General features: G+C 46.8%; 1 protein-coding gene across 1 annotated transcript; it reads left to right on the top strand.

Moving 5' to 3' along the window:
• Positions 1–22391: 22391 nt before the first annotated feature.
• On the top strand, positions 22392–51134 carry GDNF (glial cell derived neurotrophic factor). The gene is made up of 3 exons (XM_082622884.1): positions 22392–22880; positions 27887–28063; positions 48586–51134. Exons 2-3 carry the CDS (start codon positions 27913–27915, stop codon positions 49068–49070), a joined length of 636 nt encoding a protein of 211 aa, XP_082479010.1. The 5' UTR covers positions 22392–22880; positions 27887–27912; the 3' UTR covers positions 49071–51134.
• Positions 51135–72089: the final 20955 nt, after the last annotated feature.

The following is a 72089-nucleotide window of genomic DNA, read 5'->3' on the forward strand; positions in this document are numbered from 1 at the left end:
AAGTCAGCCTTTCGGCACCTGACCCGGGCGCCTGAGAGACGCGCTTCCTGCAAGAGCATGGGTCCCAGCAGTTGGCACAGCTGGACTCCACTAGATCCCTGACGATGGACTGCAGGGACCACTCGTGCCTTTCAGGGCTTCACGCAGACGATGGATGCCCTACAGAAACTCAAGCCACATTGGAGGGAAAGCCTTTCCCCGAGTTTGCTCTTCATTACTGTCTTGATATTTGCCTCTGGTTGCTATAACAAAATCTGGCCTTGGAATTTTTCTAGGAACAAATAGGAAATAGTTGGCGCGGGGGGGGAAGTTCAAGACCCTACGCACATTTAGGTTTGGTTATAAACACTCATTGTAAAATAAAGCATTGACTCATTAAACTCAAAACGAAACCAAAAAGTATGTTTTTAATCCCCATTCAAAAATTCTGTGTTCCAGAGGTGACCTGCTAGAAAGCTATTTGTTCTTGACAAGGTCACCAGCAAAATGAACTAACAGGGTGGAGTACTGACCAGCTGGGGTACTAGTCATCCTGTGCTAAGACACCCTCTGCTTCTAGAGTGCTTGATTTCCGGAGCTGGGAGTACTAACCCGACAGCAGAAATTTTCCACTTACTGGAGGTGATTATTGGGTCCAGTGATTATTTTTCACTGATGAGAAAACCAGGGCTGCAGCCATGCAAACTCCAGCACCAAGGGTCTGGAAAATCTTATAAGGACATTCAGACCTATGACACACCTCAGACCCAGATGTGCCAGGGTGTCTCTGTTTTTTTGGGGTTTTTTTTGCGGTACGTGGGCCTCTCACTGTTGTGGCCTCTCCCGTTGCGGAGCACAGGCTCCGGACGTGCAGGCTCAGTGGTCATGGCTCACGGGCCCAGCCGATCCGCGGCACGTGGAATCTTCCCGGACCGGGGCATGAACCCGTGTCCCCTGCATCGGCAGGTGGACTCTCAACCACTGCGCCACCAGGAAAGCCCGTGTCTTTTTGTGAGGCCAGGATATCGGAAATTTTGTTCCTGAATCTCCACCTTTCACCTAAGCCCAAATTAATCTCCCAGTTCACATCCACTGACTTGTCTTCTGAGGCCAGCCTTATACGCGGGAAGAGTCAGTTGTCACCCCGACAGAGTGATCTGAAGAATGGGAAAGCCTCTCCACCTACATGGGCCAGCCAATGTGACTGGGGGTCCATAGCATGGACAGCTGTTGTCAAACACAAAGGCTACAGGAGATGTACTGGGAAATACCCTACGGATCCTTCCAATGGCCATCTGGCTGCATGGCTCCAACCTATCTTTCCCATCCTGTCTCCTCTGGCTCCCCAACAAACCTCCTCCACTCCCGTCAAGCTCATACCTCACTATCTCTTACATCCAACCTAGATGCCTCAGAAATAACGATAAAAATATGTTCCGGGGCCTCCCTGGTGGCGCAGTGGTTGAGAGTCCGCCTGCCGATGCAGGGGATGCGGGTTCGTGCCCCGGTCTGGGAGGATCCCATATGCCGCGGAGCGGCTGGGCCCGTGAGCCATGGCCACTGGGCCTGCGCGTCCGGAGCCTGTGCTCCGCAACGGGAGAGGCCACAACAGTGAGAGGCCCGCATACTGCAAAAAGAAAAAAAAAAAGAAAAAAAAAAAAATATGTTCCACATTGGGCTTCCCTGGTGGCGCAGTGGTTGAGAGTCCGCCTGTCGATGCAGGGGACACGGGTTCGTGCCCCGGTACGGGAAGATCCCACATGCCACGGAGCGGCTGGGCCCGTGAGCCATGGCTGCTGAGACTGTGCGTCCAGAGCCTGTGCTCCGCAATGGGAGAGGCCACAACAGTGAGAGGCCCGTGTACCGCAAAAAAAAAAAAAAAAAAAAAAAGTCCCCTACAGTTCGTTACACAAAGAAAATGCAGCTTATTTTCTATAATTGATCTAATCTTTCTCCTGAGCCCTTCACCTTACTATGTAGAGACAGAAAAACATCAGCCCACCCAATAATTTAAAGTCTCCTGGATATTTCAGTCTTGCAATTTTCCTCCCCAACTTTCTCTTCTTCTCCAAGATGACGTCTGGGGGAAGAGTTTAACTTTACCTGGTGATAGCACGAAAGGGGAGGGAGGTCCTTGGTCCCCTTGATTCATATGTGCAGGTCCTGTACCGTCCTCCACATCCTCTGGGTCCTCCCCAGAAGGCCTCAGTGCTGAAGTCTGCAGCTGATCAAGGTCTGCTATGAGCTCTCTTGGCTTGGCCAGGGCTCTGCTGACTGAGGTCCACTGAGACCCTCACAGGAGTCATGGACCCCTGAGGTCTGACTATGCCTCCTATTTGATCTCCATCCTGGGCAGCCCCGACATGGCAACCCACTAGTAAGTTCATCAGCATGGCACTCATAGAACTCTTGCCCAATGAGCCCGGGTGTGACTGCAGCATCCTGCCCATCACAGTGCCCTGCCGGCCACCACACTGAAGTTGGCATATTAAATAAGCTTTTGCCATCCTGGATCTCCTAGTGATTCTCTAAGAGGCACACCTGTTGGTAGTTAGTTACCTGTGCCCAGAAGATAATAATCACCCGAAGTGGGAACCCAAACAAATATATAGACCTGCAATTAGTACTAACTGAATTAATAAAGATTATTATCAATCGCTTATATGTGGAATCTATTAAAAAATGGTACAAATGAACCTATTAACAAAACAGAAATAGAGTTACAGATGTAGAAAACAAACTTACGGTTACCAAGGGGGAAAGGGTGGGAGGGATAGATTGGGAGATTGGGATCGACACATACACACTACTATATATAAAATACATAACTAATAAGGACCTACCGTATAGCACAGGGAACTCTACTCAATACGCTGTACTGACCTATATGGGAAGAGAGCCTAAAAAAGAGTGAATATATGTATATGGATAACCGATTCACTTTGCTGTACACCAGAAACTAATACAACATTGTAAATCAACTATACTCCAGTAAAAATTAATTTAAAAAAAGATTATTATCACCTACTGAACACAACAGCATGTGTCCCAGTCCTAGTTCTAGTAAGTATTATCTATCTTCCCCAGGAGAGAGAGGGGAACACACGCTAGCGTGAGCATGTACTGTTCGGGTCAAATACCCTTCTATCTGACTCCCCGAGGATAATCTGACCCAGTAAAGGCAAGCCCTGCTTATGTGAGTGTTTCAGGAGTTTATCCAGAACTTTGGATCATTATGGCTGGAGAAGTAAATAGGCTGAAGAGCTGATGCTACTTCCAAAAGTCTGGGATGAACCCATCAGATCTCAGGACAGAGGGCCGGGCTGCCTATCTTCGCCCTCTGCAGACGGGAGAAGCTGGGTGTGGACTTGGTCAAGGTCCCAGGGAGTCAGGCCAGTGGGTCTCATTCCACAATCCCCACCTTCCTCCTTCCCCAACATCTACCCTCTGTCCAGCTCAGCGGACCATCCTTCTGTTCAACAAGTGCAGCATTTGAATTCCACATTTTATCTTAAAAGAAAATCCTCAGAAGGCCAAATCTCAAAAAAAAAAAAAAAAAAAGGGAGGTGACGGTGAGTTTTAGAAGAGAGACTGGAACAGGGGGCAGTACTGCTCTTAGGCCCAGTAAACAGGGGCCCCTGGACCTGGCACTACGGGTCCTCCACTGGCTGTGCTCCATTCCATGAAGACATGCCCACCTGGAACCTACACCTCCTTTTCCAGACCACGCCTTGGGTACCAGAGACCCCAGAATTCCCTGCCTGGTCCCGAGCCCACTTCCAGGGCCTTCTCCAGGCCAGATCTCCCAAGGGCAGGCCACGCCTCCAGTAATCACACCCCTAAGAAGTAGCCACAGGGTGGCCGTTTGCAAGGATGGAGCTGGGATGTGCAGGCTGGGGCTTCCAGGGGAGGAAGAGATGCGGAGCAGGCAGCAGGCCAGGGCAGGGAGTCCATAGCCCCTGAACCACCACATTCCTGCCTGGCACCCCAGGAGTCCACAAATTTTAATTCCAGCCTGGCCTCTGTGCGGGTATATTTGTCGAGGCAGGAGGATGGAACATATTTCACAGTCGGTCAGCTTGATGGACAGCTTTTAAATATTTAGACACGGTACATAAGCCTCCATTTTTACACTTGCCAGGGCCTCACAAAAGTTAGTGGAGGGCCTGGGGAAGGGAAAATGGGGGAACTCTCTGGATCAAAAAGGACCAAAATGTTTCTGTGCTGTGTGGTGCTTAAAACAGCATCTAGCACCTAGTAAGTACTCAAAATATTTGTCAGAAGAGAGAGAAGAACAGAAGGAAAGAGAAAGGGAAGGGTTTTGTGTTAAACCTTTCATACTTTCAGGAGTTTGTGATATAGAGTCAGAAAAGCCAGAATTCAAATCCTGTCTCTACTGTTCTACCTGTGTGTCCCCAGACAAGTTATTCGACACCTCTAATCCTCAGTTTCCTCACCTGGAAAATGGGGAAGCCATGCCTATCATACAGTGAGAACACATAAAAATAAGTTCAAACTACTTATATTATTCTCCTTCTCATCATCATTTTCATTATATACTCCAGCCCTCAGTCCCATTTAACTTATGTCACATTCTGAGGACCAATTTGTTTCAAAGTCTCAGGAAGGCTACTGCTACTGATGTGCCCAATACAGAGACAGAAATATTTCATGGTCCCCATTTCAGCCCCACCAACATCCTCAAATGCCCACCTACCCCCATAGTAGATGCAGCTGGTGGACCACCCATACCCCTGGGCCCACACCATTTCAGTACTCAGCAGCCTGACTTCCAATGGCCAGCACCAGCATTTCTTTGCATAAGGGCAAAGTGGGGCTCTCTCTCTGGGGAGAGCCCCACTTTGCCACTTGAACAGCAGGACAGAAATGTCAGAGAATTAATGCCCAGGAAGCAACCTTCAACCAATGTCAAATGGGAGTGGGTAGAGATACCTCAGCTCTCTCTCTCCTAGGGCAAGATAACTCTGAGGTGCATGTTCTATACTGAACCCCAGCAGGATCACGTTCCAGTTACCCTCAGTAATAACTTGCTGGACAATGAACATTTGGTTGCTACACAACTATGCATCAGTACAGCCATGTCACTTATTATGGCCAGTGAGTGTTCCTTTTAATTGCTCAGTGTTCATGCCTTACTACTTGTTAAATATTTTGAAAAACACCTCTTCACATTTAACCAGTAAGTTGCTACCACAAGTGCTTCTTGAGAAATGTCAATGTTCTATAAAACTAGATCCGACAGCAATTCACCTAATAAAATAATAAGTATTTGTTATTTTTCCCTCCTTCCTACAATGGCATAAAAATTCAATAGTTAAGTGGTAGAGAATAGACAATGAAAGATCGTTCAGCGCTTCCACCTACATACAGAAGCCAGCAAACACCATGGATTTTTTTTTTTTTTTGGTTGTGGTTGGAATATTTCCCATATATTTAAGTGAGGTACCATGACCCTACACAGTGTGTTATATAGGGCATCTGCTCTCAAATACTTTTGTACTTGGCAGTGACCACAGGGCTTGACAAATATGTTGTCTCCATATTTTAATTTATCTCATAATCCTTTGAATGGCGACACATTCTGAGATTACAACAAATATATTAAGATCCCAATATGAATATAATGTAACCAAAAAGATGACCTAGGTCGAGAGTGGGTGAAAGCCAACCCAAACAGTGGCTAAACTGGCAGCTGTTTGCAATTAGGTCCAATTAACACATTTTAAACACAGCATTACTGGGAACCTCTTTGAAGTGTGTGCTCCAGGAAGGTTTTTCTTTTTTTAACATCTTTATTGGAGTATAATTGCTTTACAGTGGTGTGTTAGTTTCTGCTTTATAACAAAGTTATACATATACATATGTTCCCATATCTCTTCCCTCTTGCGTCTCCCTCCCTCCCACCCTCCCTATCCCACCCCTCTAGGTGGTCACAAAGCACCGAGCTGATCTCCCTGTGCTATGTGGCTGCTTCCCACTAGCTATCTATTTTACGTTTGGTAGTGTATATATGTCCATGTCACTCTCTCACTTTGTCACAGCTTACCCTTCCCCCACCCCATATCCTCAAGTCCATTCTCTAGTAGGTCTGTGTCTTTATTCCCATCTTACCCCTAGGTTCTTCACGACTTTATTTTTTCCCTTAGATTCCGTATATATGTATTAGCATACGGTATTTGTTTTTCTCTTTCTGACTTGCTTCACTCTGTATGCCAGACTCTAGGTCCATCCACCTCACTACAAATAACTCAATTTCGTTTCTTTTTATGGCTGAGTAATATTTTACTTGAAAGGGGTTTCCTAATGGGAGGCAGGCAAAATCCACAGCTGAGCAACTTAACTTCCTATTTTGACTTAAATGTCATGTAGAGTTCACAGTTTTAATTCATTTTCCCCAGTTATGTGTATAAATATTTCAAACATGTAATGAAATGTCTGGGAAGGCATCTTTGCTGAAAAGAACGTTTGTTAAGCCAGGAAGAGGAAAGCAAGGGGCTGAGCTCCTGTGCTCTAATTTGCGTGCTGTTGAATTGCCAATCTCTACCAGAAACGTAAATTGTAAAATCAGTTATTCGTTTAATAAGCACATGAAAACACTGTCTACTCCAAATTAAAAGCTCCGTGAGAACAAGAACTTTGTCTCGTTTATCACTGTATCCCCACCACCTAGACTGGCACATAGCAGGTCTACAATAAATATTAGCTGACTGACTGAATGAATGGATGAATGTTTACTGAATGAATAAGCAAATGCATAAATGAAATAAAGAAATAAATAAGTCATATACATGTGTTTGGAAAACACAAGCTAAAGGCTTTAACCCACATATATGCATATGTTACACAAAGGCACACCCATACTCAGAGAAAGGGAGAGAGCTGCCTTAATTCTCCTAATTATTTTGCTGGTGCTGCCTATTTGGGGATAATTTGGGAGTTAAATCTCAGCTTCATTTTTCATATCTGACAAAAAGTTGAGGAATGCAAAGTTTGGTAGAGTGCCCCTAGAATGATACGTGGCACATGGCAATTAGCACTAAATAAATATGTGAGGACTAATGAGTGAAAACACTAAATGGTGCTTGTTTCCATCGCCCCTGACCAGAAGAGGTTCCAAAGCTCTGACTCGGTGGATCTGGGGTGTGACCCGGGAATCTGCATAGTAACTACCACCCTGGTGACGCCGGTGTGGATGATAAACCGTTAGAGACAGGGCTAGAAAGAAAGAATTCTGGAAGGAGGAAAAGTTTCATCCCAGAGTGCCTCCAGGAAAATAATTCCCACATCTGGATGTTTCATGTCATCCTGGGACATCTCTTCAGGGAAATTCTCAAGCATTCTCTAAATGAGACTTTAACTAACTTTAATTTAAAAGAGAATGCTGTAACGTGTCTTTTCTGTGGTGGTAGCGGACACACACACATACCCACACACACAATCCAACAATCAAAGTGTCTGAGCTCCCCAAAAGTCTAAAAACTAAAGAAAGAGCCCCTGAGCACAATCTGGGGGGCCATGCACTTCTATGTAGAAGACCCACTTTGCCCTCTAGGGAAAAGCCGAGGTTTGGATGTATCACAGAAACAAAAAGAAAGAGAAGTAGGAAAGAGTCGTTGAAAATGTTGATGCTAAAGAAGCAAATAGGAGAAGAGGCTCTGACGTCTGGAAGCAAAAGAACTCTGCCACTGGCCGTGTGACAGCGTCTCAGGACGGGAGTGGGGCTGGGTCAGAACTAGACTCCACTAGAGCACTGGAATGACTGGTTCCTGCAACTTGATGATTTAGGGACTTGTAATGTATCTGTCCACACATCAGCCAGTTTCAGAGCCAATGGTATACTCCTTGAAGACAACCTGGAAACCTGGAAAATCCAAGATGAACGGTCTGTTAGCACAAAGGATCTCAATGGTTTAAATCCTCCATATATCACGCCTGCATGAAAGGGCCCTGCTGTAAACAGAGGAGCATTTGTACCTCTGTAAACAGAGAGGTACCTGCCTTGTATCAAGACCTGCTCAGCCTGTTTAAAAGGGGCATTATTTTCCACTGCACATGTGGTTTCTTCACAATTTCACACACACACACACACACCCTATCTGTGCACACAGCATAAAACTCTTCGAGCTTGAGTAATAAAGTACTTAGCCTTTTTGTATTACCTTGGGAAATAAAGCTACAGACTAGACTGGTGCCTCTACGGTACCGACTGGTCAGGCTTCCATCTCTTGCTGAGCTGGTCATCAATATCTCTTCCCTTCCTACTACCTTCTCACCCTGCAACCATCAATTTATTTGTTCTTGAACCTCTCTGAGTAAATAAAGGTACTGATTTTTGGTTTACTTGCCATCAAATAGGGTTTTTTAAAAATTAAGTAATAACTGTATATGAGCACTTTATGTCAATTCTCCAACACATGAGATTCAAATCCATTTCTATTGACTCCCAACCCTTAGGCTCATGGCAAAGGCCTTATGACGATATGACGGATATGGGTGAGTTACTCATCCATGACGTCAGGAGGAAGGGAGGGAGGAGAAAGTATTGCATTGAGAACCGGCCAGTTTATGCCGCGGTAGCAACGCTACCGAAATTTCAACGTCAAGAAAAAGGCATCTTTCTCCCTCCACTACATCCCCATCACCTGCAGCCAGGCACGCGGGGGAGGAAAGATCTGCACAACCTCACGCCGGCAACCACACGCGTGCACTGGTGGTGGCACACACCACCTCCAGTCACAGCGTGTGGCCCAGAGCAGTCAGATGACCCAACCACAGGCACCCGGCCACAAGGGGGCCAGGGATGAAAATGCACCCTGCGCCCGGAAGTCACGGAGCCAGAAAGATTTGGGGAGCAGCACTAATGACCACCAGGACGGTAGGAAGGAAGGGAGACGAAGCCAGCCACGGCCTGCTGCTGAGAAAGGCACCTTACCTACTGTCACCGACCGAACCCTAGTCCTGACGCAACAGCATCTACCACTGCCTGGAACATCCTGCAAAGCTGGTAATGAAAAAAAAAAGATTTTTGTTTTAATTATACAATGCTTTTAAGTTTTCATTTGCCATGAAATAGACATTCTCATATATTAATTTTAGTAGCAAAGTTACGTCGGGTCTTTGTGGAATGTTGTTTGATGTGTGTGGAAAGAACATTTTAAGAGGTTCATTTCCCTTTGACCCTGTAATTCCACATCTAGAACTTAGTCCTTAGGAATAAGTAGAAATGCAGATAAAGATTACGTAAAAAAGATATTTTCTATAGCATTATCACTAATGCTCCAAACTTAAAGTAATATAAATGTCCAATGAAAGGGGATTGGTCCAAAAAAATTCTGCAATATCCATATGCTGTAATATTGTGTACCTACTAGATGAAATGGCTCAGCAGGCTGGTGTGTTAATACAATGGACTATTGACATTAGGAATCACAATTATAAGGGTTATCTAGAAATATGGAAATAACTACATGAAGTAATAACAGGACAAAAGAGAACTCAATAATATATATATTAAAATTATCTATGAAATAAAGCAGGTCTGTATCAAATCCAGGATTAGGGTATACACATGACATTTCAGGGATTTGAGTTTTTCTGGTGATTGCAAATTTGTGTTCAGATGTTTTGTTCAACTCTTGTTCAGTTGATGAAAGGAGGAAAAACAAGGAGGAAGAGGAGAAAGGGGAGAGAGAGGAGAAAGAACGGGAGACAGCAGAGATAGAAAGTCCAAATAGAAAGGAGAGCAGAGGGAGAGGAAGATGATTTACAAAGCTCCCTGAAGTGACTGCCAGAGCATCCTGTGTTCGCCACCCACTGCAAACCCCTGAGCAGGCTCCTCCTCTGCGAGCTACATACGTGCAATTTGATTTAGTCCACCAAAAAAGGGGTGAATTTTTGCTGTTCATTAAATACACAGAAGGTATAGAAAAGATCTTCAATACCTCCACATCACATTCACAGATACACCTGCTACTTAGGAGAAGAAGCTTTAGCATCTAAGTAGCGTGGCCACCTGGAAGGTTCACCAACTACCCAGTGACCTGGCTGAGTGTTTCTGGGGTATGTGGTGCTTGGTCTGGCCAATCTCCAGTTGGCTGTGTCAATGAGCAAGGCTGAGTGTCAAGTCTGGGTCTGGGCTTAGTCAGACTTTTTGAGCTCCATCCTTGAGAGCGAAATAGAGGACTCAGAAGTTAGTATTAGAAGAAGTCTTCAAACAAGCCAGAAAGTTTTCTCAATTCAGTAGGCTACCAGCAATGAGATACCATCACACACCCTCTAGAATGGCTACAATTAAAGACTGACAATATCAAATGTTGACGAGGATGCAGGTCAACTGGAAGTTTCTTTCATTGCTAGTGAGAGTGTAAAATGGTGCAACCACTTTGGAAAGCTGTTTGGTTGCTTTTAATATAATTCTACTCCTAGGTACACACTTAAAAGAAATAAATGAGATGCCCACAAAAAGACTTGTAGAAGAACGTGCATGGTGACATTAGTCATAATAGTTCAGATGTGTGCCATCTGTCTCCTTTCTCTGGGATGACTGGCTGCCCGGGACATGGTTTTCTCAAGGCAGAGTCCAGGGGCATAAGAAAGCAGAGGAAGTTTGCCATGCCTCTTGAAGTCCCATTCAGGACTGACCTACAGTCACTTATGTCCCCTTTCTGTTGACAAAGCATTTACTGAGCATTTACTACAGGTTTGACTCTTCTCAGGCATTGTAACATTTACAACAATGCAATGAGGTAGATATAATTATTATCCCCTTTTATATTGATAGATGAAGAAAGTGAAACTAAGGGAAGTTAATTTTTCCAGGGTCATGGAGCTGGTAAATATCAAGGATTTGAGTGCAGAAAGTCACCCTCCAAAGTCCCTCATAGTGAACCAGGAGTTAGAAGACCCCAGGTCTGGCCTGTCCTCTACTGGCACAGCCATCACAGAAGCCTGGGGAGTGAGTTGGGGCATAAATTTTTCAATGGCTTGAAAAAAGTCATTTAACCTCTCTGGCTTTCAATTTCTTCTTGTGTAAAATGAGAGCCGCATTGGATCTCTAAGCTCATTCCAGGTATAAATTTAATACCAAGGTTCTGTGAACTCAGTAGAACTCTTACCATTAATCTGACAACAGCTGTAAATGGATAATTTGCTAATCACTAAAAACGAGCCCACAAACTACCCCTGATTTCAGTACAAGTAACTATTCTCAAAGGTTACAGTGAGATGGTAAAGTCTCTTTATGTAAAATAGATACCAATTAATTCCCACTTTTTAATATTGAATTTTACTTTTTGGTGGATCCTAAAGGCACTAGGAAAAAGTAATTCCATGTAAAATTAGATAAATTCCCCTGTTAATGCAGGATTTTGCTTCAATTTTTAACTGCAAATTGCAGTTCCCATGGAAGCAGCACTAGGCTGCTGGTGCATATGTCTTACCCTCTTCAATCCGCACCTTCTCCACAGTGCGGGGGGTGGGTAGGGGGGGACATAGAGCACAGCCGATACCTGGAAGAGCTGCCTCTAGGGGTTCACACATGCAAATCCCATTCCAGCAAGAGCAAGAGGAAGGGCTGAAATTGTCTCACGTCTTTGTTACTTAAAATAACCTCTTAACGTTCTCTGGGGATTTTTTTTAAAACATAATCCTCTGGTCTCCCAGAGGAGTTAGAAGACTAACTCCTTATAGACTTAGAAAACACCTGATTTCTACTTGTTGGCAGCCCTGTGATCACTTGTTACTGTATTGTTTTGTAAAGATGGATGGATGGATGGGTAGATGGTCAGACTGGACAGATGGACAGGTCAACACACACGCTGTACCTCTGTCAGGAATGCCTTTTCCATCCCACTCTACCTTTCACCTAATTAACTCCTATTTACATGTCAGTTCTCAGACCAAGCATTGCTTCCTCAAAGAAGCCTTCCCTCCATCTGTAGATGCCTATGAGGACAGCTTGTATGGCATCTGGAGGATTCATCTGAGCATTCTTAAGGAATGAGCTCATCAGCTACTCCCCCACCTGAGGCCGGCCACACCACTTGTAATAGGGAAGAAAGTAATGCAGTAGAAACCATGAGTTGCCCCCTCATCTTCCTTGCTAGCAGGACCCTGACTATTCATTCAGGCAGCATTGTACTCAATCCCCAAAGCTGATTTCATGGTTGGTCTACCACCTGAGTATATCAGTCCTCTCCCCCTTTGCTACAGGTTGGGCTAGTTTGGACATATGAGCCAGTTCTGACCAATGAGATGTGAAGGGAAGGCTGCTGGTGGAGTCCTAGCAAAGATTTTCCTCCTTGATAAAAGGAGAAAGGGCTGGAAAGAGATGTCCTTTCTCTCCATTCCCTTGTTTGGGACACTGTCCTGTAAGAACACGACTTTTGGAGTTAGGACATCCATCTTGCACTATGAAAGGAGGTATTGCTGACACATGGGTATTAGCAGAATGTAGAACACAAACATCACCTCTCGAATGACATCATGGAGCCACTGCACCAGTCCCGGGGCCTTGCACATCCAGGTAAGTGAATGTTAAATGTCTTTATGGCTTAAGCCACTGTTAATCCAGCTCTCAGCTACTTGTAACCAAATGCATTCCTGATATAAATCACAACATAGTCAGTATGTTAGATTAGCATGGCGCGTCACATTCTTCAAAGTACTTTCATATCCATTACCTCTTTCAATCCTGCCAACAATCCTGGGAAGAAATAGCGCAGCTATTATCCCTCATTTTACAAATATAGAAACTAAGATTTTAAAAGAATTAGTCTTGTGTGAAAAAACAAAGAGAACCAAAATTAAAATGGATTCAAGACTCTTCACTTTAGTCCAAAGGTTGGCAAACCATGGTCCAAATGTACAATCAGAGTGCCAAGAATGTTTTTTGCATTTTTAAATGGTTGGAAAAACCCCCAAAAGAACAGTAATATTTTGTGACACATGAAAACTATGTGAAATTCACATTTTAATGTCCATAAGTAAAGTTTTGTTGTAATACAGTCATGCTCATTCATTTACCTATTGTCTACACTATTGTCTTTAATGCTTCAATTGCAGAGTTGAGTCACTGTGACAGACCCTATGGCCCAAAAAGCCTAAAATGTTTACTACCTGGCCCTTTACAGAAAAAGTTTGCTCTCCCCTGTGTTAGTCCTATCACGCCCACTCAAAACAAACAAACAAACAAACAAAAAACCCTCATGTTCCAATAAAAAAACATGTTGAGCATTTAGGACACCATATTTTATATCCCAGCACAGTGATCTGAGGTTTGGTTTACTTTGGTTTGCTGTTTGTCATTTTTTTCATCATCTGAATATAACCTACTGACAGCTTCATAATCCCCAGACTACCCAGATAGGAGCAGGGAAACATCTTGACTAACTGCTAATTAATCAGTCTGGCTTAAATTCTCCCTTCTGTAAACACCAGAACACATCTGTTTAAAACCATGTTTTGATGAAACAGTCCCTCAATCATAAAGAAAAAACTAACATCCCAGTCATGCCAGGCTGCAGGAGTTTTTCTTCTGAGAGTGGCCATCACAGAAGTGTCAATGAATCATGCTAAATTTGGTGCTAAACATACAAAGACTTCCTCTATAGACAGATTATGGGCAACCATATTATGTAAACCAAGGTTAGGCAAATATAAAAAGCAGATATAAAACAAACACACCATTTTATTTCTTAAGTGTTTTCTTGTTTTGATCTTTGTATCATAATATTTAATGAACAATATATTTCTAAGTGAGAAAATATATATACAAACATTTAATACAATACCTAGTACATATTTTGTGTTCAAAAACTAGTTGAAGCTGAAATTCCATGAATCATGAGGAGGAAAATTTTTAAACCACTTAATTGTTAAAATGGAATTTTTTTAATATGCATCTTTAGCATATAAATGCGAGGAGCCGGCAGTCTACTAAAATCCATCTGAAAATAAATTTTTTCTCATTTTTGTGGCTTTGGTTTAAACCACTTCATAGAACCCCAAAAACATGCCTTAAAAGATACAATGCCAACTTTATTCCAGCCAACATGGGTATGCCCTGTTCATAAATCTCTGCATTGTTACAAAGCAGAGGCAAGATGCTGGTCTATAAAGATTCCTTTAAGAGTTCTAAATTAAAATTATACTCACCCCACTATCATCATCAAATAAAGGCATGGGTGCTCCATGATAAAAGGTGCATTTTAGGACTTCAGAGCTCCTGGCTCCCTGTCACCCAAAGAACTCAATGTTTTAAGTTTATCTGCTCCTTCTGCTGCCTGGTTCCACGGTAATTACCAGGCTCCAAGAGCTGGGCTGACATCTCATGTGATAGAAGTAGACAAGCAAAGAAGTAAACACAAACAGCTGTGTTAATTCCAGCAACGTTCAAGCCTTAAACAAGCTGAGGGAAAGTTGCTGAATCAAAAAGGAGCAAACTAGCGGGTAATAGCTCTTCCAAAATTCTAACAAAGAACCTAAAGGCTACATCCAATAGGCCCAACCGTCCAAAAATAAAGGTGGTGTCTCCAGGTGACTGTCACCTACAGTCACCTGGAGACACCACTTAAATCCAGGAACATTGTTGTTCCTGTTCAACACTGTGGGTTCCTCTTTTGGAATCAGTTTGCAAGCTGTATCAGTTAGCTATTGCCATGACAATGCTGTGTAACAACCACAAAATCCCAGTAGCATACAACGGGAAGTACTTATTGCCCATCTCTCTGGAGCGGTCAGAAAGGCAGCTCTGTTGATCTTTACTAGGCTCACTGACATGGGTGGGGGCAGTAGGGGTAGGAGTCAGCTGGCTCTCAGCTGACCTTAGCTATCACCTGTCTCCCATCCTCCATTAGGCTAGCCCAAGCATGTTCTCACAGTAATGGCAGAGGTTTGAGAGAGTAAGTGGAAACATATTAGCCTCTTGGGTCCTACGCTCAGAGGTGGCACACCCTCACTACCACTGCATTTTACTGGCCAAAACAAGTCACAGTGCCGGTTCAGATTCAAGGGATGGGGAAATGGACACCACGTTTATAGTAAAAGAGCATCTGCAAAGTCACATGACAAACAGCATGGCTACAGAGAGCCCATCACTGCAATTAACCACCAGGCCATACCAGAAGAGCAGTCTCTAAATTACCTTCTCTTGGTGTTAGTCCACCTCTATCACTAGAATTCATTTCAGATGGTTTGGTCTTTGCCCCAGATTAAACCCATCTCCAAAATCCAGTTAATTGCCACCACTGAATACGGTGATGTTATCTCATGCCTTTTTAGTTCCCTTGACAACCGCCAACACAAGGCCTTATGAAGAGAGACGCCTAAAGGATTTATGTTGGATGAATGAACAAACACATTCATATGTCATAAAAGTGTTTTGAGCAATAGCTTCTTATCAGAATATACAGATAGTCTCCTCAGATGACCATTTTGAAATGGATGCCACATCCTAATATGTCAGTGCTCCTGTGTTTGTATAAAAAAGTGATCCATTTCATTTAGGTAATGTTGCTACTACTCAACACTGTAAAGCAGATGCTTTATTACATTTACCTTACTTTTACCTTTTGTTTTTTACTCGGATGTCTAAAATGCACTTTCCAACCTTTCATCCATTATTTTTTGAATAGTGAAGTCATTCTACAAATACATGCTTCCCTAAATTCATGTTGGGTATATTATGCACTGATCCTGCACTGGATAGAGGATGACTCTGAAAAGGATACCAATGACCTAACTTATGGGGCTGTTCTGCAAAAAGTTACATGATGGATCCCTCAAAGAATGGTTTGCAAATGTGCTTTTTGTAATATTAATTCTTTACATTTCTCAAGCTGACTTTCTCTCAAAGAATGCCAAGCACTTCACATATGGTCAGCCAGATCAGAGTGTAAATTATGCCCCAGGAGTAAGCGAATTGCTTCGAGGAAGGTGTTAACTCTTTCGGGTCACTAGGGTTCCACTTAGAGCACTGCAGGAGGGCAGTCATTTACCAAACAGCACCCCAGTGGCCGGAAAGTATACGTGTAATATAAATTATTTCCAGGGAGTCATTAATGAACTCAGAAAATCTGGTTTATCATCTCATCTATTCACACAGTATCCTGGTGACGGAGACAACAAGCAAGAAGAGAAAAATAGGTGAGCCTGGCGATGCTAGAAGTTTCCTAAGCTCCCACAGCCTGTCAGGGACGGAGCTCCAACTCGATTTGCCCGATCCTTGGCTTGACTTCCTCGTAACAAGGCCCCGGGATTTGGGGCTCTCAACTTGAAACTTCTGCTAATTGGGAGGAGGTGAGGCAAGTGGGGTGCCTAGGATGCAAAATTAGCTGCCTCCCAGTCTTGGCCCTGCTGCTAATTCAACGAAGGATATTTGCTTTGCCTAGTGGCTTAAAACACCTAAGAAACCACAAAATTCACACTGACTTACTATTTGCTTCTACTAAATCCATAAATATGGATGAGGTTTCGTTAGTTGATTAATTTTTTATCCCACACTGAGGAAAAGTGAAGAAGGCAATGGGGGCGGGGATATGATGGCAGAGAAGAGAAGGCTGTCTTCTTGTTTTGTTGCCAAAGTTGGAAATGGTCAAATAGTTGGTCTATTTTAGGCAAAAGGAGAAGACTCTAGATTGAAGTCTGTGTTATGCAATTAATACATGGCAAAGTGGTCCCTTGGAATGTTTTGGCTTGAAGGTCCAAACACTGAGTCCTTGCCCCAGCGTCAACCATCCACTTTGGCAGTATCTCTAGCTATTGCCTGTGATTTCACATCTTTAGGAAGCCTCCAGAAGCTCTGCAACAAGTACTAGGTGGTCTATAAAAGGATTAGGATGCAGGTGTCTTGATTCCCCACTCAAACCTCTCTTTCTCAACACATCTCTGTGCCTTTGTGATGAGACCCTGTGTATCTGCTAAGAGCCAATCACAGAAATATAAAGGCCTTTTAGGGAGGGGGGAAAATCTATTCAGCACTGTGCTCTGCCTGGGAACTCTGCTACGCTCTAAAAGGCAGCAACTGACTTCTTTTCGAAGTCGAAAGAAAGTCAATTGCCACCTTTTGGAGCATAGCTTCCCATTCAGCCAGATATCAACCTCTGCCACCAATAAAGAGTCCAGTTGATTTCCTTGTATTTGGACTCATTTCTTGCCTCAACAAAAAATACTAAATCCCAATTTGAAAGAAAAATGATACAACACATCCCCCATGTACTCCCCATTACTGCCACTGGAGCACGCACGCGCGCACACACACACACACACACACACACACACTAGTGAAGTCATTTGATCCCATGTTTTCTCGATAGTAAGGGTGTGTCACTCACTCAAAGAGTGACCTTGGATAAGTCACTTAACCCTCCCTGACTCAGTTTTCTCTCCTGGTAAAATGAGGAGATTAGACTAGAAACCTCAGGGGCTTTCCAGCTCTGGAATTCCATAATTCTAGAGGTGATACATCTCCTCAGAGTTACAACTTCAACCTAACTGGAGTCAGCAAACTATGGCCCTCGGGCCAAATCCTGCCCACCATCTGCTTTCATATGGTCCCAGAGCTAAGGGTAGTTTTCACATTTTAAATGGCTGCAGAAAAAAACCCCAAAAGAATAGTATTTCATGACATGAAAATTACATAAAATTCAAATCTCAGTGTCCATAAATAAAGCTGTATGGGAACACAGCTGTGCCCGTTCATTTATATATTATCTATGGCTGCTTCTGCAATACAGGGTAGAGCTGAGTGGCTGCAAGAGAAACTGTGTAGCCTGCAAAGCCTAAAATATTTACTATACCTACAGAAAACACTTGCCCTTTACAGAAAAAGTTTGCCAACCCTAGATCTAAGCCACTAGACCTGTGCAGAGTAACAAAGTCTGCTGTAACCCTCTTACCTGATTAAAGTTTTATTACCCCGAAGAGTCCCATAAAGTAATCCTAAGAACCAAAAACAAAGTTACAGATAATTAGACAATCTGATCCCTATAAAAGAAACTGCTGGAAATCGCTGATAAATCTATCATGTCAATGTCAGAATTGATTTCTTATAAGAAACAATTTACTCCAAAGAATTTAGCTACTTTACAATGTACTCTTTACAAAGAGGCCAATAGTCCCTTTTTCGCTTGTTCTTTTTTTTTTCTTTTCTCTTTTTTTAAGTGGTCTGAAGGATAGCACGTTTATCTTTCCCTTATGAGTAATCGTACCATTGGTGAAAATGACTGTGAAAGAGTGAGCAAGCATGAAACAAATCCCTGCCCAATAAAGTGGTGACTTTGAAAAGGAAATTGCCCTGCTCAAGTGATGGATTCGGTTTCAGCCGTCATGACCCAATGTTATGAGGGAGTCCAGGGACCCGGGTCCTGGCCCTTCTAGGCAAAGCAGCTGCAAAGCTCCACGGGGAGCTCCGAGAGGATGCTCTGTGAATGGCCAAAGGCTGACCTGCAGCACTCAGCACTGAGTCCCCAGAGACTCCTCCACCTAGCCTGGAATGGCCCCCCTCAGTTCCTCTGCCTCTCTGCTTACCTACCCCAATCAAGGCCCAGTTTGAGTTCCAAATATGGTCATACTCGAGGCCCATAGCCTCAGGATACCCTGTATTTTTTTTTTTTTATCATTTTATGTTTGTGTTTCTCTTCCCCCTGACTGTAGGATCCTGGGGCACAGACAGCACCCATCATTCCGACGTCTTTCAGTTAAAGACCCACAATGAGTTCTGATGAAGAGGATGACAGTGAAATGGGACATTAGTAAGGTTCTGAAACTTTTTTCTCGAAGAGGAGATGAGATGCTTAAACAATACTTGCTTCTCTCCTTCTGATTCTCTGGCAGGGTTTTCCAGACGAGAGGCCAAGACCTAGGGACCCTGTGAGAATTCTTAGCAGTGTGTTGTTGTTACTTTATCAGGGGACAATCCATCTATTCAGAGCGAAAGTGGTTCTCTTCTGGACTTTGTTGAGGAACGGCTTCAAATCAAACATATCTTTGTTTCCTCGAGAAACGAGAAGATGGAGCTATTGCGGGGGGGGGGTCCCTACTTCCAGCATTTGGGGGCTTTGAGATAGTGACATCAGGCCATCTTCTTGTCCCCAAGACACCAAACGCTTGCTTCCTGGCACTCGCTTTGGAAGCAGCTTTGTTTTTCATTGTCTGTGAAGGTCTGAGGAGATTTTTGTCAACATCAATTATAGTACTTTTAAATGTTGGGCTTTGCGGTCAGGGATCTTGAAAATTTTTAGGTTTTTTCACCTCTTCTGCAGTCATCTGAATGTTGTAATCATGCAAATAAATATTCTTTCAAAACTAGGAGTATTTTCTTTAAATTAATTTTGTACTTTCCTTTATATTACTATTTAAGATAATTAGTAGTATTTCACAAGGATTTAATATTCTGGAAGAGTCTTAGTCCTAGAACCTATCAAAATAGGTGAGCCTCTTAGTTTTGCTTTCAAAAAGAATCATAATAATAATGATTATAATCACTGAAAAAAAAAAAGCTAATTAATCCGTCAACCCTGGCTTCACTTGGAACAACTTAAAACAAAATACCAATTCCTGGGCTCCACTACCCAAGAAATTCTCATTTAACTGCCCAGGAATAGGGCCTAGGCATGGGTATGTGTTTGCAATTCTCCAGGGTTTCACTGGCCATGTAAAGATCAGACCTGAGCACCTCATATATACCTCTATCACAGCATTTACCACTTAACACTATGATTACTTGTGTCCATATCTCCCTCTCCTTAGAGATGGTAAGCGTCCGGAGAGCCAGGAGTTGCATCTTATTCAGCCTTCAGTCTTGTAGTAGACAGAGGTTTGTTAAACTCCAAGTGTCTGCCATTAACACAGCTACTTCTGGGGGCCCAACTCCTGTGGAGGGAAGGCAAGAAGGAACTCTAGGAAGGCTCTTAAGCGAAGGTGGCCAGTCTCTGAACCACGTAACCCAACAACGTGAACATGGGTGATTAGCCCGGGAATAGGCAACTGACCAAGGGCTGCTGAGCTGCAGGGTATCCAGTAACCCGTATGTCCTGACCCAAAAGCTCAGCCCATCTCAGGCACCTAATTCGTGCCCAGCAGGGCCAATTAGATCCTTTCACTAAAGGAGTTTAAATGTGAGATCAACAGAGAGCTGAGCAGTTGGTAGCAGGAGCAGAAGCCAAGAGACACCCAGAGAAAAACAGAGAGAGAGGAGCTGAATCACCTTGGCGGCTAAGCCTGTTAGACGGGACGGCAGATGCCTACGGCTCAGGGGGCAGCAAGATAACCCAGTCACAGAGCCGGATCCTGAATGACCTTCCAGTTCCTGAACTTCAATCCAGTTTTCGTGAGGCCTGGCCGGGTGGCCTTTCCGGAAGGCTTTTCGGAGACACGTGGCTGAGTGGTGGAGATTCCGGTCAGCCTTCCTTCCACAGGGAACTCCCGTTACATAGGGTAAACTCAGTGGTATTTGTGCTTTGCAACCCCCCAAAAGCCCAGTCAAGCACAACTCCCAGGGTCTAGCACTTTGCCTGGCACATAATGAGCACTAAATCATTGCAGGTGCTTGGAAGTCATGACCATCCTCGGCGAAAAGCCTTCTGAAAATGAAGAAATCATTCACGGTAAGAACACTGACTACGGTCGCCTTCGAATTCCAAAAACAATGTTCAACTAGGATAAAAATATTAAGGTCATGCCAGTTCCAAGTCCATCTACATTTCTACTGTAATCTACCAAAGAAGGAAATGTCACATTCTGCAGAACTACAGTAGGCATCCTCATTTCAGCTAAGGTATGTTTGGATGACTTGATTTTCACTCCGCTTAATCTTAAATCACAGTAACCTTAGTAAGAACAGTTTCCCTCTCACACTAGCTTCACTGACAAACCTCCAAAGTAGCTGATCTTTGACTTTTAAGAAGTTTAATAATATAGGATCTTCCCCCCACATTGCCACACACATTCCCCCTATCGTCTGTATCATCTACTCAAGGAACACATACTCCCCAACAACCGGATGAGTCATAAAATAAGAGGTACTTGGATGTAAACTGAGCCTGTTTACGCTCTCCCTGGCCCCAACTAATAAAATAAAAGAGGTCCCACTGAACCCAGGTCCAGTGGCTTCCGGAAAGCAGGTTTCTGCTTAGCAAAGACGAACTTTACTCAGTACATTATTTTAAAGGTAGAGCTAATTTCATGCCCTGGGTTAATGAAACGGATTTAAGGGAAGAGTCATGTGCAGGGTGTGTAAGGACTTGCCCTCCTCACGTCCTCTACGAAAGAAGGTTCTGGCGCTTCTGGTGGTAAGCAAACCAACAAAAGGAATTCCTAAAAGGTCTCACAAAGATCAGGAATAGGCGCTGGGCCCCTGGTCACTGGAAACGCAGCACCCAAGGGAGTGCTTGCTTAGGTTTCCCATCTGCATTTTCGAAAATCTGGATGAAAGCAAGTTTTAGTCCAACCTCCCCCGACCTGTTCCTGATAAAGTGATCTTACGCCTCTGGAATTGGGATTCTGAATGTATGTGCCTACCCCACGTCTGGTATTATATTACAACAGCATGAAAATGGAGCCTAGGACTGAGGAGCGGGCCAGCCTCAGAAGCCTTCTTCATTGCCTGCCATGTAATACATGATATGCAAAGCCTCTGACTTCAGCCAGCAGATATTTGGAGACCGTGTTGGCCCTAGCATGGGGACTAAACTAATGTGTGTTTGGGTCAGAAAGCGAATCAGAAAAGCCACTGGAGGGCACGTCACGGAGTGAGAGCCCTATAAATTCTTCCCCACTCTCAGCGTGCCCTGGCAGACACTCGGCTTCCCTCTCTGGGCCGCTGCACATCTCTCCTTCGTAGTGCTAGGAGAACTCCGGCCAGCAGCTGTTCTCCTCGCCACTGCCTTCTGCCCTGCAGAAAAGCCAGAGGGCTAGACACCCGAGGAGGAAGGAGAGGCTTCGACAGGCGCGAGGAAAGCCCAGGGTAGCCCTCTACCCGACAGAGCCCCGGCTCAGAGAGCGAGGCGCGAGGGCGAAGCCGGGCGCGGGCGCCGCGGTCAAGTTCGGATTGCTCCCTTCGGTTCGTCTGCGCAGAGCTCCGCACATTCCTTCGGATCTACCCGGCGAGGAGGAGGCGCGAGCCCGGCAGCGTCTCCACGCGCTGAGCGCTCTCTCCCTGCACCCCGGGGAGGGGCGCCTCGCGTCACCCACTCGCACCCCGAGCCCCCGCCTCGGGAGCTCGGGCGCCTCCTCACTGTTCTCCGTTCCCTCCCCGCCACCGCTGACTCTAGACCCTCCCCTCACGGGGCCCCGCGCCTCCCCTCCCCCACCCGGCCCCCCGGACCGGGCTCTCAAGGACCAGCCTGCGCTCCTGGCGCCCTCATGTCTTCACGGGACTCTCGGCGCCGGTTAACGTGGTGTCTCGTTCGGATTTCCAGGCCAGACCTCAGCTCCGGCGGCAGCATCAGCCCGGCGCGTCTCGTGCTCCCAGGCGCTGCGCCCCGAGAAGGCGCAGAGCGCGGCCGCCGCCGCTGAACCGGCCGCCGCGCCCCGCGCCCGCGCAGCTCGGGCTAAAAGCGCGGCGCGCGCAGCCCTGTCACCCCCCACCCAAGGCAGCGGCGGCTGCTCGGACCTCGGCTTCTCGGGGTGCGGGGAGCCGGCGGGGGAGCTGTCTGCATCCCTCGCCCTTCTCGCGGCGGCGGCGGCGGCGGCGGCGGGAGCCTTGGCCGCCGCCTCCTGCGCGCCCTTGCTGCCCCGAGCAACCCCAGGATTGCGAACTCGTGCCCCTGACCTATCGGGCGGGGCTCCGCGCTCCTGCCCTCGGCCCGGATGGGTCTCCTGGCTGGGACTTGGGGCTCCTGGAGTTAATGTCCAACTGGAGGTCTGCGGAGACCGGATCCGAGGTAAGCGGAGGAGCGGGCCTGGGGGAGCGGGCCTGGGGGGAGCGGGCGGGTGGCGCCTGAGTCGCCAGCGGGTGCGTCGGGCTGTGCGGCGCTGGAGACAGAGGGGGCGCGGCTGGACCCCAGAGCAGGCGGTGAGACTAGAAAGAGGGGACACTAGAGGGAACCGAAACGCCGGGAGGGCAGAAGAGAGAGAGAGAAGTGGAACCGGGGAGAGGCTGGGTTTGCGGAGGGGCAGGTTGCCTTTCCTCGTGGGCAAAAGTCTCTGGTGCCCCTGCTGCCTCTGGACCCGGGCATATCCGACAGGGGTAGTTTCCCTCCCCGACTCGGCGAGGTGCTCTTCCGTCAAGTCCCGGGAAGGTGCGGAACTGCAATCGCCTTTGAACCTACCACGACCAGAGCTGGGTTCTCTGTGGACGCGCAGCTGCATAGATATCATTAACGGGACTGTAACTGAGTTTGGTCTGTTCCAAGGGAAAGTGTAGGCCCCGGGAGGGACTGCTGCAAAGGTGCTGAGAACCTAAAAATAGAGAGCTCACCTCCTCCGGCGCGGTTTTGCAAATCTACATTCCTAACCCTGGTCGGAACCCGGTTGCTAGCACTTTCCTAATGCCCGAAATCCCACCTCACCATCCCCGTCAAGCTTAAGAGACGGGCTTCCTGAACAGTCCAGGACCAGGGCCTCCGCCTCGAGCAGACTCTTGAACCTTCTCAAGGTCTCCCCTAAGCCATCTCGGTGATGGGTTGAATGACTTTCGTCTGTACTCTGTGTCACCTCCCCCAGTAACACCCCCGCCACCACCCTGGCACAGCCTCAGGGCTGATTTCGCTGTCGTTTGGTTTCCAGACCCACCGGGTGAAAACGAACCCTCTTCGGGGCGGGGAATGACTCCCGCCGGAACCCCCAGCCTCCTGACGCCTCCCTAGTTTGGGGGCTGGCACACGCACCCGCAGAGCCGACGTGCGCGCCCCGGGGGAGCTTCCCAGCCCCGCGCTCGCAACACTTTTGCTCATTGGTGGGGACAAACACAACTCTTCCGAGCCCTGCCGCGGATGTGTTAGAGCGCACTCCACTCTTCCACAGTATATTTGGGGGGGAGTATAAGTGGTTTACAGTGCTGTGTTAGTTTCTGCTGTACAGTGAAGTGAATCAGCTATGTGTGTACATACATCCCCTCCCTCTTGGACCTCCCTCCCCGCCCCCATCCCACCCACCTAGGCCATCTTGAACATACACTCAAGTATCCCAAGGAAGAGATGCTGCTGCCAACCTGACTCACGCACCTCTTCCCGCAAAGCCCTGGAAGAGGGAGCTGCTGGGCTTCCGCCCAGCCGCGACCAGGTCTCGCCCTCACAGTTTCGCCACGTCTTCGCTTCGGCAGGGCTCAGGGACAGTGTCGCCTTTTCAACAAGTGTCAGGTGTTCGGGGAGCCCGCTGCGTCCCCAGCCCACTCTCTCAAGGGGTTCGGGTGCCCCTGGCCTCGGGCCTGGCCCCCGGCCTCGGGCCCTTTAACAGACAGACCCCTTCCCAGACTGTGTGCAGAAGGCGGCGCTCCTTCTTTTTCCTACTCTGGTCTTGGGCCCGACAGAATAAGTCCTCCGTCCGTCCAGGACACAAGACACAGTTAAGAAAAGCAGTTCATCTTTTCAGCAACTTCTGTCCCTATCCCAAAAGAAAGCCCCCGAGTTACAGCACGCCGCCCCCCACCCACCCACCCCCGCCTCCCTTTTCTCCTCCTGAGACCTGGATCTCGAAGGCAAAGCCCAAACAAACCTCCCAGCCTGCCAGACACAAGAAGGCGCGGGGGCACTGGCGGCGGCAGCGCTCACACGCGCTGAAGCTGTCACCGTGACGCGGGGGAGGGGGGGAGTTCAAAAAGCAGGTTGCCGAGAAACCAGCTTAAGTGAGGTGGGTAGAGAAAAATTACGGAGTGGGGATGAAGAAGGCTAGGAGCCTGAAAAGCAGGGGTGCTCGTGAGGACATCCAGAAGTTCCGGGGGGAAGGGTAATTTGCATTTGGGGACGATTGTAAGGGGAGTGCTCGTTCATCGGTTCTATGCTTAAAATGACAACGCAGCCCCAGCCGCGTGGGCGCTCCAGGACTCCGGCGGTTTCTGGTGCCCTCTGGTGCTGGGAACCCAGAAGCGCCCCACGGCGAGCGGCGGCTTCTGCCGGCACTTATGGCTCTTGGGACGTCCTTTCCTCCCTGGACTTGGGGACCACCAGGTGCCGGCGCCCGCGACGCTCCCCTTTTGCCCTGCCGGGCGCGTAAGTCCTGGGCGCAGAGGGGAACCAGCCTGTAGGGTACGAGGACGGGTGCGGGGGCACCTGGCGGAGCCGACTTCGGGAGGAGAGCTTGGTGACCGCACGTGGCAGCGCGTTCCACAATTCGCGCTCGTCGCAAAGGCGGACGGTTGCGGCAGAAACACGTCGGACAGATGTGCTTTAAGAAAGCGATAAAGAGACCATCAGGGAACCCGCGGGGTGTGGGGGGTGCGTGGGAAAAACCTCTGCGTGGACCGCTGTGAATGCGAGCCGCATTCCTTCAAGAGGAGGATTCCCTCCTCTTGCTGCGCCAGGCAAATACCGGGAACTAAAGAGCCGCTCCGGCTGCAGCCTGCCCCGGCGGTGAGCAGAGGGAAGAACGCGCCCTCCCCGTCCGGGGGACGTGGGAGAGCTCTTTCTGTGGCCTGCGCCGCACCCGGCCGAGGGCGGGAACCGGAGTCGGGAGCCTCCTTTGGCGAGGCGGGGAGTTTTCCGCTGAACTCTTTTGCCAGCTTCGCCACACTTCTAATTGAGGATCTCCACGTCCATTTTAAAAAGCCCTCCGTCGGCCAAGCAGGAAAAAAAGGAAAAACCCTCTTAATGCGGAAGGGAAATCTGGTGCCTCTGTCGCTTCCTGCTGGCGGCCACCGCGATTTGGGATAGCGCATTAATCCCGCGCCTCCCGGCCCCTCAGGGCCGCCAGCCAGTTCGCACGCACCCGCGAGCGGGCCCTTGGCGAGGGGGCGGGAGGCCTCGCGTTCCCCAGTCCTCTCTGCTCGAGCGCCTCGCTGGGCTCGTTTTGCACGGCCTGGGTCAGGTGTTGCCTGGGCCCCCGCGCCCCAACCTAGAGCCTTTCCTTTTCCCCGGGTTTGTAAATCAGCCAGCGGGGCATGGGGCGCCCGGAGCTGCAGATTTTCGGAGTTCCTAGTCCCTACTGACTCCCCGAGCCCAACAGCTGCATAGCGAACAAACAGACGCTCAAAGGATGGAAAATGCATTCGTCTCCGCAGCGGTGGGAGGTGGCGGTCGAATAAAACGCTTCCCCGGGTGGCCTGCACTGGAAGCCGGGCGGGAGTTCTGGGTGGAGATGGGGGGCGGTTGCTGGAAGGGAGGCGGGCGCTCCTGGCTGCTAATGGAGAGGAAAGGGGCCAAAGTTTTTGTTTTTACCTGGAAACTCTTACTCTCTCCCACGGAAAAAGGTCAAGGAGATTTTCCTAAGAATCCCTTTTATTTGGAGGAAAGAGGATAATCAACTGCATGAGTCTCGTAGCCCTTGGAAACTGAACAGTGGTATTGGGAAGGCACTGGGTAACACCGCACCCCAAGGCGCCCGGGTCTCCCGCCACCTCCTAATTGTGTGGGGCTTGGCCCCGAGTTGAGGGGCCTTTTTCTCACCAGCCCCCTGCTGCGTGACCCTCCTTTCTAGGGGTGTGCGGAGTGACAGACCAAACGGAGGCCACTGACTCAGAGGACCTGAGCCCCACCGCGCGCCCTTTCCTGGTCTAGACCTGCTGGTGCCCGTGCTCCTCTGTAGCGTCCCGGACCCGGTGCAGTTGTCCAGGAGTGACTGTGACCGGGCGTGGGGAGCTCGCAACTCCTCTGCGAGGGGAAGGGATTTAAGGCCAGAATCTCCCAACACTGCAAAAATAAAGAGGGCGTTCGGGGACACCACGAACATTTTCAAGACAAAGGCTATCCCTACCTAACAGTAACGCTAAAACACTTAGTGAGCGCTTACTTTCTGCTTGGCTAGGCCTTTTCCTGTGTTAATATTCATAACCTTAAGAAATGGAAGTAGTATTTTAAACCGAGTTGAAGCTTTGGGAAGTGAAGTAACTTAACGCAGATATTCCCCGGACAGCCCCAAAGTCTCCAAGTCCCTACTAACTTCTTGTTCCGACGACAAAACACTAAGTTAAATGGGAGGAGGAGGGCTTCCCTGGTGGCGCAGTGGTTGAGAGTCCGCCTGCCGCTGCAGGGGAGACGGGTTCGTGCCCCGGTCCGTGAAGAACCCACATGCCGCGGAGCGGCTGGGCCTGTGAGCCATGGCCGCTGAGCCGCGCCTCCGGAGACTGTGCTCCGCAACGGGAGAGGCCACAACAGTGAGAGGCCCGCGTACCGCAAAAAAAAAAAAAAAAAAAAAAGGGAGGAGGGCGAGGTTAATGGTGCCGCTGAGCCTGCCCCCGCCTAGCTGAGAGCAGGGTCAGGACCCCCGGCGGTCCTGCACTTGATTTTATTCCTAAAATAAAAGGCTGGTCTCTTGCTTGGGTCCAGGGCTCTTCCCCGGGGCCTGTGGGAGCTGCTGGACGGGGCGGGAAGCACAGGGTGAGGGTTGCCCGGTCGCCCCCCAGGAAGCGGGGGGCGGGGGAGGTTGCGCGCCAGTGCTGGTGTCGTCGTGTTGGCCACGCGTCCGGTGTCGTCGTGTTGGTACCGGCGGGGGCAGCGGCACTGCTCGAAAATCCGACCCCTGGGATCCGGTGGCGGAAGAGAAGGGCACTTGTGGGATGGCCGCCAGGGAGGCGCACCCAGGAGCGGGGACGAGCAGGCGGCTGGGAAGGAAGGAGGGTGGGGGGGAGCCCGGGGAACCGCCGGGCTGCCGCGGTCCGGGAGGAGGGCGGTGCCGAGTTTGGAGGGGAGCCCCGAGGACCCGCGGGGCCGAGGCGCCCGGGGCAGCGCGGCGGCCCTCGGCGTCCAGGCCTAACGCGCTCTCCCCGGTTCTCTCGCCCGCCCGCCCGCCCGCCCAGGTGCCGCCGCCGGACGGGACTCTAAGATGAAGTTATGGGATGTCGTGGCTGTCTGCCTGGTGCTGCTCCACACCGCGTCCGCCTTCCCGCTGCCCGCCGGTAAGAGGCCTCCCGAGGCGCCCGCCGAAGACCGCTCCCTCGGCCGCCGCCGCGCGCCCTTCGCGCCGAGCAGTGACTGTAAGAACCGTTCCCTCCCCGCGGGGGTCACCCCAGCCGCCGCTCGCACGCACCCCAAGTCAGCCCCGACCGCAGTGTGGCCTCCCGACCCAGGGCAGAGCCGCGCTGACGCCGACGCCCCCTCGCGGTTCGTAGCCACCGACTGGAGCCCCAGGACCCCAGCACCTAGTCTGTTTGTGGCACGCGCTGGTTTTGCCCCGCACGGGGGGTGACACATTTTTCTGCTGCTCATTTAGCGTTCCGAGGAACAGCTGTTTTCCCCAGCAGTACCACCACCATCACCGTAGGAGAACACGCAGTTGTCCCCTTTCCTCTGCTTCCCCATCACACATATACACACCCCCGTTTTTTCTTCCAAAGCCCTCTTTCTCTGGGTGTGCCTGGCTGTGCTGAATTCTGAAAACAATTGCATTTCCATCCTAAACTGCCCTTGCAAGGGAAGAGGCTGAGGTTTCACAAAACCAAGCCAGAGTCAGAGAAAACACAGAAGGGACTTGATTTCCAGAACAAGCATCTGGGCAGTGTCAAATCTGTTCAGAAAAGTTCCAGTTCTAGAAAGACAACGATACATAGTGCTAGCTGGGGCTAGGGGGGAAAGAAACAAACCATCGTGCGCTCCACACATGACAGTGTTAACTCTTAAGAAAAGACCAGGTTATTAATATTAGGAAATTAGTCTGTGATTTGCCTCTCAAAAATGTCTTCGCAGTGTATCAGGGCACATCAGCTATGATTTGATATAATTTACCCTCCGCTCTTGAGAAGTTTATTGCATAAAGCAGAGTATGCTTCATCACAGGTTAGAGATTATTGGAGAGGTATGTAGCTAACAAAGGTAGCAGCAGAGAATTTGCACAGCCCCAGACTAAAGCAATAGTGAGCATTACCATAACCACTCACCACTCCCGTTACCCTTCAAGCTATTTTGCATTTGAAACATGCACAGTAGAAAGGGTCCCAGAGTCAGCTGTATGCTAGAGTCCCCCAAACCTATGGCCTTGGGCTAAAAATCGCTCAGGAAACGTGGTGTGCTTATCTTATGCTTAATTACAACAATTAAAGCATCGTCTTCCAGAAGTCCCAGGGAAAAGAAAAAGTGCATTTTTCTAAGGCCAATTAAGACTTCAAGAGTGACTTAGGGTTAGAAAGAGAACACAGTTGATCCCTTGAAATTGAAGGAACTGTTCCAGGAGTTTCTGTCCATTAGTTGTATAAGCCTATTTTTAAAGGCTTTGGTTTCAACCACGAGTTTCCATCTTAGCGTATACAATGTTTCTGTAGTAGAAACTTAAAATGCCCTTTAGTGCCATTGTCTTCAGAACTGTACCCATGAGGGCTGAGTAAGTGGCTTTTCATTGGTTCAAGCAGCCTAGGTCAGAGGAATGGGAACACAGTGGAAGGTAATAGTTTTCTAACCAAGACATTCTGGAGAGAAAAATGACTGTGCCTGATTATGAAGCTGATTAATTCATGGAGGTTTAATTAGCATATTAGTATCCTGTCTACCTAGGCTTATTTAATGCTGGCTCCTGGTGCTGGCTCTGCTTTTGGCTAATTCTGTGACCTTGGACAAATTACTTACTACAGAACTCAATGAACAGTTTACAACTATACAGTAAAGGAAGGCCTTTCCACTCCAAAATGCCAGTGACCGTGAGATTGACCCCCCCCCGGAACCCCCACACACACCTGCACACTCCACCCTAACCTTCCTTTGGGAAAAGACTCATAAGAAAAGACCCCTGCTCACTGGACTTAACTGGGGAACTTTAATGACTGCTGATGCTGGGCTTCACCAGGAGAGATTCTGATCTCATTGGTTTGGGGCGTGGCCTGGGCATCTAGATATTTAGATGTTCCACATGTGAGTCTAATGTGTTGTCAGGGTTGAATCCCTATGGCTTGATAATACCCTAAGAAAATCTGTGCCTCATGTAAGGTACAGGCAGTCACAAAGCAAGCAAGGTAGCCGTAATCCTACTGATGGACGGCCGTAGCTGGGGGTTCCGGGGAAAGGGAGATCACTTCCCTTTTCCAAAACTGATGCTAAATCATCAATGGACAAGATTCTGACCACTGTGTTTACATTAGAACCAGCAGAACACATCTGATTCTGTTTTATCTATCGGAAGACCCAATAGATCCTTGAAAGAGAAATGTTCCCAGAGAGACAGTGAGCTGCGTTCTAAGCCAAATTGACTTCTCTCCAGGTATGTTCAATTCGGTAGCAAGCTGTCAGTGCAGGGAAGGCAGAATAATGACAATGTGCAGACTTTGAACACTCAACCAGTGTCAACATGCTCCTGTCACAGAGCTGACATTTATATCCTGCACTGTACGCCATGCAACTGGTTAAGGCTTATGTAGAAAAACATTCAGCCACTCGTTTCATTTGAAAATAGAAAGTACCGTAAATACTGGTCCCTCTTCTTTTCAAATGCTTGTAACTTAGTGATTGAGCAAAGGCTCTTTTATGCCACCTTGAGTCATTCTGTGCTGTTTAAAGGGGGCTGGACTGCACCCAACACCTTTGAGGTTGCGTGTATTTTGCTGATTCCAATATAAATGAAACAGCCAGAATTCTGTTCCTACCGTTATCATGAGCTGAACCAACCAAGTAAAATTCATAACTGGCTCACTCATTTGCCTAGAGGTTGACAATGAAGTTCATGGACTGTGGCTGCCTCCTGTAGCAACTTTGAACTTGTCTGAACTCGAAGACTTGTGATTTTCCTTTTGGAGCATCCAAGACTTCTCCCCTTCACCATCTTTGGGGTTTTTTTTATTTTGCTTTTTACCCATATCTTCTCCAAAGGGCGATTAGAGCAGGCCTGGGGCATCTAGAAAGCGAAACTAGAAGGTGATACGCACAGATGTCATAGCATTTTAGAGCCCAAAGGTACTCCTATGGTCCCCAAGCCTAAAGATGTAAAGCAGCTTGTCCAAAGTGCCAGAGTTCCATGATGGCAGGAGGATGGTTTTTAAAAATTTGTGATGTAAAAGCACGTATTCATTCAACAAGTAATTAATGTGTGCCTGTATGTGCCAGGCACTGTCCTAGGTGCTAGGGAATCCTTGGTACACAGGCAAAAGCTCCTGTCCTCATGAAACATACTCTCTAGTAAAAGTGTAAGGAATGTATGAATTAGGATGTGGGGGTTAACAGACATGTACTAATACATATGAAATATATAATCACAAAATACCTATGGAATACCAAGAGAGGTCTACTCAACACTCTGTAATAACCTACATGGGAAAGGATCCAAAGATGAGTAGATAGATACATAGACAAAATAAACCAAATTCTGTACACCTAGAACAAGCACAACATTTTAATCTAATTTGCTCTGACAATAAATAAAAATTAAATTTAAAAAACAAACAAGAAGTAAGGAGTTATAAGCTCTTGGGGATTAGCCCTGGCACATTCTACTCTAATTTGCAGCCTACTACAAATTGTGGTGCAATTTGGTAGCTTTGTAAACTAAAACTAAACATGAAGAACCTTGGGCTGAAAAGGTGGGCTTTCTATGTGACAGAAAACCAACTAGAAGAAACACTGGGCATTCTTAAATTTAATTGCAGGTAATCCACAATTTATTGTAATCTAATGGGGTTATATTCCACCAGTTTGGTAGCAAGTCACAAATTCTCCTAGAGAAACCATCTTACAAATCAAGCTATCAAGCTCCCAGACTAGCCCACAAAAATCTATGGAAACCGTGATAGACCTGAGATATAATTCACAATATTATTGGGCTAGAGTCTCTTCCCAGGTTGCCAGGTCCCATAATCTGCAGAAGGAGGGCATAGAGCAAATCATGGAGTTTCAACAAGCAAGAGCTCACGTCCACACATTCAGATCAGTCTATGGTTTGGATCCCAGTCTTGCCACTTACCCAGCGGTTACTTAACAGCTCTTAAAGCGCAGTTTCCTCATCTGTAAAACAGGAATACTATTCATCCTGCCTCCTGGGGCTGCTGTGAGTTAAACGAGATAATGCTTGGTAAAACCTGTGCCCCATAAACAACTATTGAACGTGCCACCCTCCTCCTTGCAGCATGCACCCAGTGAATGCCTTTTCTCCCGACACAGACTTTCACTTCAGCCCCTGCCAAGCCATTGCTCTAACTGGTGGAATTTCAAGCAGCCCGACAAAGCATGGAGAGTGAAAGAAATGCAGGCCTTGCAGGGAGGCTATTTTGGGCCCCAGAGACAGTCAGTTGGTCAGCACGTAGGCGGGCCAGTCTTGCCTGGGATTCTGCCCCCGCCCCCTTCAGCTCCCCCTGGCTCTTCCCAGGTTTCACAGCTCCTTCCCTTCCCCATTCTCTGAGCCCACATAGTTCCTATGGAATTGTTCCCACCAGATTCCCATGGTCATGTTAGGGAGACCCTCTTCCCCATGGGAAGAAAGGGGTCAGGGCACACTAAGATCCTTACAGGTAGGTGATAAGGGGGCTGTGAGTTGGAGGCTCCCTGTCTTGAGATAGAGTATTTCTGTGTTAAGTGATCCCACCTGGATATTTAAGCTGTTTCACAAACTCAGCAAAAAAAGCTGTTAGTGAATTTAGTAAACTTTCAGCCCATTGTTATTCGGCTAAGAAAGCTTCTAGTGCAATAAGCTGGTTAAATTTTAAGCTTTCAAATCTAATGTTGTGGGTTCAGAGTTCAGAATAAATAAGTGCCGTCCATCTATTGCTTCTTATTATTTTAGGGACTGTATGAATAGATGATACCGTAATAAAGTCCCTAAGCTGAAAAAGGGCTGTGCCACTTGGGCTGGGGGTCCTGGAATCAGGAAATTGCATGTCAGGCTTTTAGGAAGCACTGATTTCTCACTTGAGATCTGAGACCAACATCTCATTCTGGCCTCAGTCTGAAGACCTATTTCAAACTGTTGCTGTTTAGAGAAATCTATTTCAGGCTTAATTTGAATTGGCCAGTCTTAGGACCTTAGGCCGATCCAACAGCCAAAGAATTATTCTCAAAAGATTCTACTTTCACTGATAGAAGAATAAAAGCTATCTGGCATTTTCCTCTCCTAATGTCCCTTTCATCTTTGTTTCTTTAGCACTTAATGGCCCATAGCCCCTTTATTCAATTAAAACACATATTCTTTAATTAATCACTTGAGCTCAATCAGGAAGCAAGTATTAAATATCTTTCATGCTCTAGGTGCTGTGTGGGCATCTAAAAGGCAAAATTGTGAACTTAAATAGCTTATGATCTAGTTGTAAACTATGGATAGGCCGATGGGTGGGTGGGTGGGTGGATTGTCAGTCCGAGAGATAGCTGTGTCTACCAAGGCATGTATGTTAGCTGTGGTCATGGTAAGAATTCCTAGCAATGAAGTCACTGGGATTTGGAGATTATAGCAGGAAAGAATTTGCGGGAGAGGGGGGATTTGAGCTGGTACTTGAAAGATGGGTATTAGGAAAGGAAGGGAAAGGGAAAAGGGCACATTCCAGACCAAGGAGAAGCACAGGCAAATTTGTGATCACGATATGGGGAAGGGGCAGGTGGTGGATACAAGGAGGAGGCCAGACGAGTCGCCAAGTACTGAGAACAGGTGGCGGGAAGTAGTGTGAAATTTAGGATATCTCTGTAGGTGATACCCAGATTATGAGATACTGTAAAATCCAGGAAAAGAAGGTGCTTGCTCTGTTTCTGATGGCAGCGGGGTGCCGCTGGAGTGTCTCAAGCAAGCAGGTGGCAGCAAGCAGGATCTCACTGCAAAGCCTTCTTGCTGCAAAACTTACTCAAGTCCCAAGCTTCACGAGTCTATAGCATAGGCATATTTTTCATTTTGAAGTGTGCCCTTATTTTTAAAGTGTCTAGGCATAAGCACAATTGAATCAACCTGTTAATCCTCAAATAAGTGAAGAGCTACAAATAAAAACTTAAGTTAGTATCATACAGATGAATGTATTTACAAAACAGAAATAGACTCACAGATATAGAAAACAAACTTACGGTTACCAGAGGGGAAAGGTCGGGGGGAGGGATGGATTGGGAGTTTGGTATTAGCAGATGCAAACTATTATATATAGGATAGATAAACAACAAGGACCTACTGTATAGCACAGGGAGCTATATTCAATATCCTGTAATAGACACGGCTAGGGGGAAGAGTAAGCTGGGACGAAGTGAGAGAGTGGCATGGACATATATACACTACCAAACGTAAAGTAGATAGCTAGTGGGAAGTAGCCGCATAGCACGGTGCTTTTCGACCACCTAGAGGGATGGGATAGGGAGGGTGGGAGGGAGGGAGACGCAAGAGGGAGGAGATATGGGGATATATGTATATGTATAGCTGATTCATTTTGTTATAAAGTAGAAACTAACACACCATTGTAAAGCAATTATACTCCAATAAAGATGTTTAAAAAATCTTGTAATAAACTATAATGGAAAAGAATCTGAAAAAGAATATATATACATATACATATATATGTACATATCTGAATCACTTTGCTGTACACCAGAAACTGACACAACATTGTAAATCAACTATACTTCAATTAAAAATAAAGAAATAAATAAAATGAAAGCTAAAGAAAAAGTTAGTATCAGAGCACATCTTAGCTCTCCACGTGGTAACCCACTTTTTAACAAATAAGGTGTTTTTAATTTATTTTATTGAGTATAGTTGATTTACAATGTTGTGTTAATTTCTGCTGTACAACAAAGTGATTCAGTTGTACATATATATACATTCTTTTTCATATTCTTTTCCATAATGGTTTATCACAGGATATTGAATATAGTTCCCTGTGCTATACAGTAGGACCTTGTTGTTTATCCATCCTATATATAAGAGTTTGCATCTGCTAATACCAAACTCCCAATCCATCCCTCCCTCTCCCCCCTTCCCCCTTGGTAACCACAAGTCTGTTCTCTATGTCTGTGAGTCTATTTCTGTTTCGTAGATAAGTTCACTTGTGTCATATTTTAGATTAGATTAGATCCCACACATAAGTGATATCATATGGTATTTGTCTTTCTCTTTCTGACTTACTTCACTTCTTATGATAATCTCTAGGTCCATCCATGTTGCTGCAAATGGCATTATCTCATTCTTTTTTATGGCCGAGTAGTATTCCATTATAAATATGTGTGTATATATATATATATATATATATATATATATATATATACCACATCTTCTTTATCCATTCATTTGTTGATGACCATTTAGGTTGTTCCATGTCTTGCCTATTGTGAATAGTGCTGCTTTGAACATAGGGATGCATGTATCTTTTTGAATTATAGTTTTGTCCAGAAATATGCCCAGGAGTGGGACTGCTGGATCATATGGCAATTCAATTTTTAGTTTTTTGAGGCAATTCCATACCGTTTTCCACAATGGCTGCACCAGTTTACATTCCCACCAACAGTGTAGGAGGGTTCTCTTTTCTCCACACCCTCTCCAGCATTTGTTATTTTAACAAATAGGTTTTGCATATTGTCCTAAAATCGAGTAGGTTTGAGCTATACTGAACAAGAGGAGATGTTATTTATCCCTGTTGTACAGATGAAGCAATGAGACATAGAGATTTGCTCAAGGTCACAAATCCAATAAGTGGTGAAGCCAGCAAACCTCCAACTTCTAGTCCCAAAGCCAATAATGCTGGCTTAACACAGACTGCTCTCATATTAGAAGATTAAGAAAACACAAACCTTGGCTTGCTAAAAATGTATTCACTAACTGAAACACGTATTACTAGGAAAATCAATGAGCAAACTAATAGCAAGAAGCAAGGAATATTATATTTCCTTGAGGCCCTTTCTTTGATCCCTGTTTGGGCTGCAGTGGGCCTAGGCTCGTATTATTAATGGATATTTAGAAGTCTAAATCAGGACATTTTAGGGAGAGAAACATGTATTTCTCTGCACAGTCCTATAATATCGATGCTTTTTGCAGTGAGAGAAGGCTCCCTGACTCTTAGGGACAAAGTGAGGTCTCCTAGAATGCTTGATAGGCTGATGGCATTTGGGAGGGCTTCGAGAAGGCACTTGCCCTCAGGTGGCTTCTGTTCCGCCCAGGGAAGGAAGTGTCCACTTGGGAAGCCAAGGGTGACTGCACATGTGCCAGAGTGATGGCCTCTGTGGGAACAGGAGTGGGTTTGCATAACACAGATCTTGGGAATCAACTGCTTAGCTCAGTAGAGACAAAACCCACTTTTGTATGATTGTATAACTGAGCATGGTTTTTTAAAGTCTTCAAACTTTTTTGCTTGCAAACCTACAAAATTACATTGAAAAACTATTGCACACTTCTAAAGTGATATCTGCATTTTTATCACAAGTTTAAATAGTTGTAGCAGATGTAATTTCCAGCCCATTTGGGAACTAGATATGTGCTTCAAATCTATTTTTGGCAAAACCTTGGAGCTGCAAATGTAACTTATCCAATTCGTGGAAAATTATCAAACAAATCAGCTCAAATAAGTTGATTTTTTGGTCAGAAAAGGTCCAACTTCATTTTCACTTCAAATGCACATGTTAGTATACATCCATGACAACCACCACGCCTCTGGATCCTAATTATAAGGTGAATAGATGGATGGGTGGATGGACAGACAGGCAAATGAAGCCCCATGCCTTGCCATGAGTGCCTGGACAGAATGAAACATGGAACCACCTACTTTGGTATTTCTTGAGTCATTCATATGGGACTTTTTAGTAAGTGTTCATAGTACAATGAACACCCATGTCCCCTTTTCACCAAGACTGACCTTTCATTAGCATTTTGCTTCATTTTTTTTCTTAAACCATTTGAGAATTACTTGCAAACACAACAATAAATAGTTCAGCATGAACCTTCTAGGAGCCAAGGACATTACCTTATATAACCACAATTCAGCTATCAGTCTCAGGAAATTTAACATTGACACAATACTGTTATCCAATAGATAGTCCATATTCAGATGCCCCCAATTGTGGCAATAATGTTCTTCATAGTTTTTTCCCTTAATTGAGAGTCACAACTTGCATTTGATTGTCATGTCTCTTTATTCTCCTTTAATCTAGAATTAGCTCCCAAGCCTTTTTTCCCACATTTTGAGAAGTCCAGACTGTCTTGCCTGCTGTTCTGCAGACTGTCCTTCGGTTTGGATTTGTGGGATTGTTTCCACATGATTAGATTCAGGTACACATCTTTGGAATCCTAAGTTCATGATGATGTGTCCTCACATCATGAGTCACCGATACCAGTTTATCCCAAGGAGCCATGCATGCCTGAACTGTCCTTACAGGTGTCTATCCACCAGACAGTGCCTCGCGGTAAAATGAGTGAGATGGGCAGGAAGGCAGGATGATTGTGGAAGGAGCACTGGCTGCAGGAGTATTCGTAGGTGGACCGGTCTTAGGACGCAGCACATGTGGAATTTGAGGATCTGGACATTGATTCTCTTAAAACCACCCATAGACTCTGTAGATAAAGTCCTCATGTACCCCCAGAGGGATACATGCCACAGTTTGAAGACACCGATCTATGCCAAGGTGGACACAAAATATCATTCATGGGCTGTGGAGTCAGTTGATGTTTGTGTGGTTAATTTGGGGGCATTTCTAGGAAGAGAGAAGAGGCAGCCCAGACTCCCAGGACAGGCCTGCACCTCCTGTCCACAGATCACCATGCCGGGGCCTCCAGGCCTTCTCCTCCATGCGACATGCTGGACAAGCAAGGGGCCAGTGTCTGAATCCCCTTTGTCCAGAGCCAGCAGAGTTGGTCTTCACACCACTGCTTCCAATGTAATGTCAGTGAAGAATGGGCACAGATGTGAAAACCATAGGGACTTACTTTTGGTGCCATTTGTTAAGTACTTTCCGGCACTGAACCGAAAATTTTCTTCCATTCCGTGTAACTCTCCCCATTTTCAGGGGAGATCAGGGCTGCAAATGGTTAAGCAACTTAACCAGACTGGACCCAGGAAAGCCTGAGGGAACACTCACCCTTCTGACCATACCACATGACCACTTCCTGCCGGCCTACCACTCTCCTCCGAAACTCTTCTGGCTACCTCAGTGAGGAGAAAAGTCAGGCGTGGAGGTTTTGTAAATGCAGCTGTTTTTGAATGATATGTCTAGCTCATTACCTGAAGAGTCTTTGAGATTCCAGTAAATTCATCCACCAAGGGGTAGAAAGTCCGCCTCACATCTGACCGCAGGAATCCATCAGGCAGGCTCAAATGATAAAGAATACTTTTCTTTCACCCCCTTTATTCTCCTTTCAGCTTCTTAACCCCTCCTCTTCTTGCCCAGGTCCCTCAGGCCCTTCGAGTTCCTTCTACCCACCGCTCAGGTGGGCCCACTGGGAAGGGCCCAGGGACGTTGAATGCAGGGCCCAGTGGAACCACGGGGCCTCTCTGGCTGCAGGCAGGGCTTTGTGGGAAGGAAGAAGCCAGGTTCTTCTGCTTTCCAGGTTCCTTTGGGGTTTCCCCTCAAAAACCACCCGCCTCTGAGAACATCTCAAGGGATTATTTTCCCTAGGGGCGCTCACTGTATGGGGTAACTTTCTCCCCCTCCCCTGTTAAGCGCTTTATAAGGGCAGTAGCAGGGCTCCTGGTGTGCACTCGAGCGTGAGGTGTTCACAGCTGGCCGTGGTCTGCTTTTAGCTCGCACCAGGTGTTCATGGATTAGCTGACAAATGGACACCCTACTGAGTGTTTTCCTGGCTTAAAAGCAGAAGAATGGACATTTTCCCCTCAGGGGAGCCGTTCTGTATTACCATAAAATTATTAACATCACTATAATAAAAGTATGGGCAATTAGAAGCTGAGTAACAGAATGAATGCAGTCCATCTTTCCTGAGTGAGGTTTTTGGCTATTTGTATTCATAGAGTCATTTCCATTACAGTGATGACAAGTTTTCTTAGTTAAATTGTAGGATAAGTAGTCAAGACATGGTATAGCTAATAAGTGTGTGCGATGTTGGTCAAAGTAGGTGGAGGTGGTAACTAAAATGGCATTCTGGTGGGCAAATGGCCTTTAAAAGTATACCCAAGGCTTCTTTTTCTGTATTTTGAACTGGTTCGTCTTTTCTTCTGTCTTGAGAGGATCCAGAAATGCTTTTTTAAAACAACAAAACACTGGTGTTTTTACAACGCAAATACTTTTCAAATAAACCCATGTCATGTTTTATTGCCGGCAAACCACTGGTCATGGAGAGAATGCCCTGGTAGCTCTGGCAGTGGTCACAGTGACTTAGTAAATTGCCTCAGCTGGTGATTGTTCATGGGAGAATAGATGCTCTGGACCCCTCTTGAAGTTAACTCAAGTCCACTCTGACCAGGATGGTCTGTGTAATGCTAGATGAATACTCTGTCCAAAATAGGAAAGTAAGGGTGGTCGTCACATGATGCGAGATGCCTCAGCATTCCAGTACTTAGGGACCCATGGGTGCTTTATTTTAATTAGTTCAAATAAGTGGCAACGTCAACACTTTTAAATAGTAGCAGATGACAGAACTTTGAAGTTTTCAGAGAACTGCAACACGCTCCTAAACTAACACCACACGTTTCAGAGGTCGCTGAAGGTCAAATAAAAAACAAGCGTCAACAGCCCCCAAGACAAGCTGTGGGGCTCTTACAGTGCATTTGGTAGCAGGTGCCATTGGTGATTCTAGCCTTAGAGTCCTAAGACCAAGCAGCAAAACCAGAAATGAATAAAATAGAGATTTTGAGAAAATGGCAATTTTGCCATTTGGGTGAGGGAGACTGCAGGTTTATAGCATGTTGGTGTCTGTGTCCTCTCAGAGGTCATTGGCTCCTTCTCTACCTTTACAGATGGAGACTGGGGCATAAGGATACCTCCCACTAGAACCTGGGTGCTTTGAGACACAAGTATAGGGCCCTTTCTACACATCTCTTCACCTCTCCTAAATAAGACATAGGAAGATGACTTGATGAGTTGAGAGGCACTTGGTTATTTCAGGTGTAACCAAGACGTTGAACCAAGAGGCAAACGGAAAAGGTTGAGAATTGCTAGAACCTAAAATACCTCTTATGGGGTCTCCTGGGGCCCCTGATGCTGGTGGTTAGCAGAATGCTGTGGGGGCATCAGCAGAGGCAGTCCTCTCCCTGACGGGGGTGACACCAAGACTTAGACTGTCCACATCTTAGGGCATTAGCACTGGGGAAGGCTCCCGAGAGGGGCTAGCTGACCTCAGAAGGGTTCAGTGACTAGTCCAAGGTCACAGGCTGGGCAGGGACTGACCCCGGACTGGAATCCCAGGCTCTGTCCTCTCCAGCTCTGCAGTGAGACTTTATCACTCGGTGCCAGCGCGAGTTTGAGGAGCTTCCGGAGACGGGGCCTCTCTGTCTGAATCTGCCACCGCCCTTGGCTGCCGGTTTTCCGGTTTTAACTGGGAAATTGCCAGTTCTGCCTTAGGGTGATACGCAAGACCCAGGATGTGGGAGAGATGCCCCTGAACGACATGCTTTTCCCTTTCTGGAGACGATTTACTGTATTCTGTGGTCCATGGCAGCCTAACTTTAGAATCTACTTAATGTACCTCAGTTCAAGCTGAACTTTCCAATAGAAAGTGTATTTCTCACTTCCTGTTCTGAATGTGGTAAATGCGTGCAGGTGAAATGAGCATATCTTCCAGAGTAAGTTACCACACACCCGAGACTAGACAAGCTGCACCGTAGTGGAATTTTTACTTAAAAACAGATGGGCAGCTTGGAGCCCTAGAACAAGTCTGAGCTTTGAAACCAAAACCAGCTGAGTCTACATTTATGAGCCACGTGGCCTTGAGCAGATAGATATTTACCTTCTCTGAGCCTCAGTTTCCTGATCTGTAAAGTAGAGATAAATAGGCGACCCCGACTTTAGCCTTGCAGAGACGTTGTCAGGGTTAAAATTCATGCTAGGTGGCATCCATCCCACCTTGACACTGGTCATACTAAGTACATCAAGGAAGCTGTCATTTCAGATAGAAGATGATGCACATTCTTTGTAACGTGGGGAATTTTAAAGGTAAGACTCCATCATGTAGTTCTCATAATACTGCAATATTAGTGAAAGAAAATCATGTTCGTACATTATTGAAAAGTAAAAACAGAATTCTGAAGAATGACATTAGTTGGAAATTTTCTTGAGAGGTTACATAAATCTTAGGCTGATCTTTTCATGTAAACATGCAGGTGTATATGTGTATATACACATACATGTTTGTATATATGTGTGTGTGTATACACACACAGAGAACTTCTCTTTTTTATATACTTGGTCTACAGAGCAATTTGTACTTTACCTGGGGTACAGGTAGGCAACGAATATCAGATTAAATGTCCTCCCCCCCAGGGGGGCGGGTTCCACGTGCCTCCTTTTGCAGACAGCCTTTCAGGAGAGACTCCGCAGGCACAGCATCTCTGGCTTCACACCCAGGGTCTAGCCCACCCCAGAACTGGGCACCACCTGGAGTGAGGGCACCCAGGCACTGATTGAAGATGTGCCTCTCACCTGTGTGGCCTTGACCTGGGCAGTAGGTCACCCCTGCGGACCTCAGCGTATTAACCCTTGCCCTTCCAGTACACAGAAGCTGGATGCTTTTCGCTGGAGTACAGAGGTGGGTCCTCCCCAGAGCGAGAAACACCTGTGCCTTCTCTCCAGAGCCTCTGCATCCTTGAGGCTAGTTCTGGCCTGGAAGACGGCTCCTGTAGGAGAGGCCCACTGTGCGTGCAAGGGTCCAGCCCTCTCCTTCCTGGGCCCCTCGGGGCCCACCCCACTCTGGGTAAGGGGTCACCTCCTCACTGCTTCCTACACAACCTTGCACTGCCTCCCTCATGGGCCCATGGGTCAAAGACAGGCTGAAAACTGTCTTAGACACTCAGCCAGGCCGGGTGAGGAGGGGGACAACCCAATACGAGTATAAAATGACCCCTTGATTAAAATATAATTAACCTGAAAAATATATATATATAATTAACCTGTACTCTTTTGAAGATAAATCTGACATTTAAAAGAATACTTTGTCCACTATATGCCAGCTTAGCCAAGATAATGCTTTGAATTATGTGCTTCTTGGTTCAGCTATTACAAGGAGTACTCCGAGGTCTCACCATTGTTCCTATAAAACCTCAATTAACTTTACCAGATAGTCAATATCCCAGGCCTTTGTTCCTGAGGTAATGTTACTGTTTTCCCATAATCGAGGGGGGCAAAGTCTCTGCAGTGAATGGTTTGGTTTGTTCCCAGAGTCTGGCCCTGTACAAGGTTTCATTTGTTTAAATAACATTGTTTATACAAAGGACACATCAAAGTTAAAATATTTTAAATAGAATAATGCCAAAATGTTTAGTTGCACCCTGAAGGATGACTTAAATGCATTTGAGCGTTTTGATTTTTCGAAAACTCTAGCTTTTATATGTCCATGTTTTCCCAGATCTAGCCTCCAAATGGGTCTGGGAAATGGGCAAGTGTTTGACTTACTTTTTAAAAACGATGCTCCTCTTTTGTGTTTTGCAAGTATTTTACTATCAAAGTTCATACTAACGAGGGCCATTTGTGTAGCTGACATGCTGCCAAGCCCTTTATAGGATAAAGAAAGTGATATGCCATTAAGTCTTAATTTGGGGAACTAATCCAAACCCAACCCTTTTGCTGCCCCTGGCTCAGTGAATTCCAGGAACATGGAGGCAGCTGGGGGCTTCTTGGTCCCCCAGGGAGTTTACTTGCCTGAGCCAGGTGTGAGGCCTCTGCAGAGACCCTAAAGATTGGCTCAGTGGGGGCATGGCTCACAATGCCCCCACCAAATGCCTAGTGTTGATAACTTGAGGTCTCTTTAGAAATGAACTCAGTCAGCAGCAAAAGGCCTGGGATTAAGAATTCAGTTGGAAGAGACAGGCCAATTTGCTCCATGGTTTGGAAAATATAATGTTGCCCTTTTCTAGTTTCCAAAATTCATATCCATGTAAAACTTTCAGCATAAATATTTATTTTTTCCTCTATTGTTCAAGAAGCAGAAGAAAGGGGGCAGGGGGGAATCCCTTCAGTTCAATAAGAATCACCTATGTCCTGAACCTGAGGCTTAAATAAACATTTCCACCTTAACGACAAGGTATGAGGGAGATGTCCCATCAAAAGCGGTCCTCATTACCTACACTCTTTATTTTTTTATTTTTATCTTTGGCTGCATTGGGTCTTTGTTGCTGCGCGGGGGCTTTCTCTAGTACGCGAGCGGGGGCTACTCTGTTGCGGTGCGTGGGCTTCTCATTGTGGTGCCTTCTCTTTGTTGCAGAGCACAGGCTCTAGGCGCACGGGCTTAGTAGTTGTAGCATGCAGGCTCAGTAGTTGTGGCGCATGGGCTTAGTTGCTCCGCTGCATGTGGGATCTTCCCGGACTAGGGCTCGAACCCGTGTCCCCTGCATTGGCAGGCGGATTCTTAACCACTGCGCCACCAGGGAAGCCCCTACGCTGTTTGGTTTAACACATCAAACACAGATTGACTGCTTCCCAGGTGCCTGGAAGCCTTTTAATTCAGGCTTAATGATCCATTCACCACCTCACCCAAAAGCATAAGTGGCTGGTGCATTCACACTGGTACACGCATCACCCCAAAAAGGCCAAGCAGAAATTAAAATAAAGAAAAAGGAACTAAGCATTCTCATAACAAAGGATAAGTATGTCCCAAACATTACTGAGGACTGCTGATACTATAAGTTTATTTGCTAGTTATCTGAAATCAAATTTAACTAGGTATTCTGTATTTTATCTGGCAAGCAAAGCCAGTGGACAGAGTCATGTGGTCAAAATGTCTTAAAAAGGAGGGACAACATTTTTCCAGAACTTCGAAAGTGTCAGGCAATAAATAAGAACATTATAACTGCTGATTCAAATCATCATTATAACCCTAGTAACATAAAATTATGTAATTTATCATGTTATATAAAATAATGAGTCTCTAAACCAGTGTAAGTTGAACTTTTCTAAGCCAAATGTTTTCACATTTGTTTTTGTTAAAATTTTAGTAATATTTCATCCTCATTTCTGATTAATCCTCAGTTGATTCTCAATCAGTTTTAACTTCCATGTTCCCAGGTTCTTAAGTTCATGATCTATTCAGGAGTTCTTGAAAAGAGCCAGGGACCCCATCATGTGGATCCTTTTGTAAAGCAAAGAGTCTCTTTAGAAATTTGAAGACTTTTTTTTTTCCTGTATTTTGACTAATCGCCTCTAAGATACCAGGTTTAGAAGTTCAGACTTCTATTCAAGCATGGGTTTTTGAAACTGAGCACACCTAATTTCCTCTTTTATAGCTTATTATTGAAAAAAAGTCACAAATAGCATAAGCAAGTCATTTTTCGAAATAAGTAGTTCATATCTTTAACGCAGAGTGCTTTAAAAAAATTTTCAGGGAATTTCCTGGCGGTCCAGTGGCACTTTCACTGCTGTGGCCTGGGTTCAATCCCTGGTCTGGGAACTAAGAATCCTGCAAGCCGTTTGGTGTGGCAAAAAAAAGAAAAAGAAATTTTTTTAACATCTTTGTTGGAGTATACTTACTTTACAATGGTGTGTTAGTTTCTGCTTTAGAACAAAGTGAATCAGCTATACATATACATATATCCCCATATCTCTTCTCTCTTGCGTCTCCCTCCCTCCCACCCTCCCTATCCCACCCCTCTAGGTGGTCACAAAGCACCGAGCTGATCTCCCTGTGCTATGCAGCTACTTCCCACTAGCTGTCTATTTTACATTTGGTAGTGTATATATGTCCATGCCACTCTCTCACTTCGTCCCAGCCTACCCTTCCCCCTCCCGTGTCCTCAAGTCCATTCTCTATGTCTGCGTCTTTATTCCTGTCCTGCCCCTTGGTTCTTCAGAGCCATCTTTTTTTTTTTTTTTTTTAAGATTCCATATATATATGTGTTAGCCTATGGTAATTGTTTTTCTCTTTCTGACTTACTTCACTCTGTATGACAGACTCTAGGTCCATCCACCTCACTACAAATAACTCAATTTCGTTTCCTTTTATGGCTGAGTAATATTCCATTGTATATATGTGCCACGTCTTCTTTATCGATTCAACATTTTTTTTTTTAAGAACAGAGAAGGAAAGGAAGAGAGAGAGAGAGGGAGGCAGGAAGGAAGGAGACTTCCTAAGGAAGTCCAGTAGAAGCGGTTCAGAGGAAACGACAAATTCAGATTCCAATACTCTCCCACTCTTCCAGTCCTTCTTGAGAAAACGTTACTCCCGTGGAGCCAGAACCTTTCTGAATCCTCAGGATGAAGTGGGCTTTGAGAGCTGACACTCTAAAGCTGCTGGAAGCTGGCAAGGGAGTGAGCTTGGTTATTTGCTGCTTATTCGCTCGCAGGAGGGAGATGACCATGCTGCTCGCGCACTGCGGCTACCCGCGTGATGGAGGCTATTTCTCTTGGAGCGTTTCATTTCATCATGGTGCGGTTCCCAGCTGAAGCCCAAGTGTCCCCTGGATAAATTAAGGACTCTCTCTTTCTCCCCTCATAAAGTGACCTAACTCATTCAGAAATCATTGTGGGCCTCCAGGGACCAGAACCTATTGTAGGCACCTGGGATCCACTGGTGAGCAAGCCACGCAAAGGTCCCTGCCTCGCAGAGGTGACATTCGCTCAGAGAAGACAGACAACAAGTAGTCAACATAAGGAAAGTTAGACAGTGTGTTGGAAGGTAGTGAGTATTACGCTGGGGAGGGAAGAGGGCAGGAGGGTCTGGCTTCGGGCTTGGGAGGGATTGCATTTGAAACAGGGAGGTCAAGGTGGGGCTTGGTGGTGGTGACATTTGAGCAAAGACTTGAAGGGGACGTGGGCGTGAGTCACTGGGTACCCCGAAGGAATGGTGTTTCAGGCAGAGAGGGAACAGCCAGCACAAAGGCCCTGAGTCCCTGTTTGTGTTCTGATCTGTGTGGTTCTTGACCACGATGATCTTGCCCCCAGGGGACCTTTGGCAATATCTGGGGACACTTCAGTTCGTCACTGTTGGGATGGGGCTGGGGGATACTACTAGCATCTCCTGGGTGGAGGCCAGGGATGCAACTACACATCCTTAAATGCTCCCACAACAAAGAATGTTCCAGCCCAGAATGTCAGTAGTGCTGAGGTTGAGAAACCTTGTGTTTGAGGAACAGTGGGAAGGCCAGAGGAGCCGGAGGGGGAGGCAGTAAGGAGGAAGGAAGGTCAGTGGTAACAGAGAACGGGACGGAGTGGGGGGCCGGGTCTGGGAGGGCCTTGGGCCAGGGTGGACTTTGACTTTTATGCCCAGGGAAATGGGGAGCCACTGGAGGGCTTGGAGCAGAGAAGGGACGTGAGCTGCGTTAACAGTTTTAAGAGTGTTGCTCTGGCTGCCGGGTGGAAGACAGACTGAAGGAGGGTAAGGCTGGAATGCAGGGGCTCGGGGGCAAGAGGCGATGGGGCACAGACCAGTGGAAGCAGCTTTGAGAATTCTGTGCACAGGACCATCCAGTGCCAAATTTTAGATTTTAGTTTTAGGGCAACAAGGTGATCTGGAAATTCCACACCATCCCCACTCTTTTCATTACTATATGTCGTATGTTCTGCATACACACACACACATGAGAGAGAGAGAGAGCATTTGCCAAAGCAAATGCTTGAAACACAGCAGAAAATGCCAAGAGACTGCAAATTCATGTGTTTGCCCAAAGGTCTCAAACACCGTAGAAGCATCACCTCAATCACTCCTCCATGTGACCTCCCTAAAATGCACATCTCTTGTCCTCTTTGCAACCAAAGCCAGTGGGAGTCATGTGACAGCCCGCAGCAGAGGCTGGACACCCCCCTCCCACCATCTGCCCACAAACAGTATCTCAGTCCATGTACTGCTATGATACATTTAAATGTCATCTTCCATGTCCTGGCTATTGTAAATAGAGCTGCAATGAACATTGTGGTACATGACTCTTTTTGAATTGTGGTTTCTCAGGGTATATGCCCAGTAGTGGGATTTCTGGGGCGTATGGTAGTTCTATTTTTAGTTTTTTAAGGAACCTCCAAGTGTCCATCAACAGATGAATTGGTAAAGAAGGTGTGGCACATATATATAATGGAATATTACTCAGCCATAAAAAGAAATGAAATTGAGTTATTTGTAGTGAGGTGGATGGACCTAGAGTCTGTCATATGGAGTGTCATGTCATATGGAGTGAAGTAAGTCAGAAAGAGAAAAACAAATGCCGTATGCTAACACATATACATGGAATCTAAAAAAAAAAAAAAAAAGGTCATGAAGAACCTAGGGGCAGGACAGGAATAAAGATGCAGAACTACTAGAGAATGGACTTGAGGACACGGGGAGGGGGAAGGGTAAGCTGGGATAAAGTGAGAGAGTGGCATGGACATATATACACTACCAAATGTAAAACAGATAGCTAGTGGGAAGCAGCTGAATAGCACAGGGAGATCAGCTCGGTGCTTTGTGACCACCTAGAGGGGTGGGATAGGGAGGGTGGGAGGGAGACGCAAGAGGGAAGAGATATGGGAACATATGTATATGTATAACTGATTTGCTTTGTGGTAGTACAGAAGCTGACACACCATTGTGGAGCAATGGTACTCCTATGAAGATGTTAAAAAAAAATTTAAAAAGAAAGAAAATACATTAACTGTAAATACTCAAAAAACAAAGGAAATATAAGGTTAAATAAAATACATGAAATTTTTTTAAAAAATGTCATCTTACAGTATGACCATATATTTTTAAAGTCATGCTAATCCAAAGAAGTGGTAAATTAGTCTCTGTGTTAGTGAAAAGTAGGCTTTATGTTTTTTAAGGAAGCTCTAAAATATAGCTGAGCTCAAGAGCTTTTCATGTGATCTGTCAAAATGGTTCTCGTACCACTCAGCTGAGCAGAGGTGTTAAGTCGGGGTGGATTTCAGGAAGGAGCACTCCTCGGTATTCCAGGTGAAAGTAGCAGTGTCTTCCAAGCCCAATCCAAGGTTAATTCTTTTTTCACCCTCTAAGACAGTGTTTCTCAACGTATGCTCCATGGACCACCCCCATCAGAATTTCTCCAGGGCTCGTTAAAAATAGATTCCTCGGCCCCTCCCCACGCTTCCCTTAAGGGTCAGGCTAGGACTCTGCATTTCCATGAGCAGCCCAGCATAGTCACATCCACACTCACATTTGAGAACCACAACTGTAGGTTACGTCATTAGAACAAGAAGAAGGGGCCTCGATCAGCATCAGCACCCTCAATACAGACGCGTTACAAAATGGCAGATGTTATTCAAATGGCAATTCCACTTCGAAGGATTTGTTTTCAGCAAGGAAGTGGGTCACCCCCCGTGTCAGTCTCCTCTTTCGAGTGGATGAACTTCCTTCCCCGGAGTCTTGGAGGGCACCTTTTGGCCTGTGTCCTCAGGCTCGGGCTGGAGGGGGTGACAGCGGTCCCCGAGCTGGCAGTTTCACCGCGAGGCCGAGCTTGGCCGCCTTTAGGAGACACTGCGATCTTGGAGCCTCCTCGAAATGGTCGTTGCTGTTGTCTTACGTGACCGTTTCTGTTTTCTTGTTGCACAGCAAATATGCCAGAGGATTATCCTGATCAGTTTGATGATGTCATGGATTTTATACAAGCCACCATTAGAAGACTGAAAAGGTCACCAGATAAACAAATGGCCGTGCTGCCCCGCCGAGAGCGGCACCGGCAGGCTGCAGCCGCCAGCCCGGAAGGTTCCCGAGGGAAAGGCCGGCGGGGCCAGAGGGGCCGAAATCGGGGATGCGTCTTAACTGCCGTGCATCTGAACGTCACTGACTTGGGTTTGGGCTACGAAACCAAGGAGGAACTCATTTTCAGGTACTGCAGCGGCTCATGCGATGCAGCCGAGACAATGTATGACAAAATATTAAAAAACTTGTCCAAAAGTAGAAGGCTGGTGAGTGACAAAGTCGGGCAGGCGTGTTGCAGACCCCTCGCCTTCGACGACGACCTGTCCTTTCTAGATGATAACCTGGTTTACCATATTCTGAGAAAGCATTCCGCCAAACGTTGTGGATGTATCTGACTCCCGCTCCAGAGAGCGCTGTGTATTGCATTCCTGCCACAAAGTGCAAAGAAAGGGACCAAGGTTCCCAGAAAACGTTTGCCCGGAGGGGAAGATAAGGACCAAGGAGGCGAGGAGGAGGCAGGCAGCCGTTGTGGGAGCCTGGCGGAGGGAGACCCAGCGACAGAAAACAGGGCGGGAGAGAGAGAAAACAGCTGTCTGCATTCTCCCAGATGGCGGCCAGCGTCACCAGAAGCTCAGGGCTGGTGTCCCTGCTTGGGTGTTGCCGTCGTTTCATCCGATACAGTCCACCGTCGCCGGTCACGGGTACAGTTGCGGATGCACTTGAAACCAAACCAGTGTATCTCCTGTGGTTTGTTTTCACATGTCTGGAGACACCAGGGAAATGGTCCTCCTGGTGTCGTTCCCTGTCATTACGTTTTACTGCTGAAAGCAAGAAAGGTTTATTTTTCTGTCACTCAGTGGAGACATACACCGGCAAGGAGGGAAAAAAAAAAAAGCAAAGACACACACAAGAGGTAGTAACCTTTGCTTTTGAAGGTTCAGGCCTGAGGTTTACTCCAGCCAGCGTTTTGGGGAACAGTGGGTGATTGATTTCAAACATGGTGTGTGAGGTGGGAAGAGGTTGGCTAGGAACCAGAAAGGCTGTCCTCATGACTAAAACCAAACCTGAAGGTATTTCCTTTCTGTCCTTGGAAACAGGAAACCAGTTGTGGTTTTCGGCAGCATTCTTGCAGGAGAGCGTTCGGGGAAGGCCCCCAGCTGCACCGGGGCGGGGAGGTCGCCGGGCTCTCGGTTTACAGAGAGACAGATGTTACATACACCCCAGCTCCGTTATGCGTGGTCACCAGTGACCAGAGAAGCTACTCGATGCAATGCATCTGTTTCAGATACAGAAGTATAGAGAAAATATTTATTGAGATTTAAGTTATTGTTATTTATTACCGTTCACTAATGAGTTTCTCTTTCTTCCCTTATTTATTAAAGTTTCTTTTCAAAGGTGCCAAAGTATATGTGCTCGCAAAATGCAAAAGAAGGTGACAAAGGAAATTTTAATTGGGGACAAGGGTCCATGCTTTTCAAAGTATTAAAAAGTTTTTCACTAGGCAAAAAATCACTTACTTTACCTTTTTTAAGAAGAGCTCTCGTGTGATTCCCCCAGATCTCAGCGTCTTACCTGTTTTCATATTTTAGAGAAGGAACATTTCTGAGCCGGCCCCCTTTTCGGGAGCAGGACACAGAGACCAGGGCACTCGGCTTCATCTCTTCACGGTTCTGTCTCCCAGCAGATAGGCTGTGTGCTCCATTCCCTGTTGTACTGAAGCTCTCACTCCCCTCCACGTGTATCTGTCTGTCATATGCATAACCACATATATCAAAGCTTAAAGTCCCCTTAGTAGGTAGTCCTGGATTCAATGCAGACCTCAAAGTAACAATCCTGTCAGGTAGCCAGGGTTCTGCCCTGATTGTGGAGACTCTTCCTCTACCCTTCCACCCACCACCTTCCTGAGAAACGTGCTCGGCCCCAGTGCAGCCAAGGAGTGCTCCAGGCCTTCCGGAAGTGGGGTCAGCCAGTTGCCAAAAAAGCCACCAGTTGCTGCCCCTCCCTCGGGAGAAGGTGCCCCGGAAGGGTGGACAAGCAAGATGGGCCTGGGGCAGCCTCAGCACACACGCCCTGCCACCTGGATGCTGAAAGCCTTTGACGGGGTGGAGGTGTAGGGTGAGAACAACCCTCTCCTAAGCGCCCCAGATCGTGGATTTGTCTGGCAGCTGACCCAACTCAATGCACTGAGCCCTACTGTAGAGCCTGTTACACATCTCATAAAAGGGATTTTTATCAGAGAGATCATCTATCACTACCACAGTGGCTATTAGCCCCAAACTATGACAGCTTTAGCCGTTAAATAGCCTACTGGCCTCCCTCAAATAATCATGTTAATTTTACAAAGTAACCAAGAAGCAGCAGTTACCAGACATCCCTTTCCACACCCCGCCCCAAAAGACCCGAGCTGTCCATTGTTCTGCACCCTCTGTCCTTTCTGTTCCCCTTACACGACTCAGAAATAGAGGAAAAGGGCCTCCCTTTTGTCCTTTCTTGGGGCCCAAGCAGGGACCTTGCTGAGGAGCAGCCTGCTCAAAATAGGGACGGACCCAGCCGACCATTCATTCACGAAGCACAGTTTGATGCAGTCCCAGGATCATCTGTCCGATTCAGAGAGTCCTGGCTGATCTGGTGGCTGGTGTCCCCAGGGGTCAGCCTCAGCCCTAGCTCCCCATGGAGAGTCTCTGCCCACAGGGGCAGTGGTATTCAACGGGTGCTGACAGCTTGTTCCCAGCATTACCTACACACCATAAGCAGGTTTTAACTGAAGCAAATCGCTCCACCAAATCCACAAAAGGGTAAAGTTTGTGATTTTTCTCTATCATTGTGATTACCATCTGATCCAGTGCACTTCTTTGGAAGTTTTGACTTCTCTGATCTGTCTCGGTCATTTGTGTTATACAACCAAAGTTCTCTACAGACTTTATTTTTGTACAATATTATTTTGTAACTTTTTACAAATAAAAACTCATTTCTATTGCTCTCTGTACTTCTGTGCTTCCTCACCTGCCCGGACCATGACTGGCCCAGGCTGGAAGGCCGTGCCCTTCACTACCACTCAGCCCACTGGTTGGCCAGTGGCCTTGTCCATCAGCTCTCCACAACCAATCACCACCCAACTGGGGAAGAACTTGCAAAGTTGTTCTTCATTTATTCATTCAACAAATACTTGAGGTGAGCGACACTGTGCCAGGCACTGTCCAAGGCACCAAGGATCCAACAGTGGCCAAAACAAACAAACAAAACTCTGCTCAACCCTGTGGAGTTGATATTTTATTTGAGGGGGAGACAGACAATATTCAAAAAAGTAAAAATATGTAGGGATTCAGGTGTCGATAAATGAGTCACCATTTGTAAAGAATACAAACAGGATATCATAATAGTAAATAGCGGGGGCCTGCTGTAACTAGAGGTGACATTGAGGCGGGACTTACGAAATAGATAGGATTGTCCTGGCAAAACCCTGCGGCAGGCAAGCGCTTGGACGGCACCACCGCTTTGCACAACCCTGGGAGACGCCGTTCACGTGGGTTCCCCACAGCAAAGTAGCAGAATCCCTGGAATTGTGCAAATGGTGGCCTTGGGCTTAGTTGTTGCTGGCAAGAAAAGCACACAAGAGAGGAAATGCCACGGCCCTGGACTGCGGGGAGAGAGCATGCTTCCTCCTCAGATGACACACACCCCATGCTGTGTCACAGGCGGCATTGTGACTATTAAAAGGTGGCCTTGTACAGTGTTTCAAGCCCAAAATGAAACTCTGACGCTCTTAAGACTCTTCTAAGTGGCCACCAGCCTAGGCTTTCCAGACGACCACAGTCAGGGAAGTGCAGGAAATGCCCGCCCCTTCCCGACACTCACCATCCCCCAGCTAGAGTGGCTGGTACCCACTGTGGGCACTTGGGAGTCCTGCTGCCAGGGCAGTGCTGAGGCCAGCTCACTTTCTCTAAGCCAGATTCTGGTCCAAAGCTCGGAGAGGAATGCGAACTCTTGCTTACCTCCACTCCTTTTACCGTTTCCCCAAAGCGTGTTCCCAGGATGACGAACCAGGTGAGATGCTCGTAAAACATGGGGTAGTTCTGTGATCAAACAAGTCTGGAAAACATTGAGTTAAACAACGTCTTTTTGAAGTTAGAAAGAAAAATGTAGAACCTATCAGAGCCTTTATTAAACTAAAGAAGCTTGTGACCGTCCAGGAGGGGCAGAGTGTGCAGACTTCCCCAGATGGATGGGACCATGAAACTGCCCATGATCTTATTTTCTTTCTCATAACACCTGTTGCCCGTCCCTTGAAACTACCTTGGGCCATGTTGCCCACTCCTGTAGGCATTGGGATGAACAGAGCGGGGACTAGAGATTAGTAAGAGTCAGAAACTACTGGGCAGCTCCCCACGTGCACACACACACACACACACACACGTTATGGACATTTGGGCATTGTGGGTTTCTTGTTCAGCATGATTAACAAGTGGTCAACTCTGGAAATTTCATTCAACTGAGAAAGGGAGAGTTGAAAGCTGGGAAATTCTTAGCAGCAATAAGAAAAGGAACTCTCGCCGTGCTTACCCAGTTCAATTTGTTAGGAACCACCAGTGCTTTGGCTGGTCCATAGTTTTGGGGGGGTGGGTGCCCCCTCACAGTGGTCCTCAGAGGAATGTTTCTCCCTTTGGGCGTCTGACTCTGAGTCCTTGCTGCTGAGGGTGGTGTGAGAGCACGGGACCAGGAGCCCAGACACCAGGCTCTGATGGTCTTGTGGGGCCGTACCCACCGTCATCTCGGGCCAGTTTTCTCCTGTGTGTCAGATGCCAAAGTAACAGTTTAAAAGAACTTTAAAAAAAATCAATCCACTCCCAAAGTTAAGGTGGAAAATCAGAATTCCCTGAACCTAAGTCTCAAAAACAGAAAGCCCCTCCCCTTCACACACAGGGACCCTCTTGGGCCACAGCTGATTTGCTACCTGACCCCAGCATCACGGGGAGGAGGGAGCCTGAGCCCTCGCACCCTCTACCTTCTTGGAGCACGGTGGCAGGGAGGGACCATAAGTGCCCACCACGGGCCTCGGGCTTTTTTCCATCAGGTTGTGAAGTGTCTGAGCCCCAAGTGTCTTCTTGGGACACATCTTTGTTAAAAGGGTGTTACTGGGCTTCCCTGGTGGCACAGTGGTTGAGAGTCCGCCTGCCGATGCAGGTGACACAGGTTCGTGCCCCGGTCCAGGAAGATCCCACATGCCGCGGAGCGGCTGGGCCCGTGAGCCATGGCAGCTGAGCCTGTGCGTCCAGAGTCTGTGCTCCGCAACGGGAGAGGCCACAACAGTGAGAGGCCCGCGTTCTGCAAAAAAAAAAAAAAAAATTGGGTGTTACTGCAATCCCACACAGTAGTTAACTTGACTCTTATCTCCCCACACAACATCCTGAATGAAATCAAAACCAGATCCTGCCAAGTCATCCCTGAAAATAAATAGAGAGTTGGGGAAATAAGAGGAAAGCACCCACTTACTCATATGTGACACCTAATACACTGCCACATCCCGGCCCCGTGGCAGGTGAGGATAATGATGATGGGAGCACAGACGGGGTGGAGGATGTGCAGTGACGGGTGCGTGGAAAGTGCCAGAACGCCTCCACAAGCAGCAGGTGGGAAGAAAGCCTAGAAAAAAAAAAAATGAGTCAGGGAAAATTACAGAGTAGGCTTCCCGGATAATTTGAATTTCAGATAAACATGCATAATTTCTTAGTATAATTATGTCTCATGCAATATTTGGGGCATGTGCTATTTGGGACTTAACCCTACTAAAATGATTACTCATTGTTTATCTGAAGTTCAGCGGGGCATCCTGTATTTTAATTTGCTAAATCTGGCAAAAGAAAGCGACGTTCAAGCTGGGACTGGCATGTGAGCAGGAATCCGTCAGGTAGGCGGGGCAAAGGGCGTGGGCGGGTTGAGGGACAGGCATTCCAGGTGGAAGAAAAGTGTGACGCAAAAGGATGGAAGGGCAGTGCATGCTCAGGGTGTAGCAGGCAGGGTGGTGGGCTCGGAGCTGACTTCCTCATCACCCAGGGCACAGCAGACACCGTGCCTAGGGGCCACGAAATGTTTCGAGATCCAAAAACTGTTTAACTTTCAGTATTTTTACAATCAGAAGAAAAAGTGAATGTAACTATAACGAATATGGAATAACAAAGCAGCCTGGGTTATATTCGCCTTTATATACCAGTGCAGTCATTGGTAATTGTTAACATTTTTTATGGAGAAGGGGTCCACAAAGGCAAAAGGGCCTCCGAACCACAAAAGTCGTTTCTCAGCCCTGGCTGGGCTGCCAACAACAACCTGTCCAGGTTCTCTACCTGCAGGTTTTTTCTAGTTTTCTCTTTCTCGTTCAATCATTAAAGCTGACCTTGAACTAAAAAAAAAAAAAAAAAACTTCTTCTCACCTTTCAAGTTAGATTGTCTTCTTAAGACATTTGCATTTACTTCCTGCTTAGGAAAACATAAACCTAAGGATAGCCATTAACAGTCCAAGACTCATTCGCTCTTCTTGAAAAAGGACATGAATCAGGTGACCTGGATCAGATGTAGTTGAGGGGATGATGACGGAGGGAAGAACAGGTAGACAGAAAGATGGATGGAGAGAAAGGCAGAGGGAAGATTTCAGGCCCCGGGAGGTCAGAGAACCAGCAGAGGTGGGCATGACACACAAGATGAGGTTTTCAAACATGTAGAATAGATTCTTTTAACTTGGGAAATTCTTTCAAGTGGGACATGTAAGGGATTTTAACACACTTCCTGTATGTGCCTGGGTCTCATTCATCCAATTAATTATTGAGTATCTATCTCCTACCAGAGGAGGATATAAGGATGTAAAGATAAAGCCCTTGAGGGGCTCCCAGATTAGAGGGACAGAAATAAGAGTATTAAAAGGGCCGTGATGAGGGCAGTGATGAAGAGTCGCAGTGTGTTATGGGAGCTTGGAGGGACAATAAACCCAGCTGAGGCTGTGGGGTGAGGAAAGGTATTAGGGATGGCTTCTTGGAGGTGGCCTGTCTGACAGACTATTAAAGGAGAGAAGGAATTTCCCAGACTAGAGTTAAAAGGCGAAAGATTTATACAATCTGAAGAGAACCCAGAGTATAGGAATTTCCCCGACTGGAGTTGAGGACATTTCAGGCAGCAGGGACTCGAGAGCTAAGCCATCAAGACTAGAGGCAGTCTGGTTTGTTGGTGGCTGGAGAAGGTGGAGATGCGGCAAGGCCGGAGCTTTGGAGAGCAGGACGGGTGAGCGTCACTGGGCAGGGGAGGGAAGGGAGCAGAGAGGCTGGGGGTGGTGAGAGGTGTGGGCTCCAGCTCCGCATCCATCCCTGGAGACAGGATCACTTATAATCTTTGCACCTGACCTCTCCCTTTCAGACCCTCTGTCCCCCACCCCCAGGCCCCCCTGGAGTCCCCTCCTCTCAAAACCTTGTCCACACTGCTTTCCTTCTCCCACAGAAAGCCTCTCCTGGGGATGTCTACTTTCCCCAGGGGACTCCATAGGACTGAAAAGGCTCCCAGACTAGCATTTCCCAAACTGTCTAGGTGAACACTAGGGAAGCATCCATGGAGGCAAGAGTTCCTTGATTTTAAAAATTGGGGAAATGCCGCATAGTCTGATTCCATCTCAGGAAGAAACAGTACACGTTACCTATCAAACAAGGCCCTGAGAAGACCTGCAGAGGAAAAACACGTTTAATGTTGTTTAACTCAGCATCTCACAATCTTATTTGACCAAGGAGCATCTGTTGACATCTAATGTAAGTGTTTTGCTGGACACAACTTGGGAAATGCTATTTTAGAACCAAAGGAATGGACCTCTAATGGAAGAACTGCAGACACTGGTAGTAAGTTATTTCTGGGCAAGGGGATCTTTCCACCCCACCAGTGGTATACAGGCACCCTTGGCCTGGAGGACCTGAGAAATAACCGTCACGTTTTCTTACATGCATTACTGGTCCAGTGAGCAGCCAAATCCAGCCGTGTTCTCATTTCTCCCAGAGCTTGAACAGAAGTAACCAACCCTCCTCCCCTGTCCTCACTCTCCACCCAGCTGGCCAACCCTGCCATAGTTCACAACTGCTGAGCTAGAAGACACTCCAAGGGGTTCTAATCCATGCTACACACACAGAAAAATCAGCTCTCGTGGTCTTCATTTGTGTTGTTCACCAGAAAAAGGCAGATCCCTTCCATTCCTGGCTATGTGGTGAGATTACACAGCTGGGTTCTCTTGTGCTTGACTGAGGCCAGTGACTGACCAAAGAGCATGAGGAGAAGTGGCGTGGGCTTCTCCTGAGCCAACATTTAATTGCCATTGTGAGACTCAAGAATCTCTTTCTTTTTCTATAGTATGGCCACCAGAAACGTTCAAGAAGGTGGCTGCTCAGTCAACTTGGAGTGACTCTGATGAACAAGGCCACTCCGCCAACCTGCAGCAGACATGGCCTGGTGAATGAGAAGTAGCCCTGTGTTACCTGAGCCACTGAAATGTGGAGGTTATTTGTTACTGCAGCATGCCTTAGCCTATTCTGACAGATACAAGCTTCTGCTATGATGAGGCACACTATGGGCCACAAAGAGAAAGAGAGGAGTCAGCAGAGGCAGGCAGAGGAGCGGGCGGAAAGGCTCAAAGGGAAGGGGGAGTGGTAGGAAATACAGTGGAAGAGATAAGCAAGGGTCAAATCACGCAGAGTCCCTTGGGGCCGTCATAGGGATTTAGGATTTTCTTCTGACTCAGGCAGAAAGCCATCAGGAGGTTTTCAGAAGAGGGTCGACGGGATCTGGCCTGTGATGATAAGGGACTGTTCTGGCTGCTTCGTTGAGTTACAGACCATGGAAGTGAGGAGGCCAGCCAGGCCGAGGCGGCAGTCCACACGAGTGATGATGGCGACGTGGACCATCGTCCCCCATCGCGTGGGGGTTGGCGATGGCGGTGCAGACGGGGCTTGCTCAAGACTGGGCGCGAGGAGGCCGGGAGAGTGAGAGGAGTGAAGGTGCGAACAGGGTGGCACCGAGTCGGAGGCCAAAGCAGCGGCCTCTCTAAGAAGGCCGAGCTGTGCACGGCTCATGTGGGGGAGGGTCGGAGTCTCATGATGGGCCTTTTCCGCTCGGAAAGTCACCACGTAAGAAGAGGGACGCTGGTCCTGACATCCTAACTCCGGGTGAGGCAGGAGCCAGAGCCGGGGCAGGGTTCCGAGGGCGTCTGCCAGGCCCCGAGGTCTGGAATGCCATTAAACGTGTGCGTGCCAGGCCGGCTGGCTCACGTTCAGGAGGAATCTGCCACTGCTCCCTCTGACAATGTTTAGCATGAAATAAAAAGTTTGGCTTTCAAATGATATGACGAGGAAGATTCTTGAGCAAATATGGCCAAAGCCTCTCGGCAGAATGTTCTCAGAGGCTGGGATTCCACCCACCTCCAGCCTTCTTTTTCTGTCTGGTCCTTCCCAGCTGTGCACTGAGGTGGAGACAGCCAGTTGCACCGGCCCCTCCCTGGTCCCCTGCCCCTCCAGCTCTGCTCACTGTTGCCAAGTTCATCTTCCTCACCTCACTTCTCTACTCAAGATCCAGCTCTAAATTCCTGCTGCCAGTCAGACCCCTCAGACTGCCAGTCACAGCCTCCTCAACTTGTTTCCAACAAATCTTTTCTCTAGGTTTTGTTTGTTTGTTTGTTTGTTTTGTCCCCTGAATCTTCCTTTTTAGCCTAACCTTTACCCTTCAGTCACTATGGATGACCCCATAGAACCTCAAAATACACATTGAGCTGTTTACACTTTCCATGATTGGACCCTTGCCCAAGCCTTTCCCTCTGCCAGGAATAATGTCCCTCATCTCTTCAGTGCTCCAAATTCCCCCCAGCTGGTATTCATCACTCACTCCATTGTGGTCCTACAGCCAAGCTCGTCATGGGTGGATCGGGCTGACCCCATGGGTCCCTTCACTTCTGGATATTTGTGCACTGATCTTATGTTCTGTGCTAGGTTGAGGGCTCCTTGGGTGCAGGGGCCTCATCTGACTCGTCTTTGAATCCTGAAGAGCCCCAAGCCTGTGCCCTCACAAGTAGCAGATGCTCAAAAAGAATGTTTATTTGTCAGGACTTTGAGTTACAAGCAGCAGAAACTCAACTCAAGCTGTCTTAAACAATGAAAGGGAACTGATTAGCTCATGCAACTGCAAAGTCTTGAGGTGGATTGCTTCAGGAAAAGCGAGATCCAGGTGATCAATTGACATCATGAGGAATAGGCCCCTCTCACTCTCTCCCACTTCACTGTTGTCCACTGTGTTGGCCTTATTCTCAGTCTGTTTATCTCCACATGGTGGCAAAGAGGTCCAGTGAAAGCTGTAGGCTTTGATCCCACTCTCTTAAATACCCAGTGATTAATGCCACCAAAGATCTGACTGGCCAGCTAGAGCCAGATGCCAATTTCTCAGTCAATTACTATGGCCAGAGGGATGGCTAATTCTGTCCCGGCCTAGGGAATGTGCCCACCTATGGTACCATCAGGTGGGCCAGCTCCACTAAACCACATGGACTAAGAACATGGAAGGGCAGATTCCACAAAGGAAAGTTGTGTGCTGTGACCTCAGGAAGGGAAGAGGGACACTGAGCAGGCACAAACAACAGATGTCCATGACAGAGGGCATTTTCTATGATGGCACATTCCAGCAAAACAATTTGGCACCTCTTTTTTCGATTGATTTTGACAACCATCTACTCAAAAAAATTAACATTCCTACCTTGGCTTACTCATTTGGCCAAAACAGCACAAAACAGTTCACATAATAATTCAAACAAAACAGCAGGGACGGGGCTTCCCTGGTGGCGCAGTGGTTGAGAGTCTGCCTGCCAATGCAGGGGACACGGGTTCATGCCCCAGTCCGGGAAGATCCCACATGCCGTGGAGCGGCTGGGCCCATGAGCCATGGCCGCTGAGCCTGCGTGTCCGGAGCCTGTGCTCCGCAACGGGAGAGGCCACAACAGTGAGAGGCCCATGTACCGCAAAAAAAAAAACCAAAAAACAAAACCCAGCAGGGAGTAGGGGACACCAGTTAGGGCATAACTGGGAGAAATATGAAGATGGGCAATCAACTTTTTTACAAAAAAAAAATGGAATATTGGATGGATGGATGGATGGATGAAGGCCTGTTTTATTTATTTGATTGTGCCATCTAGAAGATTAAAACCCTGTTATAATGGACCCCATTAGAAAGACAATTCAAAGAAGGTCCAATTAATAGAAAACCCTACTGCAGTGATTTAAATAGGGGCTTACTTATCTTACATAACTGAGCATTTATGAATATATATACACAGTGGATGCCACAGTGATATGTAGGCAGATCCACTAATGGATGTTAAAAATAGTGGGCATATATTTGAGGAGAAAAGGAAATTTGCATAATTTCAAAAAATCTCTCCCAAGATAGCTATTAATTACAAAGAGGAAAATGGTAACTTTACAGTAGAGAAACTTGGCAGAAACCACCTTAAGCAGGTGGTGCAGGCTAAGATCATCAGTAATAAGACATATTGATATCATGTCCCCTGATATAATGATGCACTGGGAAGGGCACAAAATCACCCTTGTGTAATTTTTGCCAAAAATGCAAAACCTCAAACTAGCCTTGAGAAAGCATCAAACTCAAATTGAAGGACATTCTACAAAATAGCTGACCAGCAACATTCAAGTGTCGAGAATGGGAAGAACAAGGAAAGACAGAAGACTTATTCCCAGGTTGGAGGAGACTAAGGAGACAATGACAACTAAATCAAGGTGGGGTCTTGGATTGGATCCTGGAACAGGGAAAGAACAGTAGTAGGAAAACTGGAGAAATCTCTTTCAATAGGCTCTGCAGTTTCATTAATAGTATTGCACCAAAGTTAATTTCCTGGTTTTGATCACTGTACATGGTCACGGAAAATGTTAGCGTTAGCGGAAGCTGAGTGAAGGGTATATGGGAGCTCTCCTCTTATTATTTTGACAATTTTTATATCTAAAATTATTTCAAAATTTAAGGTAAAAAAGAAAACTGTTGTTTTCTTTCTTAGTAAATGAATAAACCAGTTGCCACCTCAATGCAGAGGTCCATAGGATTTACTGCCCAAATCGTAGGTATAGACAAATTATCTGAGTTTGGAGAAAAGGAGGGAGCAGTGTGGCCTTGATACTTTTGATGTCTCTAGGAAGGGCTTCAAGCAAGTCATGTGGGAACAGCTAGACCCTGAAAGCATGAGCCAAGGGGTAAAAGGACTTCCATAGGTGACCCCAGCTGAGCAAAGATACAGAAGTGTGAATGAAAAAACATGGTATATTCTGAAGGCTGGGCAACTCATGCCCAGGCAAAGAAAGGGAGAGTGGGCTGTCATATGGTGTAGCATTCTGGAATTTTAGGCTTGAGGTGGAATTGGGGAAGACATGGGGTTGATTGTGGGACATGGAATAATGGGGAAATAAAGGCAGCATCTTAGGAGAAATCAGTTATGGAAGAATAAGTACTGGACAAATTTCTGTACACAAAAATAAGAATGAAGTCTGAAACTAAAAGCCAGAAGCACACATGTTAAGAGAGAGCTTTTAAGGACACCAAGCTGATTTAGATCAAGATATCCTGGAGTGAATATTTATTTGGAGGGGCAATGAGTGACATGGGGTCAGCTAAGAAGTTGTGCTTATCTCAGTCTATGTCAACCAGACCTCCTCCAACTTCAATGTGCATACAAAGCACCCAGGGAGCTTGTTAAAATGCAGATACTGATTCAGCAGGTCTGGGATGGAACCTGAGATTCTGCATATTTAACAAGCTCCCAGGTGATACAGGTGCTGCTGGTCCTCAAACCATGCTTTGGGTAGCAACAATGCAGACCATGGGAGACGTTTACAGTGGTGAGACACAGTGAAGACAGCAGTTTAAGACTATCAATCTGGGATTATGTTCAACGAGGCCAGGCTGCTTCTGAATACCTTCCTGGCCTTAGTGTGAGGGTAAATAGTCATAAGCAGACAATGCTGAAAGCTGAAAAATTTGTATGAAAAGCCCTAGCAGGCAAGTAACACAGGCTCGAAGAGCAGATGGTATCCTGCCCACCCCTCACCAACCCCCCAGGAACATAGAACCCAGAAGTGAAGCTGCAGTGCATCTGTAACACTGACTATTGCAACCAGTCCACTAAACACAGCCCCAAAACGCAGCCCCATGGCCCCGGGCCTCCCAGGAGCAGCAGAGACCCAGCCAAGTAAAGGTTTCCTGATCACAGCCTCAGCCTGTTTGCATGGTAAAGTCCAATAAACCAAGCTCTTCCTTGTTCTTTTCTGCTTCATCACATACCAAGTCTCTTCACGTTCTTCCAACCCTTCCCAGCTCAAACATACCATTATCCAAGAACAGCCCTTCCAAGCTTCCCACCAAAAAGCACCCTCGCGTGCAAAAATGCAGATGCTGAAAGGAAAGAAAAAAGAGATGACCTTTGACCTCTCCTAGGGACTTATTCATTCCTCTTCTGGAGGATGGTTATGAGTTCTACTTCCTGTCCCTACCAGACAACAAGTTAGGAATGCCATCTGTAACCATCAATTGGGAAGGCATTTTCATTCTCTGAGGGTATCTGGAAGGCAGGCTTATTCCCTAAATAATGAGATGCTATTCTACCAAATGAGCAGAGAGTGAGTGCCTCCTGCCTGAACTGTGTGGCGACCAAGATATCTGCCCTTAAGATGCTCTCAACCTACTAAGAAAGAAGAACAAGGTAAAACTGAGGCAGGTACCAAAGGCTGCAGGAACCCAAGGGAGATAATGTCTAGTGAACTCTGGGAATTGGAGAACTAGGAGATACACCCTGAGTAAGGGGGTCTGTGGTCCCCTCTCACAGCCTCATCTCTGTCCTACAGGACACCATAGCATCCACCATCTCAACCTGGGCTGGTGGCACTTCCCCTGCTATTAGGTGCAGACTCTACTGAATCCCGCAGACTGACTGTTTCAGCCTCACCTGGCACACTGTCCTGTGCATTCCCCACAGTTGAAGTCTTTCCTTACAGCTGCCTTATTTCTCTCCAGACTTCTAAATCATAGCCACAAAATCCTCCCAAATCCCTTTGCTCCAAGTCTCACTGTTCATTCACTACCCTGGTTTCAGGGCTGTCCCCAGAGAGTGGGTCACACACCCTCCTTGTGGTGGCCATAGCACCTTGCCCACCTCCTCCTTCCTTGCCACCCTCTTACCAGTGCTGACAAGAATCTCCCCGTCCCACCTACCCACCATCTTCCCTGGTATTTGCTTGATCCTCTTCTCATGCTACCTGTTGTTTGGGACCACTTCCCCCCTTTTCCATCCAAATCCTAGTAATTCAGGTCTCTGTTAACAGAATCACTTTGGAACAAGCTGTTAGAAGGCTGTTTTCTACAAGCCCCAACTCATCCCTTAGGCATCTGACAGATAATGTTTCGGAGATTCATCTAAGTTGTAACATGTATCAGAACTTGCTTTTCATGGCTGAATAATATTCCTTTGTATTATATACACAATTTGTTTATCCATTCGCCTGTCAATGGACGTTTGGGTTGTTTCTGGGTTTGGGCTATTACAAATAATTCTGCTGTAAACATTTGTGTACAAGTTTCTGTGTGCACAAGTTTCTGTGTGGATATGTGTTTTCACTTCTCTTGGGTATATACCTAGGAGTGGAACTGCTGGGTCATGTGATGACTGTATGTTTCACTCTGAGAAACCATCAAACTGTTTTCCACGGTGGCTGCACCATTTTTCTCTCCCTTGTTGCCATCATCATTATCATTATCACAGCAGCTAATATTTATTGGGCACACAATGGGCCAGACTATGTTTAAAACAACATTATGAAGTTGATACTAAAAGAAACCAGAATATGTCACCCCAAAATATGCCACTTTGATATAAAAATTATCTTGAGCTAAAGGCAATTAAGAAGCAACAAACTCAGAAGAAGTTCCCCTTTTTCTGTCTAAAAGCACAATATAAATTCTCCTTTCACTGGAGACAGATTCTTATCAGAACAGAGATAGCCCCAGAGGAATCTGCAAACAAATCTCACTCCATTATTTCCCTCCCATTTATTTACCTTCCCACAGTTTGCCATCCTTGGAAGCCTGTAGCTTCTTTCCTTTGTCCTGTCATTTCTCTCCAGCTTTATTGTTCTTTGTTGAAGATGCTAGATAAGCTGAAATTCTAAGCCACGCTTTGAGTTACTTTTTATTCAGGTTTCTCCCGAGTGATGTGTGCTGCACGCATTAGTAAACTGCTTTTCTCCTGTTAATCCTTTTGTTGAAGAGTCCCAACTGAAAACCTAAGATGAAGAGAGATAAAGTTTTGCCTTTCCTGCAATATCATCATTGTCTTCATTTCACAGATGAGGAAACTGGGGGCCAGTACTTGCCCAAGGTCACACGGGTCGGATGTGGTGGGCGGGGCCTGCCTCGGAATACTTTGAGCACAGGAAAGACCTGTGTATACGAGGCAGTTGGGGCACAGAGGAAGGAGAGTTCTGGGGTGTCTCCATTAAGGAAGGGGCCCTAAGCTAAGGCTTGAAGGATTAGTGTTCCTGCCAATAGATGTGCAGTCTCAGGGGAGCAGCAGAGAGAACTGAGTGAGCAAGGCATTAAGCTGGAACAACACGTGCTTGGTGTAGATGGATTGTAAGGTACAGGATGATAGTTATTTTTACTGCTGTGTCTCCGGCACCTACACGGTACCTGGCACAAAGCAGGTATGTGATAAACGTGTACTGAGTGAAGAGGTTAGAGAAGTGAAGTAAAAGAGAAAGCTGGAGAGATGGACAGCGTCCAGGTCCAGGTGAGCTTCACCTGCCTCAGTGAAGAGTTTGGACTTTATCCTGCAGGTGACACAAAGCTTTGAGGGTCGCATCGTAATTACATGTGAGGGGCAGAAAGATCCCTGCAGCAGCAGCGTGGAGTATGGCTTAGAGGAGATACGAGGAGAGACAGTGACACAAGTTAGGAGGCAACTGCAACAGCCCAGGAGAAAGATGTGGCTGAAGGTCTGAACCGAGGCAATAATAGCTGGAGTGGGAAGGAGAGGAGGAGACCAGTGTGATGAATGGAAAGAAGAAATAATCTACTGGATGTGGGAACAGGTTAGATTTGAGGGCAGAGGGGGAAGGTGGGATTGTGACTCATTCGCACGTTTATGTTTGGATGATGGGATTGACGGAGCCCCTGGTGGGCACAGTAGGTGCCCACCGATACTTGATGACCAGTTCACCACACTGGATGTGGTGCACTTAGGCTGCCTATGGGACTTGAAGGAGAAGATGGACTTGAAGGCGAGCCCCGAGCTCAGCAGAAAAGGGAAGGGGATAGAGAGGTAAGGGTCACCAGCGCCCATGTGATCACTGATGCCACTGGGTGGATGGATCCCAGGGATGTGGGTGGAAGCAGGAGAATGGGAACCTGGAGCCAGACCCAGAGAAGACCGTGAATCATATTGACACGCCACCACCACTTAGACACTTACTGCTTGCTTCCTTATTCTCAACAATTTAACTAACCTAAGGTAGTCAGAGCAGTCCAGAGACCACCTTCCTCTCCCACCCACACACGTCGTAACATCCTCACTTGCTTTCTTTTCCTTTGCACGTAGGAGACATTTCAAGGAATATGCACATGCCTCAATTTCCTTGCCATCCCAAACAGCTCATTTATTAACTTGGATTCATCATTTTCAACCTTTGGAAAATATATGACTGTACAACTCCGTGGAGGAGAGAAAGCCTTGTCTTCTCCTCAGAAAAAAGGACGTGCCCTTTAAAATGGGGTTTGGTGGCAACGGGAACAGAGCTCTCACAGATGCAGATGTGGGCAGTGTCCTCCCAAAGGAAGAGGAGCCTTGGCTTGGGGACTTGGTGCCCTTGGGCCCCAGTGGCAGGGCTGACTCAGAAGCTCTCTCCCTCCCCATTAGACATTTGATTCCTCTGACTCGACTCGGTTCTATGGCTGCCTGCTACAAGGAGAGAATGAGCTCGCTATGCCAGTGGGGGATTCTGGACCTTTGCCATGGTGATTTCGCGCCGGAAATGAACTAATCCAGCTTCTGCTTTCATCTCAGTCTTAGGAGCTTGGGGAGGATGGGTCTGCCCCTGGACTTGCCCTTGATCTGTGGACAAAATGCAGTGACAGAGCCTGTGGGCTGAGGCACAGCCCTTGGACCTGGTAAATTCCCCAAGGCCATGGCTTCTGCCTCAGAAGCAGGCCACTCTCCACAGGAATGACTTGGGCTCTTTTTTCTCTAACTGGGTCTCTCTACTTTGATCACCTGTCACCTCTTTCCACAACCCTTCCACCTCGCTCCTGAGTCTGCCGTGAAATTTTTATTTAAATGTTGATAATGAAAAACCATCCTCAATTTATATTTTCTAGTTTAACCATTAGGGATGGTGTTTTAGACATCAACTTCTAGACTGTGAAGAAAGGTACTCATAAAATAGTGTTAGTGCAGTTGAGTAGATTCCTTAAATCACCATTTCTGGCTGCATTTTGTGAAGTCACAGCTTAGAGAAACAAAAGCTCCCAAATGGCTTTAAGAATGGAACCATTTTCAGATTGACGATCAGATGAATTTATAAACATTTTCTCCCATTTACTTTTTTAACTTTCACCCTCCAAAGGCAGAGATAGGAAACGTAACTTGCGTGGAAATGTACTCATGGTGCTGGTGATGAGGGGGTGCAGCTGGGATACCACCTGCCCCCAGCCCCCGCCCCCCACTCCACACTCACGCCCCCCAGCCCCCCACCCCCGCGAGCAGGCGCACCCTCACGCAGCAGGACACACCAGCGCTCATGACATCAGGAGGCAGCCAACGAGACTGCAGCTAAAACACAATCTGCCTCAGCCCGCCAAGCTGCTCCACTTCCAACCACGCCTCCAGGGTTCATTTTGCCCTTCTGACAACTATTTGCAGGTTGCTTTACCAGCATGTCTTGTTTTTCTGGCTTAAAATCTCAGAGAATGCTAAATTATTCTATAAGAAGGCAAGCTTTAATACAGAGATTAACCTCATACTTGGTGAAGTATCTTTAAAATTTCTATATAAGATGCAAAACTGTTTTGTTGCTCTAATGCTTATTTTTCTGTATTTGTTTACACAATAAATTCTTACAATAGTGAAAAAAACAAAAAAAAATCTCCACGCCTCTTCAACCCAAAGGCTTGCCTTTTCTGACATTTTCCTTCTCAACTTTGTTGCTCCAGGCTGCTTTGGTTGTTAGGATAAATAGTGTTTATGGAGTGCCTTCTATCTTCTCTGTATCTTACAAGCACTACCTCATTTAATCCTAAACAAAGCTAGGGAGAGGCAGCCAGTACCTGCATTTTATAGCTGGACACCTAAGGCTCAGAGAGGTTCCTGTTCAGCTGGTTAGGGTCACCCAGTTGTAAGTAGCAGAGCCAGGGCTTAAGCCCAGATGAGGCTGAATCCGCAGCGCTTACACTCTCTTCCCATCACACCCTCTGACTTTATGCAGTGTCACCTGACAGAGGGAAGCCTGGGTCACAGACATCACAGCCACTAAATAAGCAAGGAAGAGAATGAAACCGAATTTTTCTTTGCTCCCAGCTGGTGCTCCCCGGCCCATGCATTTCTTACCAGAAATGGAGTGACCCAAGTATTTATTTGTAAGAGGAACGGAGCAATACAGGAGGGAAAAGATGCATCCGAGAACCAGAAGCTCAGGGACCCAAGGTTTTGCACTTGTAAGTTGGGTTGACTTGGGTATAGGTATAAATCACCTAGACCCTCTGCTCTTGTCTCCTCATCTGTATAAGGACGGTGAACAATGCTTGCCCTTCCTTCTTCCCAAGGCTGCTATGAAGATCGATGGACTAATAGAAATGAAAATTAGAAAATGTTCTACCAATCATGTATATTTTTTTCTATGGGTGTATTAATGCCTGAGAAAACAATATTTTAGGGTCACTGAATCCATTCCTTAGCTCTGCTCTCAGGCATAACATTCAATTTCTCTTGGCCTCAGTTTCCCCATCTGTAAAATGTGGCCATGGGGTTTGTTGAACCCTAAACGTCTTTCTAGCTCTGACATTCAGCAGGTCAGTGACTCTTCCTGACTCCTGCCATGCTTTCCACCCAGCCCTCAGTGGCCAAGAAAACCCAGAGATGGGGTTCCCTTACACAGAGCCATCTGTCCTCAACCAAGAGGAAGCTGGAGATTAAACAGCAAAGGTGCCCCAAGAATAGTCAACTGCAAAAATGGCGGCATTAAGTGCTGAGAGGAGTAACAAGCTTTATCCCCTCCACAGTGCTTTATCAGTGAGTGTCACGTGTCACTTAGTGTACTGGGAATAAGATCGGCTTTTAGAAACAGTCCAGAGAGGGAGATAGCTTTAAACAAATATCGTCCCAGGTAATTATTTAATTGGAGTTGTGACATATGCCGGGAAGAAGAGTTTGACTATTTATCAGGAGATTATATAATGGGGGGGGAGGGGCGGGGGAGGTCTCAGGAGGATTCCCCAAGGAAGTGGCATTTCAAACTGGTTCTTGAAGGAGCATCTGGAGTTGGCAGGGCAGGGAGGGGATGAAGAAAGGGTAGAGAATGTGCTAGGCAGAAGGAACATCCAGTGAAGAGTGCTTTTAAAGAGGAGAGCTCTTGATGTATTTGAGTTGCTGAAAATAAACTGATTTGGCTGGAATGCTGGTGGTAGGTGAAGAGCGGTGTGACCTGAACTTCGTGATACAGACAAGGACAGATCATGCAGCATCTTACAGGTCAAGATGAGGAACTGGGGGCTTTAGCCTAAGAGCACAGCGATGCCACTGGAAAGTTTTAAGCTAGAGGCTATGTTCCAGGCAATTGTCCTGAAAGATCACTGTGGAAGCAGCCAGTCTATAAGAGGAATACAGGAGTGGGTGCAGTGACACCAGCCAAGAGGCTAGTGGAATGGTCTAAGGCAAGAGAGGAAAGCGGCTGGGCCCAGGATGGTGGCCATGAATACAGAGAAACGTGGAAGGAGTTGAGAGGTGGAATGTTTAGGACATGGTCATTGATTGGGGCTGGGGGGAAGAAAGGCAGGTATTTTATACACTGTACATTATAACCCACTGAACTAACTAGTACCATGAATCCCAAAGTTCCAGATGAACAAAGGAAGCCTCTGAGAGGCTGAGGGGCTTGTCCAGATTAAAGAGCTAAAAAGTGAGGTTCCCAGAACTTCGGCTCTTAAGTCATAATGTTTCAGGTATGTAAGGGTTCTTGTCCCAAATGATTCATCCTAAGTGCTATCATTACTTCACAGAAAACCCAGTGAAGGTCTGATTTCACATGTATTGAATTCCAACCACACTCTGGCGAAGGCCATATGATGAGAAGGGACTCGAGTGAGCAAGTGACATCATGAAACAAATAGAGTCACTATTCAAATGTGCGCTGTGGACTCCTTACACCATCACCTAATTATAGCTCCTGAGGAAGTGCTGTACAATAATACACTGTGCAGAAGCCAATGGATGATTGTCAGGGGGCCAGACGGTCCTTTTTATCTGAGCTGATATTTGGAAAATAATGTGTAACCAGCTCAATGAGGTTTTTGTGGTGGGGCTTTTGGCTGATCAAGTCATAAATCTTTCTCGTCCAAGAGAAAGGCCTGCCCAGCTTGTGAGTTGAACAGGCTCTTCCCAACTCCAGAACTAGCACAATTGAAAGTATGCTGACTTTAGAGCCTTCTCACATCCCAGAGAAGGGGAACAAAGAGGTCACAAAGTTCTCGTAAATATGTGTGCATCTGACGCGTAGCAAGTCATTCACATACCACTGCTCCTCTAACTGCACTGGCCCAGCATGGGTTGGCCAAGACAAACATTGATTTCTTTCCAAATATTCTGGTTTTAATGACTACACTTAGGTAACTTCCCCAAAGTCCCATAATTATAAGCAGCAGAGCTTGGAAACGGAGTCTCTCTGAGCACAGGGCCATGCTGCCTTGGGTCCAGTCTGAGCCCTGGACCCTCACGTGTGCAGTGAGGACACTCTCCGTCTCCCAGCACCGCTGTGATGGTTCATACCCGCAAGGCATCTCCCATAGGCCTCGGCTCGCCACGAGAGCTCGACAAATGAGCTCAACTAGTTCCAACAGAGCAGCAACGGTGTGCAAAAAAAATGTATCGTGGGGCTTCCCTGGTGGCGCAGGGGTTGAGAGTCCGCCTGCCGATACAGGGGACGTGGGTTCGTGCCCCGGTCCGGGAAGATCCCACATACCACGGAGCGGCTGGGCCCGTGAACCATGGCCGCTGAGCCTGTGCGTCCAGAGCCTGTGCTCCGCAACGGGAGAGGCCACAACAGTGAGAGGCCCGCGTACTGAAAAAAAAAAAAAAAAAAAAAGTATTGTGGTATCAAAATGAATATAAATTACACAAATGGTACACTGATTTGTCCAGAATGTGAGACTGACATCTGAGGGTCACGCATATATCTGAGCGATTATTCACCATCAAGCAACAACCAGTTTCCCAGCTCTTAAACCATTCAGTGACTGAAAGTCTACTGATCCTATTTGCTTCAATCTTCCATCCCGTGTGATGCATTAATCCCGATTCCTCACGAACCTCAAGGTCTTAACTATGCTTTGCATCCTTGAAAGCAGCATGACTGGGGAAAAGCACACAATAATGTCAGTGCCGTTTCCCACCGAGCCTGGATTTTGCCTGCCTTTGGTTGACAAACATGTATTCCACTTACTGAATTAGGTTGTGCAGATATGGCACCAGAGGCTGGCTCTACAAGCAAGTGGAAGGTCTGGTCATCAGCGTCACATGGTTCACATTCTAGTGGGAAGAGAGGTCTGGAAGCCCCAGTTAGGATGGGATGGAACAGGAGCTATAAAAGCAGGAAAGTCCAACTGTGGGGGGAGGAGATGGGGAAGCTACTCCCTCTGCTTCAGAGGGAGGGGAATTCAGAAGAGCCTGCCTTTCTCTCAATTCCACCATCTCAGGAAAACCTGGAGGGAGGGCCAGTGGGTCAGCCTGTTAGCCAGGGCGGTGAGAAGTGGGTTTATCCGGGTGATTGTGAGGAAGGAGAGCTGCAGAGCTGTGGAAACAGGCACCAAATGAACCCCACCACGATTTAGTTCCACCACGATTTGGGGTAGACGGGTAGACGCAGGGGAGAGGCGAAGCTGACCTCTCAGGCTGACACAGGTGGCCAGGGCCTGGCCTCTTCCCCTCACCTCACCTCTCTCCCCAGTGTATCACTTTCTTTCACCCTATCCTTAGCTCCTGCCACCCAGAAAGTTTTCTCCAGATGGGCAGACTGGCCATAGCTCCCCTCCCTTATGTAACCAAATATCTTACCCTGAAGATATGCTCAGACGCCCTGGCCTCCACTCAGCCCTCTGGTTTCCAGCATGGCCTGAGCAGCCAGCCAGCCGGCCTGGTGCCCCACCGGTTTCTAATTAAAACGGAACACATGTGTCTCTAGACGCAGAACAATTTCTTGGAGGAGAAACAGCAGGTTCCTCTAAGGTTGGCCTTTAAGTCTCACGTAGATGGGCTGTTTGTGAAGGAAAGGCAAACAGCCTGGCTTTAGAAAGTACAATAGGTATTTTATTATTATTATTATCTTTTTTTTTAAGCTCTACTGATACCTGATGCTGACTATAAAGAACTTAGACATGTCTCTGGAATGGCATTCAATAACAGAAAAAAAATCACATTATTTTAATGTGTTGGAGCTGCAAAAATTAAAAATAATTTCCTGTTTCCCTTAAGTTATAAAAATTTACCTAATCCTCTCCAGATTGATCAGGGTTAGCACTGTGCTATAGAAATGTAAACACTTCCAAAAATAGAAGAGCTTTTACAATTAAAAGTTAAAAACAAAATCAACACAAACGCCAAAGCCATCTGTGTTGGAATACATCCCCTCCTCCAGAGGCAAGACTGCATGGTCCAGCCCAGAGGCCACAGACTGTCACCTAAAGGCAGGGGAGACAGTCAAAGTAGCTAACAGCCATCATGGCTCAGGGCAAGGACTAGTCAGCAAATGGATGTGAGACCTTGCGATGGAGCGGGGACCTGAAGCCCTTAATGCCAGATGCAACCTCTTTATAGCCAGATTGTAGGGAAGTGGGCTTGAGGGTGCTATCGGGGAATGTCCCCCCGGAGGAAGGGGGGCATTAAGGGTACTCAGGAAAGTATTTACCAAAGAGAACAGGAAGATTTCACCAATTTAACAACTGGTTCAGTTGGACCAGTACGTACCCACTAGATATTAAAAATCTGTATTTTATTTTGGCAAGTAATGCACAATAAAAAATAATGCCATGTTCCTCTGAGTAATAAAATCATGCATATTGAGAGTGTAGCTCAGGGTCCCGCTCACAAAAAAAAAAAA

This window comes from Mesoplodon mirus (genome assembly GCF_964341445.2).
Source record: "Mesoplodon mirus genome assembly, chromosome: 5".
Lineage (NCBI taxonomy): Eukaryota > Metazoa > Chordata > Mammalia > Artiodactyla > Ziphiidae > Mesoplodon > Mesoplodon mirus.

What these genes read in the sequence shown, in the direction of transcription:
- GDNF (XM_082622884.1), top strand. Translation starts at nt 27,913, where the DNA reads ATGAAGTTATGGGATGTCGTGGCTGTCTGCCTGGTGCTGCTCCACACC. An exon ending in CTTCGCGCCGAGCAGTGACT is followed by an intron (nt 28,064 to 48,585) that starts GTAAGAACCGTT and finishes CTTGTTGCACAG; the next exon opens with CAAATATGCCAGAGGATTAT.